Below are 72,089 nucleotides of genomic sequence, written 5' to 3'. Positions count from 1 at the left end.
TGCATCCAGAGGATCTGGTGGTGGAGCACTAGGCGAATGCGCTCCAGGACCCTCATATGCTGGGTGGTAAGGTGGCCCTGGCGCCCCACTGCATCCGCTGCTTTCAAGAGGTGCCAGGCCTTCTTGAGGGTCCTGGACTTGTAGTCCTCCTAGCGCTTCTGGACGTGTTTGATGTCGCGGGATGCCACCCCCTCTGGGTTGATGGCACCCACTATGTCCGTCCAGATCCTCTTCTGTCCTTCCTTGTCGGCACGCAATGGTGTGAAGAGGGCATCATAATGCCCCAGGACTTTCTCCACCAAGATGCCAACTTCATTTGTACTGAAGCTGGCAGCCCTCTGGCTCTCTGCTGGGGGTTTGCCACTGGTTCCGGATGGTGTTGCGTCGGACATGACAACCCCTGAGGCAGGTGTGGGTGGGCAACTGGGTCCTGGGGATGGGCTGTGGAGCGATGGAACACCAGTCGGGAGTCTTCTGTTCCAGCAGGGGTGGTTACAGCAACTGGACCCCTGCAGATGGCTGATGTGCAGACACCAAATGTCAGGGCACTGTTGGCAGCAGGCAGCAGCAGATGGCTGTAGGAGGCTCCCCTGGGCTCTGGGGGGCAGGAGTATGGCCTTCTGGGCAGGAGCATGATCTTCTGTGTGTTGCTGTGTGGCCAGCTTGATGCAGAGTGAATTGGCACGTGAAAAAACAGCACGTCAGCGTGTAATTCATGTCAATGTTCCACGCGCGTCTGCAGGGCGCTGTACATGCTTTCAGTGGAGACCGACAGGTGTGTTCTTCCTACTTTGGGGTTCACACGCGATTACTTCACAGTGGTTACAGTGCCTATGCATATTTCTTTTCCATGCAAGGCAGACGGTGAGTCGCGCACACTATTGCACGCTATTTTTCCTGTGTGTTCATTGCGTACGCTTTTTTGTGTTCATGGGTGCTACAGCGTACTGTGTGAGGTTTTTTTACACGCACATGGGCTACAGGGGTTGCGTATACATTTTTCTTGTATTTTTTGGTGTGCCTGAGCGTTGCGTGACCGTCATTTATCCCCAGGGTCCACAGGCAGCCTTGCAGGAGCACAGGGGTGCGTCTACCATCACATACCCTGCCCCCTTCACCCCAATTGACTAGGAGAATTGTTCAGTGCAGCTCCCATTGCCATTAGTACATCCCTGCCATGGTTGGGAGGCCACCGAAGGTTAAGGGGGGCTCAGCTGGGTGTCCTGCCAGTGTTGGGAGTGATCGGGCACATGGCCGGGGTGACCAGGGAGCACATGGAGTCCAGGGTGGCAAGGGTGGCCGTAGAGCAGGAAGAGGCAGGGGTGCACCACAGGGACAGGATGTTTAGCCACGTGCTGGTGCAGCCATGCCACCACCCCTGCCGTTCCATGTGATGCTGATTTTGCATTCGACCCTGGCACCCTTGTGACCCAACATTAAGTAACATGTGCTGACACGGGCCCACCGGAAGGGGTAGCTGCAGGTGCAGCTGTGGCGACCACCACACAGCCCGCCACCCACCAGGTTTACTCGTAATATGGCGGTACGGTATGGACGGTGCCAGTGACATACCATCACCCTCTATGGCATACCACCATACTCATAATGACCCCCTTTGTATGTGTGGGAAATTTTTGCCAAGTGAGTTTATCAGGTTCCATGTCAGGTGTGAATGTCTCATGCCTGTTTACATTTCTCACGTTGCACTTAATGACGATAGTGTCATGTGTTGTGCATTTGGTTGGCTGTTCAGCTGTTGCATGCCATGGCATGGCATGGAGGACAGGGGTCATGGGTGTTGGGAGGGTTTGGGTGACATACCAGTGATTTACATGGCCTGTTTTGCAGGGGGGTGGTGGGATATGCACCTTGCATGTGTTCCTTTTGATCACACCAGGTTGGTTATGTTTAAGTAGCTAGGGATGCACACAATGAAGCACTTCTGTGAAAACATTCTCAGGGTGGTAAGGTTGTGACAGTTGATTGTCTCTTTGTCATCGTCGATTGTCACCTGGTATGTGCCAGGCCTTTGAGCACTCTTCAGGGGTGGGAGTTTAGGTGAAAAATGTGGCCACAAGCTGGGTCCGGGCTGCCTCGCCACGTACCCTTTCCCCTTCCATGAGCTGCGCCTGTGCATGTGGTTGGGGATGTGGAGACACCACCTTGTCCACCAGTACGCCCCGCTGTGTTGCGACATTGTGAAGGGCACATGCTGCCACAATGATCCTGCACTCTACTGGGGGTGCATATAGTAGCTGGTCGCCAGAGCGGTCAAGGGAGCGTAAGCATGACTTGAGCACTCTGAATGTGCACTCCACTATGGCCCAGGTTGCAATATGGGCTGCGTTGTATCTTACCTGAAGTGGTGTGGTGGGGTTCCGTATTGGCGTCATCATGTGGGTGCTCAGAGGGTAGGCACTGTCCCCTGGGGAGGTGATGATGGTTGTCATTAGTTGGGTTTGTGTATTTGTCTGTGTGTGACATGCAGGCAAATGCACAGACATTTGTACTCACCTATGAGCCATGTGTCACCATGCTTCCCAGCTTTCAGGGCCCGTCTCAGGGCAGACATTCTTTATATGAAACTGTCATGGGTGGACTCTGGATAGTTTGCATAGACAGAGGTGATGATCCCCTTGGCATCGCATACAACCTGCACCTTCATGGAATGCCAGTGCTTGCGGTTGCGGTAGATGTTTTCAGTGGCCCTAGTTGGATGTAGGGCCAAATGGGTGCAATCTATGGAACCAAGCACTTTGGGGAAGTGTGCCACCCTGTAGAGGTCCAGGACCACGGCCTGCTTTTCTGCGGGTGTTCTGGGCATGTATATGTGCCTGCGGACTGAGGGGCGTGCAGTGATGATTGCCAACACCTGGTGTAGGCAACGTGACTTCCTGGGCTGTGAGACGCCCCCCACTATGACAGTAGTCCGGTGAAATGACCCAGTGGCCTAAAAATGGAGTACATTGAGTACCTTCTCCAAGGGGCTCAATGCTTGGGAGCACAGGGTGGGTGATGTGAATTTATCCTCGCACTCAGTGACCAGGTCTAGAATTATATGAGGTGGATACCTATACCTGCCATAGACCCGGTCATCAGGCATCCCAAAAAGGCTCGTCCTGGTCAAATAAATGAGGGGCCTGGCTATTCTCCTCCTCCAGAGGTGTCCCACGATCACTGCTGCGAGGAATGGGACATAGCTGTATATGCTTGTTTGTTGTTTGCGCACCATTTTATGCTGCGCGGGGGCGATTCTGCCTGCTTTCATGTGGCGGACGTATTTTTCCATTTCCGTGTGTTTTGACTTGCACAGGCTTTCCCTATTCGATTCCATGAATACATGTTGTTCAGTAGCGTGTGGGCATTGTGTGTGTTTCTCAGCGGTACTTCCCACGTTACTCCTCCATTTTTACGTGTTGTTCCTCATTCCCCGTGTTCCTCCCCCTTTTTAGGTGTGTGTGCGAGAACTTGTGTGCTTTCCCCGTTCCTGTCACGCACGCGTTTGGAAAGTCGCAGTGACGTGTAAGGTAAGCGCGGATTTGGCGCACATCCCGGGAACAACACACGCAGGGCCTTCCATGCATGCGCTAGCTTTTTCATGCTTGTGCCAGCTTGCACCACAAATTTTGGCACACATTTATTCCATGAATTACCCCCTTTGTGTTTTCTTCCACAATGTACACTGGACATGCTCCACCTCCATTTTAAAACACTATTTGTTCACCTTACATATCTCCAACTGTCTACACACATTTTTATTCTTTTGACTTCCTACTGCTGTTGATGGATTAAGGACCCAGATGGCATTATTCTGCTAATGCTAATCTCATGAATAGACATGTTAACAAATGGCATAGTGACCATTTCTTGACAAAAAAAGCAAACAAAAATGGCCACCATTTCCATAGCAACCATTCAAATCATTGTACAAAAAAATAAACAAACAGCCATTAACTGTTAGTTTGAGACATAATCCTCCTGTATTAAATAGCAACCATTGAAAAAGTGAACACACTTTCTATCCCATTCCATGGCAGAAATCTTTCTCAGTTGCAAAATTGCAGTCTGTCTTCTGAGCAAATAAAGACATTTTTACTACTCCAGTCTAATGGAACATAATCCTAATAGCAATAGACACACTGCCAGGAGGGCATTCCTGTGTTAGATAGTGCTCAGGGTCTTTATTAAAGCCCTCACATTGGTCAGACCTGTAACTATGGACATGCCAAATATTCCCTAAACTCCATAGAAACACCAGTGTGCCCAGTAAACTGCCATTGGCAGCTGCCAGTACTTCTGTATCAAAGAACAGTACAGCAACAAGAACATTAAAACAAAATCGTTGTTTCCTATTTTAAACTGTTGCACATGTAAACTTCAAATAAACCATCCCAACATTTTACTTCTTCTAATTTGTGTACTATGATAGCATTCCTTAACGCATACCGTGTCTGCATTTATTGGGGCAATTTACACAGAAAAAAAACATTCCATTTTTTTTTTACATTTTCAATTCAATAAGCCCAAAGACAATGGGACATTCCTGCGTCAGATAACGCCCTAAGGATTTTATTAAAGCCCTCACATTAGTCAGAATCTGTAACTATACGCATGCTAATTATTAGCCTTAACTCCATGTAAGAACCAGTATGCCCAGTAAACTGCCATTGACATCTAACAGTATTTTCGTATCAGTTAGCAGTACAGTAACAAGAACATTAAAACAAATCAGTGTATTTCTTATTTTAAACTATGACACATCTAAACTTCCAATAAACCATCAAAAATGTTACAACCTTTAATTTGTGTACTAAAATAGCATTGCTGAATAGACACTGTGCCACAATTATTCAGGCAATTTGCACTGAAAAATCCATTCCATTTCATTTTTTCATAATGGCAGTTTGCAAAACTAATACCATTCTTATATTCTTTATGAATATATATTTAAAAATAACACCAGTCAAACATATTTTTCATAAAATTAAACACTAGGTTTCACAAAACAACAAACAAATACACACAATGTATTTTCTCTTATACATAACCTCACAGTAACACAGTTCTGCAAACCAAATCTTTTTTAAAACAATTGTTTTCCAATCACACCACTCCAGCAAAAATAAAATCTTTTCAAAACATATACATTTTATATCACCCCAAAAATCACTATAAAGCGCATCATAAGTTGTTAAAAAAGCATTGTTGATAAAATCATATGTGTACTGCTCTGTGATCATTCTTTTATTTGGAATGAAAAAAGTATACTTCATGATTCTAAATCATGCACCTCACTACAAATACAATTTATTTCCTAATAAACAACTTCCAATAATTATTCCCACCCATTTTCTATATATACAGCAGGAACACTTCATTGTTAACAAATACAGTAAAAAAACACAGAGCCCCATTATCAAAATATAATCAAATCAAACGTTCAAAAAAACAAGGTCAAACAACTGATTAATGCCATTCATATTTTATCACAGGTAACATAAACTGCACATTGTGAGCTCTGCAGTCAAAATAACAAAAGACAAAATGGGGAGTCTCATACTTTCCAAAATCAAAAGCAGAAAAAGAGAACTACATTGTGAGAAAACAAATGAAATGGCCAACATATTCACTGCAACCTATCACAATGAAGTACACGTTTACAACATTAACACAAGCCAATTAGAAACACAGAAACACACACAAAACCCTGCCCTGCATCAAAAGTAGCTGCAGATATTCAACACAGCTACAAAGCTTACTTGTTGCCGCAGGTACACATACATTTTCTACAAACTAAAAACCAAAGTAATCCAACCTTCAAAACTTTAAATGAGACAACACCTAAACACACAAAATAACGCACACACAGATAGCATTCTGCGCTATAGTATCCACATAACAATATGATTATTGCACAGAAAATGTATATTTATATACGAGGCTATGAATATAACTGTGCCTACAGAGACAACCAATGAAAAGGCAAAAAGCGTTGACACACATACGCACATGCATTTTCTACACGTGGTTATATAAGACCCATACACAAACGTTTGCTGTTATCCGCGGCTATTCACAAAAACTATTAATTCAAAAATGTGCTTCCACTCCCCCAAACTCCAAACCAGTGTCCCTAGCACACATTCAGCCCCCTGACACACCCTATGATCCTCCTTCACTCCTCTGATCTCTCGCAATTCCCCAAACCACTCAATATCTATGGTGCTACTCCACCCAAAATGTTGCATAACCACGGCTCCCACACGTCCATAAACACACAACGTTCCATTTTCCCTAAAGCTAAAGTAGCCACGGCTGCACAGGGTACCACATCTACCCACAAATAGCAATGCCACGCACTGGATAGCTACTGTGTAGCCAGGAATACAGTTCTACAAGGCCAATTTTTATAAACATAGCTCAGAACACCTAACTGATGAAGAAAATGCAGTGTAAATACACAAATATAATAAACCAGACAAAAACAGGATTTTTTATTACACCCGCGGTTACATTTCATTGACTTTCATCATAACTGTGGTTACATAAATTGGATAAAATGGGGCCGCACTTCAGCCTTTATATTACAATACAACTTAAAATATCAATACAGTACAACACTACTCATGTACTTATAGAAAGTAGCTGAAAGTAAAGCAAGCAGAGAATAAAACATAACAGTAAACTCGGTAAACAAACATTCCACAGCCACTCAACATATTACCATAAGTAAGAACACACAACATAGAATACATTGTACAAGGCATCTAAAAATAGAATACGATTGATACTTTCCATATTAATTTTGTTAAACTAAATTCTTCTCTTTTTCTCCAAAGCCTCACATACACAAAAGCCTGAAATCACACAGCCAAAAATATAAAAGAGTCCCAAACACCTACAAGGTCACTTTGTTTCAACCCCAACGTCACTATATCTATAGAAATAGCTTTAAAACAGAAATTAAACACTGACACTTCAAAAAATATAGCTGTGGGAACAAACCTACTCATACCCGTGGTTATCTGTAGTGCCTTGCAGCCTCGAATATAGAAGTGAATATTGGTAAAATGGCTGTAAACAAAGGCTTTCTTGAACCTTCATCACCTCACCAAGTGCCCGCCTCATCTGTGCCAGCTCTCCCCACCCCCAGATGACCTCCTCACCTCCTCTGTTCTCTCCATTTCCCCAACAACACACGCTGTTTCTGTGACGCAGTTTTCTTTCAGATGTTGACTATTTGTGGCTTTAGCCGAGACTACGGAAAGGTTTGTGTTGCGAACTTGGTCCCTGGACCCTCTCCAACTTCCACATTTCACTCAGGGCACTCTAGCCATCCCCCCATCTATAACCTGATGACATTTATATGTTTTTGACCCACAAATAGCTTTTTGCTGCGTTTCATTTTCCCATAACTTCGGCTATAGACGCGAATATCTCTTGCATCGAGAGAGAAAAAAAAATGACGGTTGTTTCATTTGTGGTCCTGCAATGCACCATGGGAGATATCTCAATTTTTTGGGGGTAAGAGGGCACCCTTTCTCTGTCAAAATATTTAAATAACTACTGCACAGAATAACCCCAAACTCTTTGTGTCCAAGTTCTTTCAGACCAGGTTCAAATCCGTCCAGAGGTTTGGGATATGTGCTTTGGCAAACATTGACCTTTTTTGTCGATGGGAAAATAAATGGGAAGTATGACTCACTTCTGGAGAAAAAAAATGCTTTGAAGCTTAATATCTTTCTTATTTTTTAATGAACCTTTATGAAACTTTGCAGTCTGGGGGGGGGGGGGGGGGTGGTAGAGCTGCAGACTTTTAATTACTTTACAAATTTCAGTCGAGTCAAAAGTTATTAATATTTGAATTCTGAGAGGTTCCTATCTGTCTCTGACTCACCTTAACTACAGGCTACAGGGTGTCTGTAGCTACCCTATTATATATATATATATATATATATATATATATATATATATATATATATATATATATATATATATATATATATATTCATTGAATAAACTTTGTTAAATGGAAGTTATGGTTTAGTTGCAGTAATAAAAACCTATGACATTCATTGAGAAAAAACGCTGTTAGAGGGACGTTATGGTTACAAGTAAAACCATAAAACCCTTGAAATTCACCAGTTATGGCAAGCTAAGCAACCATAACCGTGCACTACTAAGACTAACACCCAGGACATAAAAGATGACATCACAAATTTCATTGATGTCATCGCTGATGACATCACATATCTAGGCCACTTGTTTTTATTCACTGACATATATATAGACCAGGTGTTTTTGTTCACTGATAGTCTTAATAATCAAATTCAAAATGTGCTATGAATCTAGACGTTAACCTTGTTGTATGTTCTAAAAATAGTTTCCTTAGGGTTTGGTTTCAGCTCATGGTGCACCTACCTGGGACAATAAGGAGGCCTCAGACACACAATTCATTTGCATACATGAAGATGAACTTTAATGTTATTGACATTTTTTGGTGATGTTTTTTCTTTCTTCCTTATTTTAGTTTCCCTGTGTGGGCCTCTGATTTTTATGCATTGTGGACCTTCATAAGTATTATTTGTACTAGCACAAAAGTCTTGCATTTTTAGCTATTTATTTAATTTTAACATTACTCAAAACTCTGATAAGGTACAATTCATTATTTTATCAGCCAAAATTACCAGATAAAAAAAATATATATTGTACTTCTATGGCGCATGTTGCAGCCATTGCCTATGTACATGCATGATTAGGTTCTTGTATTAACAACAACATTTCAATATAACGTTTTGTTTAGATGGGTACATTCTTTAATATATTAAGTAGTTTGTGATAGGTTGCCCGATCACCCCCCCCCACCCATCTTGTTAGTAATATTATTAAAAAAGACCCTGTGGAGGGACATTTCATCAAAATTAAGTTCATATCTGATGTCACCAGTGATGTCATCAATGAGATTTGTAATGTCATCTTTGATGTCCTGTGTGTTAGTCTTGGCAGTGCACAATGGAGACGCGAGTTATGGTTGCTTAGCTTACCCATTACTGGCAAATGTCAAGGGTTTTCAGTTTTACTTGTAACCACAACGTCCTTTAACAACTTTTTTTCACTGAATTTCATAGCATTTTATTAGTGCAACTTAATAATGATGCCCCGTTAACAACATGTTTTCACTGAATTTCATAGGTTTTTATTAGTGCAACGTAACCATAACCATAACGTCCCTTTCACAAAGTTACACATATTAATCTAGACCACTTGCGCCACAGTCACATAATTTATCTCAGAATTTCTGAAAGGTTATTATACTTTATATATATATTTGCTGTTACAAATATTTTCACAAATACAGTCCCATATTAACAATTTGCTATTGCTTATTAGACGCAAATTTGCTACTGATATGTTGGCAACACATGTTTTGACCTCCCACAAAGGTCCTCTTCAGGGCTATAATTGTCATGATGCCTACCCCCGGGGACCCAGACCAAGTCCAGCAACCCCAGAAGCAGGCATCAAGTTTTTCTAAGCAAGCCCAACAACCCCTGCTAGGGGCTATTTGGGTGCAGCCCTGGCGCCTATGGCGCCAGGCTCATATGGAGAGTCAGTCCTGGCGCCATTGGGCGCCAGGCTCATAGATTAAAACTTACCTGATGCAGACCATGCTGCAAACTCACCTTATGCAGACCATGCTGCAAGAGCCCCAAGCCAAAAGAGGCTTAGAAGGGACTACTTTACCTAGGGACTATTTTCTACTCGGGTGGGGCTGGGGAGGAATACTTACCTGGGACTACTTTGGAGGCTATTTAAACCACACCCGAAGAGCAGCACATGCTTCGCGTTATTCTGCATCCAGCAGCGTAACGCTCACCGTGCCTGCAAGTCTGCATCCAGTCTTCTGCCATGCCCGCCTCGAGTCTGGAGCTCCTAGAAAAAGGGAGAAAGAAGGAGAAAAGGTTAGAACAAGAGCAATGCCGTTGATCCTTACCTGAATTCCTGATCCATCGCGCCTTCAAGCTGGAAGAAAGACGTTATTTTATGCACGTCGCCTCGCCTGCTGCAGCGCCGCGCTGAACTCACCGGCCTTTGCAGCATCTTCACATTCCACCGTATCCTTCTGCACGTTCCTGCCGCACTCCGGCACCTAAGGGGAAGACAAGAACAGCAAGGTGAGCCAAGGGAATACACAGAGGCAATATTAGTTACCCCCATAGACTTACCTGATTTTACCACCGGGGGTACTATTCGTCTTCACGGGTCGGCGCAGCTTCCACTGCATCCTCGCTGAACCCCAGCCCATAAGGGGAAACCAAAAGGACAACAAGGTGAAACAAAGGGACAAACAAGGGGAAACCTCCTCACCACAATAGACTTACCTGATTTTACTGCCGGAGGCATTTTTCCCCAAGACTTCATACTTTCTCTCAGCGCCTGAATAAGGGAGAAAGCAACAGGTTACATATTGACATTATTTTATCGAACTGTGTTGGATAATACAAATCCTTACCTGAATATTACCGGTTGCCACGAGGAACTCTTCACTAGGGTCAAGCTGCAACCTGCAAGGAATCGGACAAGAGTGAAAGTCAGACATTTGAACTCTTACAAACTACATACTTACTGCGTCTTGCTGGGAATCTCAGAGTCAATATTGTTCTGGAACTTACCAATTCCTTCGAGCCAGTGAAGCAACTGGTTATGTACGCGCCCCTGCGCTCAATGCTGGATGGAGAGCTCATCTTTCCAAACCATCAGGTGAGACTATAAGAGGGGACATCAAAGGTGATAAGTGGGGAGAACAGCGGGAGTGGGGAGGGTTAATGCTCAACTCCACGGGTGGTTAATTCCCTTTCTCCATGTGCAGAAGAATATTCCTACGGGCCAAGCAAACAAAGCTAGGTGGGCCAGTCCAGTCCGTCATCTCGGCACTAGGCGTCACATTGGTGGAGACCGCAGCTGTCCAGTTCAGATCGACGCCCCTGTGGGAGCCAGGTGAGCGTAACAGAACGCAAAGCCTACCCACAAATTCCCACCCGGGCGTTATGGATACCTCAGAAACTGACCAATTAGCCCAATTACTAGGGGAACTGAGGGCTGAAGTGCATTCCGCCCGTCAAGAAACCAATGCCCTTAGGAGAGAACTGATTTTGTCAAAGGAGCGAACTGATGACCTTGCTAGGCAACTACTGGAAAGCCAGGCTGGACAAGCACCCCTACCAGGTGCCGGGGGAAATCCAGCTCCTGTGTCATCGGGTAACCCTGTGCAAATAAACCTACCAGGAAATATTCCATTAGCTCCGCCAAACTCTTGGCCGGAGATTTCAAAAGGTTTGCCGTGTTTATGAACCAATGCCACTTGCACTTTTTATGCAGACCTGGAGCCTTCCCAAACGATCAAGCCAAGGTAGCCTTTGTATTGTCATATCTCAGCAGCAGTGCAGCTGACTGGTCAATTCCACTAGTTACTCAGGATGACACAATTCTTCGGGATTTTCAGGGCTTTCAAATGAGCATGGAAAGACTATTTGTCCAGAACTTCCAAGGACAGGCCCTGGATAATGAACGTTTGTCCCTACGACAGGGTAACCAGGACCTTCTATCCTACATCGTGACCTTTAATAGGTTGATAGTGGAAACTGGATGGCCTGAGGTAAAACGAATCATGTCATTTCATCGAGGGCTTCGGGGAGAACTCAAGGATGTCTTGGCTCAAGTCGTGAACCCACCTCAAGACTGCGCTGATCGAGCCAAGTTTGAGAATCGGGTGTTGGTCAAAACCCACGCTAACCCCAAAGGAGCAGATGCTTCAGAACCCATGCAAATCGGAGGGGTTAAAGGACCCTTAACCCAGAAGGAAAGAGAAAGGAGACAGCAAATGCAATTGTGTCTATATTGTGGAACTTCTGGGCAGTTTCTATAGGATTGCCGTGTAAAACCACCCAAGAAGATGGTAGGAGCTGCTGATAAAAGCCATATGGAGTCAAACTCGGGAAACGACCACGTACAACAAGCGTAGAGGTCCGCTTGCCGAGCTTGAAGAAGGATACTCAGACCTCGCATTTCATCATACCAATGGTCCTCGTAGATCCAAGGCAGCCATCGCGTATGCACGCAGTAAGGGCATACATTGATAGCGGGGCCATAGGAAACTATGTGGACTATGAATTGGCTTCCAGGATGAATCTACCTCTCTGCCGAAAAACCACCTCAGATGTTATCACCACAGTCGATGGAACCAAAATTGCCTCTGGGCCTTTAACTCATTCCACCGCAGAGATGACACTATTGGGTCAGGATGGGCATAGAGAGACTATTGTGTTTGATCTAATCAAAGCCCCACAGTTCCAAATAATACTGGGGATACCTTGGTTGGAAACACATAATCCTTGTATTGATTGGCGAGAGAAGAGAATAACCTTCTCGGATTGTGCACAAACCTGTTACCCAAAGAAAAATCTGAACGCAGGCCTCGCCACAGTAACCACAGCAGTCGTGCAACTACCTCCAGAATACCAAGAATTCCTGGATGTCTTCCAAAAAGAACAGGCAAACACCTTACCACCTTACAGATCGTACGATTGTCAAATCGATCTCATACCCGGTGCACAACCCCCTTGCAACAGGATCTACGCCCTTACGGAATCTGAGAACATTCACCTATGACAATACTTAGACCAGTACCTTGCTAATGGCTTCATTCGCCCATCCAAGTCCCCTGCATCTTCAGCTTTGTTCTTCATGCCCAAAAAGGAAGGTGACCTCAGAACGTTCATAGACTACCGCGCATTGAACCAGATAACTGTTAAGAACCGATACCCATTGCCTCTGATCCCTGAACTACTAGACCAAGTGAAGGACACTTGCATATACACTAAGTTAGATCTCCGGGGGGCATACCATCTGGTACGTGTAAAAGAGGGCGACGAATGGAAGACTGCTTTTCGCACTAAGTATGGGTTATTCGAATACCAGGTGATGCCTTTCGGGTTGTGCAATGAACCAGCAGCCTTCCAATACTTCATGAACGATGTCCTTCGTGAACTCATTGACGTTTGTGTTGTCGTATATATCGATGATATTCTAGTATACTCCTCTTCAGAATCTGACCATGTTAAGTGCGTCCGAGCAGTCCTTGAGAAATTGCGCCGGCACAAACTATATGCAAAACTGGAAAAATGCGTTTTTCATGCCACAGAAGTCGAATTCCTTGGGTTTATCCTGATCCCAAGAGGAGTCCGAATGGACTCACGAAAGGTGGACGCAATCCTTACGTGGCCTTCCCCAAGTTCAGTTAAAGGAGTCCAAAGCATGCTCGGCTTTGCCAATTTCTACCGCAGATTCATCCCGGATTTTTCACATGTTGTACATCCCATCACAGCACTCTTGCGAAAAAATAAAAGCTTTATGTGGACAGAAGAAGCTGAAAATGCCTTCCAAGAGCTGAAAGCGAAATTCACGTCTGCACCTGTATTAAAGCACCCTCGCCCTGAACTTCCATGCATAGTGGAAACTGATGCATCCAGTCTAGCCATGGGAGCTGTTTTGTCTCAAAAGGACCCTGAAACTGGCCAGCTTCACCCAGTAGCATTTTGGTCCAGAAAGTTCTCGGCACCCGAGTTAAACTATGCGGTTACCGACAAGGAGTTATTAGCCATTAAATCCACCTTCAAGGCTTGGCGGCACTATCTTCTCGGTGCCAGGCATACCATTACTGTGATCACCGATCACCGGAACTTACAGTATTTAAAGACAGCCAAGGCCCAATCGGCATGCCAACTCCGATGGGCATTGTTCTATGCCGAGTTCGATTTCGTGATGACCTATCGACCAGGTTGTAAGAATGGTAAAGCAGACACCTTTTCCCGAATAGGAATGGGAGAGGCAGAAGTGAACCCAGAACCAGTACCTATAATTTCCGAACAAAGGATTCTTGGCATGACTACTCTACAGACACTAGAGGACATTCAGGTATAGATCCAGCAACTCTTTGATCCTACAGCCCTGCAGGACTGGGTAAAGAAAGGCCCGACTACTCTGTCACCAATGACCTGCCTTATTACCAAGGGTGGCTATTTCTGCCACATAAGGAACTACAAGAGCTAGTCATTTCCCGTTATCATGATGGAGGGGCACCCAGGTATCGCAAAAACTGAAGCTAAGATTAAGAGACAATTCTGGTGGCCCACCTGGCGAAAAGATATTAAATCATTTGTGATGTCTTGTGGCATTTGCGCCCAAAACAAAAGTCAAAAGAAAAAACCAGCTGGACTCTTACAACCTTTAGACATTCCGCCTACACCATGGCACACGTTATCGTTAGACTATATTACTGATCTACCTCCATGCAATGGATTTAACACCATTCTAGTTATTGTGGATCTTTTTTCCAAGATGGCCTTCTTTATTCCTTTAAAGGGATTACATTCAGCTTCAATCCTGGCCAAGGAGTTCCTCGAAAACATTGTTCGCATACACAGATTTCCGTCCGTATTGGTCTCTGACCGGGGCAGTCAATTCATTTCACATTTTTGGAAAAAATGTTGTCAGTTGCCGCAAATCGATGTGAGGTTATCGACCAGTCACCACCCCCAAACCGATGGTCAAACGGAGAGGACCAACCAGACTCTCGAACAATACCTGTATTGTATGTTACATCAGACTGAGAGTAATTGGAAAGACATTCTTTGGATCGCCGAATATGCAAAAAATAATTCAGTAAATTCTGGAACTGGACAAAGCCCTTTTTATACCTTATATGGGCACCATCCTCGAACCTCAGACCTTGACTCACCCCAACTCTTAGAAATGCCCGCAGTGGACCATCTGCACGCTACGATTACACACGCCTTTAAGGAAGCAACTGCACATTTAAAAAAGGCGAAAGAAAAATACAAGAAAGATGCTGATCAGCATAGAAGTGATACTCCACAATACCAGATAGAGGACCAAGTATGGTTAGCCACAAAACATATACCTCTAAAGGGAACACGGACCTTTAACCCCAGATATTTGGGACCTTACTCTATTAAGGCCATTATCAACCCGGTGGCTGTCAAGTTGGACTTACCTGCTAATATGCAAATTCACCCCGTCTTTCATGTGTCACTTTTGAAGCCAGTGCAACCAGGGACAAGACTAACCAAGCCACCAGACCTCATCCTTGTAGACAGGGAATCCGAATTTGAAGTTAAGAACATCCTGGACTCCAAGCTGATAAAGTCAAAACTTATTTATTTAATCGACTGGAAAGGTTACGGACCATGGGAAAGGTCATGGGAACCTAGTGACCACGTTCATGCACCCCGATTGGTGAACAAAAATTCCACCGAAATTTACCAGAAAAACCGAAACCACAGGGAAGAACAACTTTAGGAGGGGCCTTGGGGGGGGAGTGGTGTCATGATGCCTACCCCTGGGGACCCAGACCAAGTCCAGCAACCCCGGAAGCAGGCATCAAGTTATTCTAAGCAAGCCCAGCAACCCCTGCTAGGGGCTATTTGGGTGCAGTCCTGGCGCCATAGGCGCCAGGCTCATAGATCAAAACTTACCTGATGCAGACCATGCTGCAAACTCACCTGATGCAGACCATGCTGCAAGAGCTCCAAGCCAAAAGAGGCTTGGAAGGGCCTACTTTACATAGGGACTATTTTTTACTTGGGTGGGGCTGGGGAGGAATACTTACCTGGGACTACTTTGGAGGCTATTTAAACCACACCCGAAGAGCAGCACACGCTTCGCGTTATTCTGCATCCAGCAGCGTAACGCTCACCGTGCCTGCAAGTCTGCATCCAGTCTTCTGCCACGCCCGCCTCGAGTCTGGAGCTCCTAGAAAAAGGGAGAAAGAAGGAGAAAAGGTTAGAACAAGAGCAATACCTTTGATCCTTACCTGAATTCCTGATCCATCGCGCCTTCGAGCTGGAAGAAAGAAGTTATTTTATGCGCGTTGCCTCGCCTGCTGCAGCGCCGCGCTGAACTCACCGGCCTTCGCAGCATCTTCACATTCCACCCAATCCTTCTGCATGTTCCCGCCGCACTCCGGCACCTAAGGGGAAGACAAGAACAGCAAGGTGAGCCAAGGGAATACACAGAGGCAATATTAGTTACCCCCCATAGACTTACCTGATTTTACCACCGGGGGTACTATTCCTCTTCACGGGTCGGCGCAGCTTCCACTGCATCCTCGCCGAACCCCGGCCACTAAGGGGAAACCAAAAGGACAACAAGGTGAAACAAAGGGACAAACAAGGGGAAACCTCCTCACCACAATAGACTTACCTGATTTTACCGCCGGAGGCATTTTTCCCCAAGACTTCATACTTTCTCTCAGCGCCTGAATACGGGAGAAAGCAACAGGTTACATATTGACATTATTTTATCGAACTGTGTTGGATAATACAAATCCTTACCTGAATATTACCAGTTGCCACGAGGAACTCTTCGCTAGGGTCAAGCTGCAACCTGCAAGGAATCGGACAAGAGTGAAAGTGAGACAATTGAACTCTTACGAACTACATACTTCCGGCGTCTTGCCGGGAATCTCAAAGTCAATATTGTTCTGGAACTCACCAATTCCTTTGAGCCAGTGAAGCAACTGGTTATCTACGCGCCCCTGCGCTCAGTGCAGGATGGAGAGCTCATCTTTCCAAACCATCAGGTGAGACTATAAGAGGGGACATCCAAGGTGATAAGTGGGGAGAACAGCGGGAGTGGGGGGGGGTTAACGCTCAACTTCACGGGTGGTTAATTCCCTTTCTCCGTTTACAGAAGAATATTCCTATGGGCCAAGCAAACGAAGCTAGGTGGGCCAGTCCAGTCCGTCATCTTGGCACTACGCGTCACATTGGTGGAGACCGCAGCTGTCCAGTTCAGATTGATGCCACTGTGGGAGCCAGGTGAGCGTAACAATAATACCAATTTCATATTAACATATTATCACCCCATTTACAGATGGTCCCCAAGAGTATATTGAAAGTAAACACAATTCAGCAAACAACCACATACAATTACAGTTGATAAGTCATACATAGATAAATCAAATGATTATTCAAAGCTAAAGAAAACAACAAAACAGTTGGTCACAGCTAACCAATTATACCGTTTTTGAAATAATCCACGATAATCAACATAATCAAACCTTTTTTGATAAAATACAACTCAATAGCTGCTCCACAATTGGGTTAGGGGAATTGCATGAAAATAAATGAAACATACAATTCAGGATATTAGACCACATTCTATTTGATAGTAGAGATTCCCAACACACAGGGCCTCATTACGACCCGGGCGGTAAGTACCGGTCATCACCGGCATGGAGCAACTACCGTGTCCGTGATGGCAATAGACCGCTAAAAGCGGCCTATTACGAGTACGCAGGCACAAGCTTTGCGCCATGCCGGTAATGACCCCACTGCCATGCCGTAAAAGTGCGAAAAATCTCCCTTTCCGGCATCGTACGTAGTGCAAATAGCACCACCGGCATTCAAGCCATCGGCATTTGCGGTGACCGCTAATAGCGGTCACCTCTATTAGCGGAAACTGCTATTAGCGGTCACCGCTAATAAGCGGACCCGGAAGTAGCGTCATCGCACAGGAACAGGAAAGAGCACGGCAACCATCTTTAAAAACACAATCCATTGCCATCCACTACAACCAGGAGCCATCTGACCCCCAGAACTCTACCACACCTCCAACACTACCTGCTGCATCTCACCATGCCGAAAGCTGTTAAGAAAACCACAGATCGCCTGCGCAAGGAGCACTTCTCCCGATAGGAGTTGACCATGCTAGCGGAGACACTGCAGCAACATGCAGATGTTGTGTTCTCCTCAGACATGTCCCACCCTGCAGTCCAGCGCAAGAAACAGATATGGGCAGAGGTTGCCCAGAAAGTAAGTGCCGTTGGCACCACACCCCGCACTCCCAAAGATGTACGTAAGTGCTGGGACAGTCTGCGTTTATGCTTGCGGAGCATCTTCTCCGCCAACCACAACCTGGGGATGGCAACAGGCGGAGGCGCCGACTACCCCATCAAGTTGCAACCATGTGAGGAGAATGGCGCCAGCACCATAGGGACGGAGACAATTGAGGGAATGGGGGACATGGAGCGAGGAGCCCTGTCATCGGCCGATGCAGGTAGGTGTCCCAAATGAAACAATGCTAATACCAACAGGATGATGTCCACCTGCAATGATGTAGAGCAGGGTCCACCAGACACATATGTACAAGATTGCCTACAGGCAGTGCACAGCATCATCTTGTCCACATGCATAATGCACCCCATATGTGTTACAACCCAGACGCTTCCATGCATCACCCACCCAAAAGCCAAGCAACCTGTATGTCACTCACCCAATGTCAATCAAATGCCATTCCATATGAATGCAACCACCCCAATGCATGCCTGATGCCTGTAGACCCATCACTAACCCTCTCCCTCTATTGGTCCCCCACAGGCATGCTTTCAGACAGTGGTGACGAGGACACTAGGGAGGATGATGCCATGCCACAAAAGAAGGACAGGGAAAAGGAGGTAGAACACCGCCCATCGACTTCATGGGGTACAGGCCAACCTGCACCACTGCGGAAGGGCAAGAAAACCCCAGAGGCCACAGCACCAATGTGCACTACGGTCCGCACAACAGCACCCACACCAGCACCCAGGAGCCAGTGGCAGAAGGCACAGCATCGGCTGCCAGCAGCACAGTGGGGGAGACAGCTGCCACAGCAGCCGTTTCGGACGATGAAGCAGATGTTCAGGCGCATGGTGCAACTACTGGCACAGCCCCCCTGCATTCACCACAACTCTCCCCATGCAGCATGCAAGGGATGTCTCCTGGGGATTCATGGCCCGACAGTTTTAGCCCCACGCCAACTGTGCATGATCAAGAAACCATGTTTGCACCTGTATTAAAGCACCCTCGCCCTGAACTTCCATGCATAGTGGAAACTGATGCATCCAGTCTAGCCATGGGAGCTGTTTTGTCTCAAAAGGACCCTGAAACTGGCCAGCTTCACCCAGTAGCATTTTGGTCCAGAAAGTTCTCGGCACCCGAGTTAAACTATGCGGTTACCGACAAGGAGTTATTAGCCATTAAATCCACCTTCAAGGCTTGGCGGCACTATCTTCTCGGTGCCAGGCATACCATTACTGTGATCACCGATCACCGGAACTTACAGTATTTAAAGACAGCCAAGGCCCAATCGGCATGCCAACTCCGATGGGCATTGTTCTATGCCGAGTTCGATTTCGTGATGACCTATCGACCAGGTTGTAAGAATGGTAAAGCAGACACCTTTTCCCGAATAGGAATGGGAGAGGCAGAAGTGAACCCAGAACCAGTACCTATAATTTCCGAACAAAGGATTCTTGGCATGACTACTCTACAGACACTAGAGGACATTCAGGTATAGATCCAGCAACTCTTTGATCCTACAGCCCTGCAGGACTGGGTAAAGAAAGGCCCGACTACTCTGTCACCAATGACCTGCCTTATTACCAAGGGTGGCTATTTCTGCCACATAAGGAACTACAAGAGCTAGTCATTTCCCGTTATCATGATGGAGGGGCACCCAGGTATCGCAAAAACTGAAGCTAAGATTAAGAGACAATTCTGGTGGCCCACCTGGCGAAAAGATATTAAATCATTTGTGATGTCTTGTGGCATTTGCGCCCAAAACAAAAGTCAAAAGAAAAAACCAGCTGGACTCTTACAACCTTTAGACATTCCGCCTACACCATGGCACACGTTATCGTTAGACTATATTACTGATCTACCTCCATGCAATGGATTTAACACCATTCTAGTTATTGTGGATCTTTTTTCCAAGATGGCCTTCTTTATTCCTTTAAAGGGATTACATTCAGCTTCAATCCTGGCCAAGGAGTTCCTCGAAAACATTGTTCGCATACACAGATTTCCGTCCGTATTGGTCTCTGACCGGGGCAGTCAATTCATTTCACATTTTTGGAAAAAATGTTGTCAGTTGCCGCAAATCGATGTGAGGTTATCGACCAGTCACCACCCCCAAACCGATGGTCAAACGGAGAGGACCAACCAGACTCTCGAACAATACCTGTATTGTATGTTACATCAGACTGAGAGTAATTGGAAAGACATTCTTTGGATCGCCGAATATGCAAAAAATAATTCAGTAAATTCTGGAACTGGACAAAGCCCTTTTTATACCTTATATGGGCACCATCCTCGAACCTCAGACCTTGACTCACCCCAACTCTTAGAAATGCCCGCAGTGGACCATCTGCACGCTACGATTACACACGCCTTTAAGGAAGCAACTGCACATTTAAAAAAGGCGAAAGAAAAATACAAGAAAGATGCTGATCAGCATAGAAGTGATACTCCACAATACCAGATAGAGGACCAAGTATGGTTAGCCACAAAACATATACCTCTAAAGGGAACACGGACCTTTAACCCCAGATATTTGGGACCTTACTCTATTAAGGCCATTATCAACCCGGTGGCTGTCAAGTTGGACTTACCTGCTAATATGCAAATTCACCCCGTCTTTCATGTGTCACTTTTGAAGCCAGTGCAACCAGGGACAAGACTAACCAAGCCACCAGACCTCATCCTTGTAGACAGGGAATCCGAATTTGAAGTTAAGAACATCCTGGACTCCAAGCTGATAAAGTCAAAACTTATTTATTTAATCGACTGGAAAGGTTACGGACCATGGGAAAGGTCATGGGAACCTAGTGACCACGTTCATGCACCCCGATTGGTGAACAAAAATTCCACCGAAATTTACCAGAAAAACCGAAACCACAGGGAAGAACAACTTTAGGAGGGGCCTTGGGGGGGGAGTGGTGTCATGATGCCTACCCCTGGGGACCCAGACCAAGTCCAGCAACCCCGGAAGCAGGCATCAAGTTATTCTAAGCAAGCCCAGCAACCCCTGCTAGGGGCTATTTGGGTGCAGTCCTGGCGCCATAGGCGCCAGGCTCATAGATCAAAACTTACCTGATGCAGACCATGCTGCAAACTCACCTGATGCAGACCATGCTGCAAGAGCTCCAAGCCAAAAGAGGCTTGGAAGGGCCTACTTTACATAGGGACTATTTTTTACTTGGGTGGGGCTGGGGAGGAATACTTACCTGGGACTACTTTGGAGGCTATTTAAACCACACCCGAAGAGCAGCACACGCTTCGCGTTATTCTGCATCCAGCAGCGTAACGCTCACCGTGCCTGCAAGTCTGCATCCAGTCTTCTGCCACGCCCGCCTCGAGTCTGGAGCTCCTAGAAAAAGGGAGAAAGAAGGAGAAAAGGTTAGAACAAGAGCAATACCTTTGATCCTTACCTGAATTCCTGATCCATCGCGCCTTCGAGCTGGAAGAAAGAAGTTATTTTATGCGCGTTGCCTCGCCTGCTGCAGCGCCGCGCTGAACTCACCGGCCTTCGCAGCATCTTCACATTCCACCCAATCCTTCTGCATGTTCCCGCCGCACTCCGGCACCTAAGGGGAAGACAAGAACAGCAAGGTGAGCCAAGGGAATACACAGAGGCAATATTAGTTACCCCCCATAGACTTACCTGATTTTACCACCGGGGGTACTATTCCTCTTCACGGGTCGGCGCAGCTTCCACTGCATCCTCGCCGAACCCCGGCCACTAAGGGGAAACCAAAAGGACAACAAGGTGAAACAAAGGGACAAACAAGGGGAAACCTCCTCACCACAATAGACTTACCTGATTTTACCGCCGGAGGCATTTTTCCCCAAGACTTCATACTTTCTCTCAGCGCCTGAATACGGGAGAAAGCAACAGGTTACATATTGACATTATTTTATCGAACTGTGTTGGATAATACAAATCCTTACCTGAATATTACCAGTTGCCACGAGGAACTCTTCGCTAGGGTCAAGCTGCAACCTGCAAGGAATCGGACAAGAGTGAAAGTGAGACAATTGAACTCTTACGAACTACATACTTCCGGCGTCTTGCCGGGAATCTCAAAGTCAATATTGTTCTGGAACTCACCAATTCCTTTGAGCCAGTGAAGCAACTGGTTATCTACGCGCCCCTGCGCTCAGTGCAGGATGGAGAGCTCATCTTTCCAAACCATCAGGTGAGACTATAAGAGGGGACATCCAAGGTGATAAGTGGGGAGAACAGCGGGAGTGGGGGGGGGTTAACGCTCAACTTCACGGGTGGTTAATTCCCTTTCTCCGTTTACAGAAGAATATTCCTATGGGCCAAGCAAACGAAGCTAGGTGGGCCAGTCCAGTCCGTCATCTTGGCACTACGCGTCACATTGGTGGAGACCGCAGCTGTCCAGTTCAGATTGATGCCACTGTGGGAGCCAGGTGAGCGTAACAATAATACCAATTTCATATTAACATATTATCACCCCATTTACAGATGGTCCCCAAGAGTATATTGAAAGTAAACACAATTCAGCAAACAACCACATACAATTACAGTTGATAAGTCATACATAGATAAATCAAATGATTATTCAAAGCTAAAGAAAACAACAAAACAGTTGGTCACAGCTAACCAATTATACCGTTTTTGAAATAATCCACGATAATCAACATAATCAAACCTTTTTTGATAAAATACAACTCAATAGCTGCTCCACAATTGGGTTAGGGGAATTGCATGAAAATAAATGAAACATACAATTCAGGATATTAGACCACATTCTATTTGATAGTAGAGATTCCCAACACACAGGGCCTCATTACGACCCGGGCGGTAAGTACCGGTCATCACCGGCATGGAGCAACTACCGTGTCCGTGATGGCAATAGACCGCTAAAAGCGGCCTATTACGAGTACGCAGGCACAAGCTTTGCGCCATGCCGGTAATGACCCCACTGCCATGCCGTAAAAGTGCGAAAAATCTCCCTTTCCGGCATCGTACGTAGTGCAAATAGCACCACCGGCATTCAAGCCATCGGCATTTGCGGTGACCGCTAATAGCGGTCACCTCTATTAGCGGAAACTGCTATTAGCGGTCACCGCTAATAAGCGGACCCGGAAGTAGCGTCATCGCACAGGAACAGGAAAGAGCACGGCAACCATCTTTAAAAACACAATCCATTGCCATCCACTACAACCAGGAGCCATCTGACCCCCAGAACTCTACCACACCTCCAACACTACCTGCTGCATCTCACCATGCCGAAAGCTGTTAAGAAAACCACAGATCGCCTGCGCAAGGAGCACTTCTCCCGATAGGAGTTGACCATGCTAGCGGAGACACTGCAGCAACATGCAGATGTTGTGTTCTCCTCAGACATGTCCCACCCTGCAGTCCAGCGCAAGAAACAGATATGGGCAGAGGTTGCCCAGAAAGTAAGTGCCGTTGGCACCACACCCCGCACTCCCAAAGATGTACGTAAGTGCTGGGACAGTCTGCGTTTATGCTTGCGGAGCATCTTCTCCGCCAACCACAACCTGGGGATGGCAACAGGCGGAGGCGCCGACTACCCCATCAAGTTGCAACCATGTGAGGAGAATGGCGCCAGCACCATAGGGACGGAGACAATTGAGGGAATGGGGGACATGGAGCGAGGAGCCCTGTCATCGGCCGATGCAGGTAGGTGTCCCAAATGAAACAATGCTAATACCAACAGGATGATGTCCACCTGCAATGATGTAGAGCAGGGTCCACCAGACACATATGTACAAGATTGCCTACAGGCAGTGCACAGCATCATCTTGTCCACATGCATAATGCACCCCATATGTGTTACAACCCAGACGCTTCCATGCATCACCCACCCAAAAGCCAAGCAACCTGTATGTCACTCACCCAATGTCAATCAAATGCCATTCCATATGAATGCAACCACCCCAATGCATGCCTGATGCCTGTAGACCCATCACTAACCCTCTCCCTCTATTGGTCCCCCACAGGCATGCTTTCAGACAGTGGTGACGAGGACACTAGGGAGGATGATGCCATGCCACAAAAGAAGGACAGGGAAAAGGAGGTAGAACACCGCCCATCGACTTCATGGGGTACAGGCCAACCTGCACCACTGCGGAAGGGCAAGAAAACCCCAGAGGCCACAGCACCAATGTGCACTACGGTCCGCACAACAGCACCCACACCAGCACCCAGGAGCCAGTGGCAGAAGGCACAGCATCGGCTGCCAGCAGCACAGTGGGGGAGACAGCTGCCACAGCAGCCGTTTCGGACGATGAAGCAGATGTTCAGGCGCATGGTGCAACTACTGGCACAGCCCCCCTGCATTCACCACAACTCTCCCCATGCAGCATGCAAGGGATGTCTCCTGGGGATTCATGGCCCGACAGTTTTAGCCCCACGCCAACTGTGCATGATCAAGAAACACTGTTTGAAACCCCTCACACATCCACCACTGTTCCAACCAGCCAAGAGGGGATCGGGCTATTCAGAAGCGCCAGGGGGAGCTGACAGGGCTGTTGACGCAGCATATCCAGGAATGTGGCAGGGCAAGGGATGACATTAGGGAATGTGCTGCATCCCTGAAAACAGCAATCGAGACCACCTCGATGCAGGCCATGCGTACACCACAGTTGCCAGGACAATCTGGGACAACTTCTAATGCCAGCTTAACTAGGACCAGCCCCGTGCGTAGGTCTGGCAGGAACCTGCACAGATTGGACAGGGGTGCACCTGGTGCTGGTAGAGGGGGAGGGCTGTAGGTACAGCTAGGCATACTGGTCCCATGTGGACTAATGGTGCACGCCAGTGCACACCATGTGTGGGGAAGTCAAGGCGGGAGGCAGAGGGGGAGAGGGCGTGTGGGGGAGTTGGGGGGGTGAGGGTGTGTGGGGGAGTTGAGGGGGGAGGGAGGAGAGGGTGTGTGGGGTGGAGGGCTTGTGCACTTTGTTAGATTTCTTTAATACACCTGTTGGGAAATCATAATTCACATGTGCGGACATTGCTTACTGTGTACGTGTGCTTCATTGGTGAACAGTCTACCGTGTCCATGTCCCTGATACACCCAGTGCCCTGAGTGCCACCTCCATGTCACACTCCCCGTCCATGAGTGCTAGAAACATTGGTTGATCAGAGTCTGATGCATGGCACGTCCCTCCTGTTCATCGCTGCCTCCCTGAAGTGAAGCCCCATCTCCACCCTCCTCATCCTCATTGTCAGGTGGTTGCAGTTCAGCGTTAGGGGGCAGAGGCACATTCCGTCTGATGCACATATTGTGTAGCATGACACATGCCATGACGATCTTGGCCACCTTCTCATGGCCGTACAGGAGTGCCCCACCAGACCTGTGAGGCAGCGAAATCGTGCCTTCAAGAGGCCAAATGTCTGCTCAGTCACCACACAGGTACGTGTAAGTGCATGATTGTAGTCCTCCTCATGCCTGTTCTGCGGGTTCCGGACTGGGGTAAGGAGCCACCTCTTCTAGGAATAGCCTGCATCACCTGCATGTGGGCAACAATGTGTATATGTAAGTCATCACATCATATGGGACCTGTGTCAATGACACCATAGCATGCATTGATTTACTGTTCGCTACCACATATCCATGCATGAATACAGACACACAATGTGACTGCTATGTGTGTATTCCTCCTATGGATAGGTGTGCGTGCCATCGTCTAGTGGGCGCAGGGGGGTCCTATTCCTTGTGAGTGATCATGCACTGTGTTAGTCCACACTGGTGCTGGTTGTTCCCATGATCTGGCTGATGTGCAGTCATTTCTATGCTTTCATCCTGTCACTGTTGATGGCAGCCTCATGATGCTCTCACTATGCATGACAGATGGTGACATGCAGTTTAGGTGGACCTCCGTGTAAATGTAGTGGTGTTTTAATGTATTTGGCCCTCATGTGACTCCTTTGTACGCAGTAATGGAGGACTGTCCTTTCTGGTGATGGAATTTGGTGCTGTGCATTGGCCATACTAATTGCTTGTAGCTGCATTGTGTTGCGGGGTATACGGTCTAATTATGTACAGTGCACATGTTGATGGCCATGGTAGTGCAGCTTACGTTGTGCATTTTGGGGTCAGGTGTGAGGTCCAGTCTGGCCTGCTTTGGGTTATGAGCATGGTCCATTCTCCCAGGCACTCTCAGCCAGGTGAAGTATGCATCTCTCCCCCCACTCATCTCAGCCAGGTGAAGTATGCATCCCTCCCCCCCCACATCTCAGCCAGGTGAAGTATGCATCTCTCCCCCCCACATCTCAGCCAGGTGAACTATGCATCCCCCCCACATCTCAGCCAGGTGAACTATGCATCTCCCCCCCCCACATCTCAGCCAGGTGAAGTATGCATCTCTCCCCCCCCATATCTCAGCCAGGTGAAGTATGCATCTCTCCCTCCCACATCTCAGCCAGGTGAACTATGCATCTATCCCCCCCACATCTCAGCCAGGTGAAGTATGCATCTCTCCCCAAATCACCTACCCACATCGCAGTTCCATGAGCCTAACATGCAACTCACCGAGAAGCCAGGATCTCTGCCCCGCATGTCGCTCCATGTAGCGTGGTATCGTGGAGTTCTGCAGGACCATTGAATCATGGGTTTATCTGGGGAATCGGGCACAACAATGTGTGATTATCTTGTTTGAGTCACATACCATTTGCACATTGATAGAGTGGTATAGCTTACGGTTGCGATACACTACCTCCATGGCATGTGGGACCACCAATTCCACATGGGTGCAGTCGATGGTGCCAATGCAACCAGGGATGCCGGCCAGTGAATGGAAGCCAACTTTGGTGTTGGAGATCTCCTGGGCTCTCCGTGGTAGGTAAATGTGATCGCCTGTGTGCTTCAGGAGGGCATCAAGCACTTGATTCAGCGTATGTGAGAATAATGGTTGTAATATGACATGCATGTGCCCCACTGTGTGCTGGTAGGTGCCTGTGGCCAGGAAGTGGAGCACAGACTCTACCTTCAGTAGGGGTGGGATGGAGGTGCGTATTTCAATCAGGCTGACAATGTCATCATGTATCATGTCCACATTGGTGGTGAAGGTGTCCCGGTCCAGACGGTACAGGGTGTGGATCTGCTCAGGGGTTAGGTTGAATGGACTGGCTCTGATGCGAGGGATTGGGGCTGCCTGCGTGGTGCCACTGGCTGCACTGGTGGGGCATGCTGTGCCTGCCTAACCCTCCTTCTCCCCCTGCGTCTCCTTTGTGCTGCCTGTTGTTGTTGTTGTTGTTGCTGCTGGAGTTTCACTGCAATCATGTCCTCCAGCCCTAGCATTGCTAGTAGTATTGGAATCATTTTGGTGTGTGACTGGGTGTGGGAAGGGGTGGGGTGTGTTCCTTTTGTGCTGGCCAAGTCTATATTGCCTCCAACTGTGCTGATTGTGGGCACCTGTGGCAGTTGGGAACACTGCACATGGCCATTTACGGGTGGTCTGCGATGCCGGTATTTGCTCCATGCCGGTAAGGTACTCTTCTGGCTTCAGCAGGGCGTTATTTGCATGTCCGCCTGACTTGTGATGTTCCCCTGTTTACGCCATGCCGGTATCTGCAGCATTAAGGGTTGCGTGCCCGCGCCCCTGCCGCTATTAGCGGCACCGTTAATTACGGTGCCGATAATAGCGGGTTGGCGTGTCATAATCGCGTGGAGCGGTAACCGATGCCGGTAATCCATTACCGGCATCGTTATTCACTTACCGCCCGGGTCGTAATGAGGCCCATAATCTAACTCTAAGTATAATTATCTCATCCTCTAATGCTAGCCACCACCACTTCACCCACTCATGGAATGACATTGCAGTGAACCTTCACACCCACAAATCTCCTCCAAGTACAAACCATCACCGTGCTACACTTGCTTGTCCTCACATTTGAACACCTACCATTTAGCCTCCTCTACCTCCCCTGATCGTCACTGTACAGAATTACCAAATCCTCCCATTTATATTTCCCATTCCATTTTTTATACTATACATATCTTCTATATTGTTCTGTCTTATATATATATTCATTTGTGATGTCATCTTTGATGTCCTGGGTGTTAGTCTTAGCAGTGCACGGTGGTGGCGTGAGTTATGGTTGCTTAGCTTACCATAACTGGCGAATTTCAAGGGTTTTTCGGTTTTACTTGGAACCATACCGTCCCTTTAACAAAGATTTTTCACTGAATTTCATAGGTTTTTATTAGTGCAACTTAACCATAACGTCCCTTTAACAACGTTTTTTCACTGAATTTCATAGGTTTTTAGTAGCGCAACTTAACCATAACGTCTCTGTAACACAATTTTTCTTACTGCATTTCATAGGTTTTTATTAGTGCAACGTCACCATAACATCCTTTTCAATAGATGAAGACCACTAGCATCTTAGGTCCTCAAAGTGGGAACCCCAGGTGGTAAAAAAAAAAAATGTCTTCCCAAACCGGGACGCCGGCGGCGTCCCGGTGCAGGAAGGAAAATCTTTTCCCAAGATGGACACCATGGAAAGGGAAGGCGGGGTGTATAAAGAGAACACAACAGGGCATGAGCGGGGGTGGGGGGAACAGGAGAGATACACGGGGCATGAGAGGGGGGTGGGGGTTAACAGGAGAGAGACACGGGTCATTAGCTGGGGGTGGGCGGCAACAGCAAGGAGACACAGGGCATGAGAGGGGGCTGGGGGGCGACAGCAGGGAGACACGGGGCATGAGAGGGGGTGGGGGGAACAGGGGAGACACGGGGCATGTGCGTGGGGTGGGAGGAACAGGGAAAACACGGGGCATGAGCGGGGGGTGGGGGAGAAAAGGAGGGAGACACGGCATGAGCGGGGTGTGGGGTGGAACAGGGGAGACATGGGGCATGAGCAGGGGGTGGGGGGCAACAGCAGGGAGACACGGGGCATGAGCGGGGGGTGGGGGCCAACAGCAGGGAGACACGGGGCATGAGAGGGGGGTGGGGGTAACAGGAGAGAGACACAGGGCATGAGAGGGGGGTGGGAGGGCAACAGCAGGGAGACATGGGACATGACCGGGGGGTGGGGGGCAACAGAAGGGAGACACGGGACGGGACATGACCGGGGGGTGGGGGGCAACAGGAGAGAGACACGGGGCATGAGCGGGGGGGTGAAGGGTAACAGGAGACAGACACGGGGTATGAGCGGGGGATGGGGGCAACAGCATGGAGACACGGGGCATGAGCAGGGGGCGGGGGAAAACGAGGGAGACACGGGGCATGAGAGGGGGGTGGGGGTAACAGAAGAGAGACACGGGGCATGAGCGGGGGGTGGGGGGGCAACAGGAGGGAGACACGGGCATGACTGAGGGGTGGGGGGCAACAGGAGAGAGACACGGGGCATGAGCGGGGAGTGGGGGGTAACATGAGAGAGACACGGGGCATGAGCGGGGGGTGGGGGAAACACGAGGGAGACACGGGGCATGAGAGGGGGGTGGGGGTAACAGGAGAGAGACACGGGGCATGACAGGGGGTGGGGGAAACAGGAGAGAGACACGGGGCATGAGAGGGGGGTGGGGGGCAACAGGAGAGAGACACGGGGCATGAGAGGGGGGTGGGGGGTAACAGGAGAGAGACACAGGGCATGAGAGGGGGTGGGGTAACAGGAGAGAGACACGGGGCATGAGAGGGGGTGGGGGAAACAGCAGGGAGACACGGGGCATGATCGGGGGTGGGGGCAACAGGAGAGAGACACAGGGCATGAGAGGCGGTGGGGGTAACAGGAGAGAGACACGGGGCATGAGAGGGGGTGGGGGGTAACAGGAGAGAGACACGGGGCATGAGAGGGGGGTGGGGGTAACAGGATAGAGAGACACGAGGCATGAGCAGGGGGTGGGGGGCAACAACAGGGAGACACGGGGCATGAGCGGAGGGGTGGGGGGCAACAGCAGAGAGACACGGGGCATGAGAGGGGGGTGAGGGGTAACAGGAGAGAGAGACACGGGGCATGAGCAGGGGGTGGGGGCAACAGCAGTGGGACACGGGGCATGAGCAGGGGGTGGGGGGCAACAGGAGAGGGACACGGGGCATGAGAGGTGGTGCGGGGTAACAGGAGAGAGACACGGGGCATGAGCGGGGGTGGGTGGGAGGGTTAGAGACAAACGGGGCATGAGCGGGGGGTGGGTGGGAGGGATAGAGACAAACGGGGGAGGGATAGAGACAAACGGGGCATGAGCGGGGGGTAGGTGGGAGGTAATAGAGACACACAGGGCATGAGCGGGGGGTGGGCGGGAGGGAAAGAGACACACAGGGCATGAGCGGGGGGTGGGGGGGGAGGGATAGAGACACACGGGGCATGAGCGGGGGATGGGGCGAGGGATAGAGACACACAGGATGTGAGCGGGGGGTGGGTGGGAGGGATAGAGACACACAGGGCATGAGCGGGGGGTGGGGGGAGGGATAGAGACACACGGGGCATGAGCAGGGGGTGGGTGGGAGAGGAGAGACACACGGGGCATGAGCAGGGGGTGTGGGTAACAGGAGACAGACACGGGGCATGAGCGGGGGGTGGGGGGCAACAGCAGGGAGACACGGGGCATGACCGGGGTGGTGGGGGGCAACAGGAGAGAGACGCGGGGCATGAGCAGGGGGTGGGGGGTAACATGAGAGAGACACGGGGCATGAGCGGGGGGCAACAGCCCGGAGACATGGGGCATGAGCGGGGGGTGGGGGGCAACAGCAGAGAGACACGGGGCATGACCGGGGGGAGGGGGACAACAGAAGGGAGACACGGGGCATGACCAGGGGGTGGGGGCAACAGGAGAGAGACATGGGGCATGAGAGGGGGGTGGGGGTAACAGGAGAGAGACGCAGGGCATGAGAAGGGGGTGGGGGTAGCAGGAGAGAGACACGGGGCATGAGAGGGGGGTGGGGGAAACAGCAGGGAGACACGGGGCATGATCGGGGGGTGGGGGCAACAGGAGAGGGACACGGGGCATGAGAGGTGGTGCGGGGTAACAGGAGAGAGACACGGGGCATGAGAGGTGGGTGGGGGTAACAGGGGAGAGACACGGGGCATGAGAGGGGGTGGGGGGGTAACAGGAGAGAGAGACACGGGGCATGAGCAGGGGGTGGGGGCAACAGCAGTGGGACATGGGGCATGAGCAGGGGGTGGGGGACAACAGCAGAGAGACACACGGGGCATGAGCGGGGGGTGGGCGGGAGGGGATAGAGACACACCGGGCATGAGCGGGGGGTGGGCGGGAGGGTTTAGACACACAGGGCATGAGCGGGGGGTGGGCGGGAGGGGATAGAAACACGGGGCATGAGCGGGGGGTGGGCGGGAGGGGATAGACACACGGGGCATGAGCGGGGGGTGGGCGGGAGGGATAGAGACACACGGGGCAGGAGCGGGGGGTGGGTGGGAGCTATAGAGACACACGGGGCATGAGCGGGGTATGGGTGGGAGGGATAGAGACACACGGGGCATGAGCAGGGGGTGAGGGGAGGGGAGAGACACACGTGGCATGAGCGGGGGGTGGGTGGGAGGGATAGAGACACTCGGGGCATTAGCAGGGGGTGGGTGGGAGGCATAGAGACACATGGGGCATGAGCGGGGGGTGGGTGGGAGGGATAGAGACACACGGGGCATGAGCGGGGGGTGAGGGGGAGGGGAGAGACACACGGGGCATGAGCAGGGGGTGGGTGGGAGGGGAGAGACACACGGGGCATGAGCGGGGGGTGGGTGGTAGGGATAGAGACACACGGGGCTTGAGCGGGGGGTGGGTGGGAGGGATTGAGACACACGGGGCATGAGCTTGGGGAGGGTGGGAGGGCGAGAGACACACGGGGCATGAGCGGGGGTGGGTGGGAGGGCTAGAGACACACGGGGCATGAGCAGGGGGTGGGGGGAGGGAGAGAGACACACGAGGCAGGAGCAGGGGGTGAGCGGGGGGTGGGCGGGAGGGAGAGAGAGACACAGGGCATGAGCGGGGGTGAGGGGGAGGGAGAGAGACACACGGGTCATGAGCGAGGGGGGAGATCGAGACACACAAGGGGCATGAGCGGGGGGTGGGCGGGAGGGATAGAGACACACGGGGCATGAGCGGGGGTGGGGGGGAGTGAGAGACACACACGGGGCGTGAGCGGGGGTGGGGGGGAGGGAGAGACACACACGGGGCATGAGCGGGGGGTGGGCGGGAGGGGATAGAAACACGGGGCATGAGCGGGGGTGGGGGGGAGTGAGAGACACACACGGGGCGTGAGCGGGGGTGGGGGGGAGGGAGAGACACACACGGGGCATGAGCGGGGGGTGGGCGGGAGGGGATAGAAACACGGGGCATGAGCGGCGGGTGGGCGGGAGGGGATAGACACACGGGGCATGAGCGGGGTTGGGCGGGAGGGTTAGAGACACACTGGGCAGGAGCGGGGGGTGGGTGGGAGGGATAGAGACACACGGGGCATGAGCGGGGTATGGGTGGGAGGGATAGAGACACACGGGGCATGAGCAGGGGGTGGGGGGAGGGGAGAGACACACGTGGCATGAGCGGGGGGTGGGTGGGAGGTATAGAGACACATGGGGCATGAGCGGGGGGTGGGTGGGAGGGATAGAGACACGCGGGGCATGAGCGGGGGGTGAGGGGGAGGGGAGAGACACACGGGGCATGAGCAGGGGGTGGGTGGGAGGGGAGAGACACACGGGGCATGAGCGGGGGGTGGGTGGTAGGGATAGAGACACACAGGGCTTGAGCGGGGGGTGGGTGGGAGGGATTGAGACACACGGGGCATGAGCTTGGGGAGGGTGGGAGGGCGAGAGACACACGGGGCATGAGCGGGGGTGGGTCGGAGGGCTAGAGACACACGGGGCATGAGCAGGGGGTGGGGGGAGGGAGAGAGACACACGAGGCAGGAGCAGGGGGTGAGCGGGGGGTGGGCGGGAGGGAGAGAGAGACACAGGGCATGAGCGGGGGTGGGGGGGAGGGAGAGAGACACACGGGGCATGAGCGAGGGGGGAGATCGAGACACACACGGGGCATGAGCGGGGGTGGGGGGGAGGAGAGACACACACGGGGCATGAGTGGGGGGTGGGCGGGAAGGATAGAGACACACAGGGCATGAGCGGGGGTGGGGGGGAGTGAGAGACACACACGGGGCATGAGCGGGGGTGGGGGGAGGGAGAGAGACACACGGGGCATGAGCGGGGGTGGGGGTGAGGGAGAGAGAGACACACGGGGCATGAGCGGGGGGTGGGGGAGGGAGAGAGAGACACACGGGGCATGAACGGGGGGTGGGGGGACAAACAAAAACACGGACATTCCGCACGGACATGAGTTCGTGTGGCAGATCCCGCTCCTCGGCCCTCCGCTGGCCACTGTGTGCAATGGCATGAGCGGGGGGCTGGAGAAACAGGGGACACACGGAGCATGAGCAGGGGTGGGGGGGACAGGAAGGACACACGGGGCATGAGCGTGGGTGGGGGGGACAGAAAGGACACACGGGGCATGAGCGGGAGGTGGGGCAGACATGGGGCATGATCGGGGGTAGGAGGAACAGGAGACAGACACGCTCCTGCTGACCTGACAAAGCCTCTCATGCGGGAAAGAAAGATGGCGGGCGTCTCTGAAGCCAGATGCACTGCACGCTTTCACCGCATCCAATGAGAGAGCACATTAGATTTCCGCGGACATCACGCAAGCTGCTGGCCCAATCACCGTCCTGTCCGCGGAGCGAACAGGGAAGTCCGTCCGCGGACCGAACACAGATATCACTAATTTTTTTTGCCCTACTTTTTGGTCATTTTTTAAAAAACTATTGGACAGATTTTCACCAAATTTGCGAAAGCACGCTTTCGGGACCAAGCCGCTGCTCCTGGTCCAAATTTGGTGAAAATCCGTCCAGCGGTTTGGGCTGTAGGCACGAGCAAAAATGTTTTCCCATTCAGACTATGGGAAAAACTGAAATTTTGGGACCCTTCCCTATAACTTTTCCCACCCTGCACGAATCCTCACCAAACTTTGCAAAAAAATTCAGAGTGGGCCATATACTTTTTTTGCAAAGTTTGGTGAGGATTCGTCCAGGGGGAGCGAAGTTATAAGCCACCCAAAAGTGCTCTTCCTATGGAAACAGCAACTTAACCATAACTACACTGCCACTATCGTGGCAGTATAATATAAATATATATATATTCAATGAAAAAACTTTGTTAAAGGGACGTTATGGATAAGTTGCGCTACTAAAAACCTATGAAATTCAGTGAAAAAACTTTGTTAAATGGACGTTATGGTTAAGTTGCGCTACTAAAAACCTATGAAATTCAGTGAAAAAACTTTGTCAAAGGGACGTTATGGTTCCAAGTAAAAGCGAAAAACCCTTGAAATTTGCCAGTTATGGTAAGCTAAGCAACCATAACTCGCGCCACTACCGTGCACTGCTAAGACTAACACCCAGGACATCAAAGATGACATCACAATGCTGATGACCCTTACCTTTCGAGGGTCACAGTTGTATGTATGTACTGTGACACAGTACTCTGCAGGGGGGAGCGACTTCGTAGTGCTTTTGAGACTATCGTCTCAGAGCACGAGAAGATCTGCTCACTACCCAAATAAAACCCACTCTACATCTTCCTCTCTCAGCCCGCCCTTTCCTATCCCTTTGGTTGGTGTCCCCCCTTTACCTTCCTTTCCCCTCCTCTCCTAGTGTGTCATGTATAAAAAACCAAAAAAAATACAAAATATAAAAAATCAAAAAATAATAAGGCTCTTTTCAGAGCCGCCTTTCACAGTTAAAAAATAGAAGTGAAAATAAATGAAGCAGGGCCCTTTGTATTTTTCAGAAGTCTGCAGACAGTTCGCGAACATTTAAAAAATTGGGTTGCTACCCCATCACAAACATTGCAATTTTCTCTGGGAAGAAGTGGTGGCTCTGAAAAGAGCCTTTGGGTGGTGTTTGTAAGTCAAAAATTATAAATGCTTAACACCTACTTCAAATTGGTTGTTGTAATTCCAAAAAAGGTTGCAGTGCATTTTGTACATTTCTCAGAAAAATCTGATTGCCAGCATAAGTAAGATGGACTCCTTCTCTGCGAAAAATGTATGTACTACGAAACATAATATTTTCATTGTGAAAAGAGGACATGCCAAAATCTCTTAGAAAGGCACAAACAGCCTTATTAACATTGCGCCTTGCTTTTTCCATTTGTGGACCAAATGAAGAAGAACGAAGCCACATTTGTCTCTGCGCAATCCGTGAAAATATCACTTGAGAATTAGGAAACATGTCCATAACCTTCCCAAGTCCTTCTTTCATAGCAAATTGCAAAGAAATTCCAGTCACATCTCCTAAACTGTTCCCTCCACAATGAATTACAATTATGTCTGGATGTTGCTCTGTCTCCAAAGTAGCACAGAGAGGTAGCAAGTCCAACCACTTCATTCCACGTACTCCATGCCAGTGTACTTCCACATGTGGGAATCCAAGATCTACAGCTACTCCACAGCTTTCTGCATGCACCTTCAACCAATGTATCCACGAATCTCCCAAAATCCAAACAATCTGTTTTCTGAAACACACAGCCATAGTTATCTTTTGTTCTCTCAGCAAAAAGAGTATCTGAGAAACTCTCTCATGGCACAACACACCCACTAAACTTCCCTGACCAATCCCTTTCAGTGCTTATTCTCATTTGCATGACTTCGGAACCCAAAAATCCCTGGATGTAACTCCCGATGTCTGCGAACTACCGCCATGTCCGTGGACATATTGTAACATGAACAGCCCTTCTACCATTTCCACTTCACTCTCTCTGCCATTCCCTCATTGGATGTAGCTAGGAAATCACATGACCATGCACCAATCACATTCAAGACCTCTACATCTAACTGCATCATCATAGATCAGCACTGCAAATGTACTGTGAATCTCTCTGAGTACAAGTGTCATATCTTTGGCAAGCACCATCTACCAGAAATACTGTACAAGTCTCCAAGATTTCTACTTGCAGCTCCATGCATATCCATATGCATGAACACAAACTTCAGGTATGCATATTTTATGTACAGTAGATGAACACATTTTCAAACAGACTTTTAGCTTGTGTAATCTGTAAAATGAATTTACTGTATTTTTTTCAATTTCCTAAAATCAACTATCACTTATAAACCTTTATACTATTTACTTTCTTTATACACACACACTCAAATCATGTTAAACTAACATTTTTTAAATGAAATATATAGGCTACATATATTCAAACAAAATTGCATGCAAGCACAATCTATGTTTAAATCTTTAAAAAAATACTTATACAATGTCATATTTTTTTGTTTTTATTTATTTATTTACTTAATTACTTTAATTTAGACATGACATTGAGGTGCTATTACCTAGAACAGCTTACTTACAGAAATAGTGGTATTCTCTGGTATATTATACATTTCACAAGACATAGTAAAGATATTTTTTTTTGCTATTTTGCTACAGTTAGTCATTCAATACAATTTGTTTATTAAGAACATATCATATGTACTGAACTGATGCAAGGTATCTTATGTAAATAAATTAGTTTAATGGTTTTAAAGAAGGCACTGAGGATTTCAATTAAAAAAATCAATATCTAAATTAAAAACAGCGCTATATACAAACAAAGTTACTAATTTGAAGCTTTTACAATTGCAGTGAAGACCAGTCTCCTTAAAAGAAGCAGCCGAATTCGAAGAACAAAGAAAAACTAAGAAGTTACCTGTTAATTTAAGAAAAAAAGTAAGTAGAATATCACCATAATATTTGTATTATTAATCAAACATACTATAATGTTAATACAAGCTATTTCTGTGCCTAAAAATAGAGATTGTGTACCATTTTGTCCAAAAATCTCCATGTCTTAAACAGCGATTTACAGCCAGAATGGCCCACAAATTCCTATTTTTGGACACACAAATTATCCATCTGAACCGCTACAATTTTCATATTATAGAACAAACAACTGTTTTAATTGTATACATTAGATTTACTATTTGTAGTTTTCCACACCACTAGCTTACTTTTTTTGTCATCTGAACCCCAGTTTAGTAACACATAAATTCAAGAATACCTATCCCTACTAGTTGTAGTTCCTAATGCACAATCACACACCATTCCATACATCTTTATCATCTTACTCAAACAATCATGCACACAGCACACATACATTCCAGAACACCCCAACCCATATCTTCTTTATTTTTTTTCAACAGACCCTAAAGAATGCCTACCAAAAGTCAAGTCCGTAGAAAGCAACGCAAAAGTAGAGCAAATGAAAATAAAAGTGTCCAACATACGCATCCATCTCTAGCAGAATTTGTAAAAAAAGTTGAAACAAAACAGCTAATACAGTCATTTAGTGAAACACAAGAAGTTTCAAGTACAAAAACTTTGCCTCCTCTATCAAAATGTAAAACAAACCAAAAAACAATTAACAGAAAATCAGCTATCACTACAGATAAAACTACTTCTTCAAATTTTAATATAATGCAAAGTAAGCATACCAAGAAAAGTATTTTAGCCAAAATGTACCGTCACAAAGTCCTTCAAAATCTTATAAAAACAGGAGAGAAATCAGGTTCAATGCTTAAAACCTATCGTAGGAAATTAATCTTAGAAGCGTTAATGGACAGTGCAATTCTTCTCAGAAGAAAGTTATTTATTTTACTGTTAAACAAAATGAAACCACTAACAAAACTAATAACTAAATTACAAAAAAGACTTCTCAATAAGCAAAATGTCAACAGAAAAAACTTCTTAAGTATCTGCGGAGGTGAATGAAATCACACTACGAGCACAGAACCATATTTTAATGAAGAAGCGTACAAACAAAAGCAAACAAATACAATTGCCATACATAGCAGTGGTCGAGGTTATGAAAAAGTGAATAATACCATAATGAAACAGGAAGTACTCCTTACAAAAATATGCCCTGAAAACTTAGAATTACCCCTCCATTCAACTGAATCAGAACGTCTAGTGTACAAATGGCCATGCACGTCAATGTGTAACATTCCCAAACAATGTTTCAAATCTTTACGCCAATTCCTCAATAAATATGTAAAAAGCAAAGACAAAATCAAAATTAAATTACTGCAAAATATGGATACCTGTCCAGTGCGCAAGTACACAGGACTACAAGGACATTCATTGGCCTGCATTACAGGACCTACTTGTAAAACCACTTTCCATGATATCAAAAGTATATCAACACATCATTCAACTATAAGAAATCTAGTCTATAAACTGTACTATGCTAAAAGTCCTGCTTTAGCACTAGCAAAGTTAAATAACATCCTTCTACATGGTACAGCAAAAGACCTACTTGAAGAAATTCACTATATCCAGAAAAAATATTTTGGAAGTGAAAGCCATTTACAGAATGAAATAGCTTTAAACCAATTAAGCAACAATTCTACACATGGCAACCTTTTGCTAAACACATACAAAAAAGAAATACTAAAATTTAAAAGTACATCAGCTGAAGTACCAAACCACGTATGTGTATGTTGCTGTAGAACTTTGTATAAAAGTAACACAAAAACTGTAGACCTATCATACAAAATAGAAGACAATGAAGATTCTAAATGGTTTGAATTAGCTCTCTACCTTGTAGCAGAAAACAAATACGAAATAACTGAGCCCTCAATACTTTGCAGTTACTGCACTACAAAACTTGACAACAACCAAACTCCTTCACGTGCTATCACAAATAATTTGGAATTATACCCAGTACCAAAACCCCTACAACAACATAATTTATATGAGAGCATCATAATTCAAACAGTACACCCATTTCAAGCAATAATACGCCTTCAACCAAAAACAGCAAAATTACCTCCCTCTGAATTGGTAAAAGGCATTTGTGGAAAAGTAGTTTATTTACCATTAGATCTAAAAGAAAATGTGCATACTCAGGGAGTGCAACGTCCAATGCAGCAATCTTTAATTATCTTAGTAAATGGAGTACCTACAAAAGACAAAAAAATATGGCAACAGCTGGTAGATTTATATAAAGTTAGACAAGCCTTCCAATATCTTAAAGAGAATAATTAATATTACAAAGAAATTAATATTGAAGAAAACTTGAAAGATACAACTGAAATAATTCAAGAAACACAAGAAGCTGGTCAATTTGAGCTACTAGATCCTGCTACAATATTAAATACTTTAGACCATTATACAATTCATCCTTTGCACTGTAATGACACCGTAGAAGATGTACTGGAAACTTACCAAATGTGTCAAACAAAAGGATTGCCAGTCAGCATATGGGAAAAAAGTATAGAAGCATGTGCTTTTCCTCTACTCTTTCTTACTGGCAAAGGAGGAAGGTACGATGATAGTTGCACACATATTGAAATCAGGATCACACTTTCAAAATATGACAGCTACACAATGATTAGAAAAAGTGCAACAAAAGAATGAGGTTTTACAATCAAATATTACAAATCTATTAGCAAATATGCGTGGTACTAAAGAGTACTGGTTTCAACGTCATGGAGATGTACGTTGTATGATCAGGAACCTTGGCCCACCCACTTGCTTTGTTACATTAAGTTGTGCAGAATATGCATGGGAAGATGTACATGATTTCCTACGCATATCAAATAAAAACAAAACAAACATAGATATACTAACACCTGGAGAATTTGTTCTTTGGATCCTGTTAATGTTTCAAGATATTTTCACCATTGCTTCATTGCTATGCTACATTTTATTTGTAATAAAACTGTTCCTCCCCTTGGAGAAGTGCAACACTTCTTTTGGAGAAAAGAACACCAAGCCAGAGGAGCACCACATATCCACATGCTTTTATGGATTAAAGATACTCCTAAATTTGGTCAAGACAGTGATGCCACTGTTTTACAGTTTATTGAAAAATATGTCACTTGTGAAATTCCATCAGAAGCCACAAATAGTGATCTACATGCACACATTTTACAATTTCAAAGACACAAATGTGGAAAATATTGTCGTTACAAATACAAAAACAAAGGGAAATACTACACCAAATGCCGATTTGGTTTCCCTAGACCAGTTACAAATACAGGTCAAGTGAACAACCTCATGTCTTCAGTTAGACATAGTGTTAAAGGTAAGTCACCAAAAATACATATTACATAAAAAGAAAAGAAGAAGAAAAATATATCAATGTTTGTAATGCAATCATTGCCCACTTATGGAATGCAAACATAGATGTGCAGTACATTTCAGACAATTCTACTGCAGTTGCACGATATGTCACAGCACACTTAACTAAAGCAGAAAAGACAGAGCTCCAAGACCTCTGGAATGACCTGTCATCAGATAAAACAGTATCTCGGAAATTATACAGCTTGGGCATAAAAATGCTCACCCATAGAGAATGTGGATCATATGAAGCAGCTGATCCTTTAACTGGTACTGCATTGTATTGTAAATCTGAAAATATAGTATGGCTAAGTCTTGGTCCAGCTAAATCTAGAAAAAGAGTTCTAAAATCATATGAAGATATAGAAACAATAGCCAAACATGATCCCAACAGCCAAGACATTTTAAAAAACAATTTACTGGACACATACTACCCAAACAGAAGTAATACTTTGGAAAACATGTGTCTATACCGCATAGCCCAAAACTACACATACAAAAATAATATGAAACCTGATGAAAAAAAGGTAAATATAGAGTGACAAACTGTGAAGGCAGCTTAGTTAAATTCACTAAACCAAATTTAATTAATCATATAAAATTGTCATTAAAGACTCCTCAACATAAAGAGGTATATTACATGTCCCTGCTACAACTCTTCAAACCATGGAGAAAAGAAGAACAATTACTAGATGACTATGACTCATATGAGGATGCTTTCAAAGCAAATGAAAGCACTATAACTGATGTAAACTTTACACAGTACAAAACAATGTTGCACAATGAACAGCAACACGAAGAAGAACTCCAAGCCCAACTAGATAAGGACACTCCTGACAGTAGTCAACCTTCTGTAACAGGAAGCCAAGAACCATTGGGAGAACCACTAATAACAAATGAGGCAGAATTAGCTATGATAGAAGTAGAAAACACCATGTGTCAGTATGAAGATAAGGAAGACTTAACTATACTACAATCAAAACTAAACAATGAGCAAAGTAGCATTTTTTCAAGAGGTAACAAAACAATTTGCACATGGTGTAAAACATGAAAATAAAGAATGTTCCTGCCATAATTATAAACCTATACTACTGTACGTCAGTGGTGAAGCTGGTTCTGGCAAAACATTCCTAATCATAATCATTAGTAAGTTCCTTCAACAATTGACAAACAACAAACTGTCAGCTGTTGTCACTGCCCCCACAGGTTTAGCTGCCTACAACATGTGTGTTACATTACACCGATTACTACTATTACCAGTAGAACACCAGAACAAATTAGACTATTACAAACTTTCTGCAGAAGCTGCAATGGAATTACGCAGAGTATTGAAACAAATGAAAATGCTACTAATAGATGAAGTGAGCATGGTCTCCAACCTGATGTTAGATTTGATTCACCTCAGATTACAAGAAGTACTCAACACAGACTATGAAGACCTCTTTGCAGGAAAACACATTATTGTTTTTGAAGATCTGCTTCAATTAACACCAGTAAAAGGTGAGCCTTTTTTTAAAACATTAGGACACAAACTCTGCCGTAAAACTGTTGGCAGCATTGGAAATGTCAACCTTTGGCAACATTTCCAATACAGAGAATTAACAGAAAACATGCAGCAATCTGCAGATCTCACTTATGCCAACATTTTAAAAAGTATCAGAGTTGGTATACTTTCTAAAGAAGCAGAAGCAATATTGAAAACCCGGCACATTAATGCACTTTATGGTGATAATGCATGTGCTACAGATGTTATGGAACAAATAGCCCACAAAAATGTCAATTGTATGGCCTTAATGCCGACTCTTGCAAGCTGTTTCAAATTCAATGAAATCATGCTAAGTAAAGAAATGCAACCAATCATGGAAATTAGCGCCACAGACAAACTAGATGTACATGGTATGACACTACCCATGTGTGACCAAGCCACAACAAGACTAAATAGTTTAGAAAAATCAATCTCAAACACAGCAGGCTTAGAAAAGATATTAAAATTATCCTTAAATTGCAGAGTAATGCTTAAACGTAACCTTGACGTGGACCAAGGACTAGTTAATGGAGCACTGGGTACAGTTGTTGGCTTTCAAACATACCCACGCGACAACAAAATTCAGTTTGTCAATATACTCTTTGACAAACTTTCAGAAGTAAAAAGGATAGGACGCTCAACAGCTAGATTCCTTCTCTTCAAAGATATGTATGTATGCAGAGAACAATTTTCTCTAACTCTTGCATACGTAGTCACGATTCATAAATCACAAGGTCTTACCCTAGACAAAGCAATGATAGATATTGGTAACACAGTCTTTAAAGAAGGCATGAGCTATGTAGCACTATCACGCTTATGTACACTTGACAGTCTATTTCTAATCAACTTTGATGTAAGTAAAATAAACGCTGATATTCCTTGCATTTTAGAATACAATAGACTTCGCTCACTATACACCCTCCACCTAAACACATATTCTGTTCCACAAAAAGTAAAACGTTATAAAAGAAAAATAAATCAAACAGAAATGCAACAGGATGTCACTGCAAATCCTCAAAAGAGAGTGAAAGAAACTAATACTTCATCAAGTACCACAAGCAAAAAAGAATCAATTAGGGAAAGTAAACCAGGTACTTCTTTAAAGAAGGAAGACAAACTCCAAAAAAAGCAGTAAGATACAGAACTACCTGGACCATTTAAATTCTCAAATATAGTTGGTGTAAATTGCTACGCAAATGTAGCAATGAATATTCTATTTCAATTACCACCAATTGTTGACAAAATTTACTTACACAGTACAGACCCATTGTGTTTGCAAACGTTAGTACTTCACAGAAATGCAGCAAACTATCCTGACAACACGTATAGTGTTTATGGAATAAGACAACAATTGGACTACTGTGCTGGAATGGTGAAATTCACTATAAATTCACTGGAAGATCCACAAGAATTTCTAATGTACTTACTACAAGTACTGGAAAACAAAAAAATACCTATAAATGAAATCTTTCAGATTTCATAAATGTGGAAACATACATGCACTCTCTGCAACAATGTGACACAAGAAGAAATCCCCAATGAACGCTTCATATATATATTAATACCAAAATGTGAATCCATTCCATTTCAGCGACTTGTACAAAATGCAAATCATGGTAGAATATTCTCTACCTGCAATTCAGATAATCGCTCCACGTTAGTAATACAAACACATAGTAAATACATAATACTAATGCTTCTACGTTACAATGTAGATGGTACCATAAACAACTGCAAGCTGACTGGATTCACACATGGTCAAATATCACTTGGTAAGAAAACCTTCACAGCAATAGGTATAATCTACCGCGCAGGAGCCACAACCAATTCAGGGCACTACACTGCATATATAAAAAAGAAATGTGGATGGTTTGAATGTAATGATAGTACCATTACTCTAAAGCAGAGATTACCAGGCAATCTTACAAACGCTTATTTGATGTTCTTCAAACCAAAATCTGATAACTAAACTGTATTTAAACCCTAAGTAAACTTGTGTTAAAAAAATATAAACTGTTAGAATACTCCAAAAGCTATCTAACTGCTCAAAGATTCTACAACAACTAATCAGATAAATGAATACCACTAAATTAGACCAGAAAATACACAGTTAGAATACGCCAATTGGTATCTAACTGTCCCAAAATGTAACAATATCCAAATGGATAAATCAATACCACTACAATATATAAAAAAAATAGACAGTTAGAATATGCCAATTGGTGTCTAACTGCTCCAACATTTTATAATATCAAAACAAATAAATAATATGTTACTGCTCCAAAAAAATACAACAAGCCAAAGTATAAAGCATTAGCCAGAAACAACAAGTGAACACTGAAAACAAACAAACAAATAAACTGTAGCATAACAGAAAAAGGTTTTTTTTTAATCCCACATGGATTTTCTTTCTCCCACAGACCCAATGATTTTAGCAACAAATACAGAAACTGAGCAAATTGCACAGTACTCTGATTTGTAATCTACTAAATATGAGGGTCCAAAAAAAAAAAAGTAAATTGATTATACAATGTAATAAGTCATTACAAAATACTAATACTAACATGCTATTTTCTTTTATCACAGAAATTAACAAGAAATACATATACTCCGGTTACTAGACCAAACAGTAAGTATACAATAATAAGGAGAACCATAGCAGCATATCACATCCATAGTATCTAATACCTTTGTTCCTTATATCTTTGTTTTTCACCCAAAGTTATAAGCAAATATGAATGCAATATGCTGCGGTGGTTGTTGCCAGGGCATACAGTCTTGGGTGCATGGCCAAATGGCCATGCACCCAAGACTCTATACCCTGGCAACAACCACCACAGCATATCACATCCATAGAGTCAAACATTTCAACTATGGTCTATAGAAACTTTTAATGTCCGCGGACATTATGAGTGTTCTTAGAACACTTTCAACTTGCCAGCGAACAATACGGACAGCGTTTTCAGGACATCCCCTACAAACATTTCAGAACAAAGCGATAGTTCTTAGAACACTTTCAACTTGACAACGAACAATACGGACAGTGTCTTCAGGACACCCCCATTTTGTTTATTTGCGAACATTTCAGGACACTGCGAGTGTTCTTAGAACACGTTCAACTTGCCAGCGAACAATACGGACTACGCCTTCAGGACACCCCCTACGAACATTCCAGGACACCGCGAGTGTTCTTAGAAACGTCTTCAGAACACCCCCATTTTGTTTATTTGCGAACATTTCAGGACACCGCAAGTGTTCTTAGAACACATTCAACTTGACAGAGAACAATACGGACAGCGTCCTCAGGACACCCCCTACCAACATTCCCCGGACACCGCGATTGTTCTTAGAAGCGTCTTCAGAACACCACCATCTTGTTTATTTGCGAACATTTCAGGACAACGCGAGTTTTCTTAGAACACATTCAACTTATCAGCCACAACCCCCCATTCATATTTGCGAACATTTCAGGGCACAGCGAGTGTTCGACAACGTCTTCAGAACACCCCCATTTTGTGTATTTGCAAACATTTCAGGACACTGCGAGTGTTCTTAGCACATATTCAACTTGACAACGAACAATACGGACATGTCCTCAGAACACTCCCATTTCGTTTATTTGCGAACATTTCAGGACACCATGAGTGTTCTAAGAACACATTCAACTTGACAGAGAACAATACGGACAGCGTCCTCAGGACACCCCCATTTTGTTTATTTGCGAACATTTCAGGACAATGCGAGTGTTCTTAGAACACATTCAACTTGCCAGCGAACAATACAGACTACGCCTTCAGGACACCCCCTACGAACATTCCAGGACACCGGGAGTGTTCTTAGAAACGTCTTCAGAACACCCCCATTTTGTTTATTTGCAAACATTTCAGGACACCGCGAATGTTCTTAGAACACATTCAACTTGACAGAGAACAATACGGACAGCATCCTCAGGACACCCCCTACGAACATTCCCCGGACACCGCGACTGTTCTTAGAAGCGTCTTCAGAACACCACCATCTTGTTTATTTGCGAACATTTCAGGACACCGCAAGTGTTCTTAGAGCACATTCAACTTGACAACGAACAATACGGACAGTGTCCTCAGAACACCACCATTTCGTTTATTTGCAAACATTTCTGGACACCATGAGTGTTCTAAGAACACATTCAACTTGACAGAGAACAATACGGACAGCGTCCTCAGGACACCCCCATTTTGTATATTTGCGAACATATCAGGACACTGCGAGTGTTCTTAGAACACATTCAACTTGCCAGCGAACAATACGGACTACGCCTTCAGGAGACCCCCTACGAACATTCCAGGACACCGTGAGTGTTCTTAGAAACGTCTTCAGAACACCCCCATTTTGTTTATTTGCAAACATTTTAGGACACCGCGAGTGTTCTTAGAACACATTCAACTTGACAGAGAACAATACGGACAGCGTCTTGAGGACACCCCCTACGAACATTCCCCGGACACCGCAAGTGTTCTTAGAAGCATCTTCAGAACACCACCATCTTGTTTATTTGCGAACATTTCAGGACACCGCAAGTGTTCTTAGAACACATTCAATTTGACAGAGAACAATACGGACAGCATCCTCAGGACACCCCCATTTTGTTTATTTGCGAACATTTCAGGACACCGCGAGTGTTCTTAGAAAACATTCAACTTGTCAGCCACAACCCCCCATTCATATTTGCGAACATTTCAGGACACAGCGAGTGTTCGACAACGTCTTCAGAACACCCCCATTTTGTGTATTTGCGAACATTTCAGGACACTGCGAGTGTTCTTAGCACATATTCAACTTGACAACGAACAATACGGACAGTGTCCTCAGAACACTCCCATTTCCTTTATTTGCGAACATTTCAGGACACCATGAGTGTTCTAAGAACACATTCAACTTGACAGAGAACAATACGGACAGCGTCCTCAGGACACCCCCATTTTGTTTATTTGCGAACATTTCAGGACACTGCGAGTGTTCTTAGAACACATTCAACTTGCCAGCGAACAATACGGACTACGCCTTCAGGACACTCCCTACGAACATTCCAGGACACCGGGAGTGTTCTTAGAAACGTCTTCAGAACACCCCCATTTTGTTTATTTGCAAACATTTCAGGACACCGCAAATGTTCTTAGAACACATTCAACTTGACAGAGAACAATACGGACAGCATCCTCAGGACACCCCCTACGAACATTCCCCGGACACCGCGACTGTTCTTAGAAGCGTCTTCAGAACACCACCATCTTGTTTATTTGCGAACATTTCAGGACACCGCGAGTGTTCTTAGAACACATTCAACTTGACAACGAACAACACGGACAGCGTCCTCAGGACACCCCCATTTTGTTTATTTGCGAACATTTCAGGACACCGCAAGTGTTCTTAGAACACATTCAACTTGTCAGCCACAACCCCATTCATATTTGCGAACATTTCAGGACACAGCGAGTGTTCGACAACGTCTTCAGAACACCCCCATTTTGTGTATTTGCGAACATTTCAGGACACCGCGAGTGTTCTTAGAACATATTCAACTTGACAACGAACAATACGGAGAGCGTCCTCAGGACACCCCCATTTTGTTTATTTGCAAACATTTCAGGACACTGCGAGTGTTATTAGAACAGTTTCAGTTTGCTTGCGAACAAAACGGACACATATTGAGTCCTCAAAACACCCCCCATTCAGTTTATTTAGAACATTTCAGAACACCCGTGATGTCCACAGACAAATTGAACACAAAAGGAACGTCTAACACATAAAAAACACAACTTTCATCCTATCTCATACACTCCCAGCCTCCCCAAACACTCCTACACACCAACACACTCTACTAAATACACATTTTGAACAAAGTTTCACCGCGCTGTCCGCGATCGACCGTGAATCCAAGATGGCGGGCGCTACCGAAAATCTGACACGCTTCATGCTCTATGCCGTCCAATCAGAGAACACGTTGCATGTCCGCGAACATCACGCAAGCCGATTGGCCAATCAGGACACTGTCCGCGGAGCGAACACAGATATCACACATTTTTTTTTACCTACTTTTTGGTCATTTAAAAAAAAAACTACTGGACGGATTTTCACCAAATTTGCAAAAGCACGCTTTCGGGACCAAGCCGCTGCTCCTGGTCCAAATTTGGTGAAAATCCGTCCAGCGGTTTGGGCTGTAGACACGAGCAAAACATTTTTCCCATACAGTCTATGGGAAAAAAAAAGTTTTGGACCCCCCCCTATAACTTGGCCCCCCTGGACGAATCCTCACCAAACTTCAGAGTGACCCAAATACATTTTTTGCGAAGTTTGGTGAGGATCCGTCCAGGGAGAGCGAAGTTATAAGCTGCCCAAAAGTGCTCTTCCTATGGAAACAGCAACTTAACCATAACGACATGGCCACTACTGTGGCCATGTAATATATATGTATATATATACATATATATATATGTTTTTTAAAATCCCAATTAATATTCCTAGACCATACGACTGTCTGGAGTGTCCACTCTGAAAATGGGGGTGTCTGTGGACAGTGCGCCTTGTCCGGACATGTCCGTTCTCGCATGATGCACTTTTAATTAGCCCGTGGACAGCACGCCAGTTCTACGGACACGCACGTGCACGTGCCCTGCAACTCCCACCCAATGAATTTCCTTGGACGGCCAGCGGAGCTGTGGACGTCCCCAGATGTCATCATGTGACTGCACTCATGCAGCGTGACGGCCTGACCACGACAAGTGTCTGTGCTCCGTTGAGAATTTAAAACTGCATGTTCCGCCAATCTAGGGTGTTTCAAGTTGAATGTTTACCATTCAAGAGCTCTTAGACCCATTCTCAATCTGTCTATGCAGGTGGGAGCACCAGGAGAAGACCTGCTTTTCAGAATTTCTGAAACCTTCTCCAATGGCATCTGTCATGGACATTCCTCCTCACTCGTCACCCCCACTACCACCACCATCACCATCTGGAGGGCCTGGAAAGAGCAACAGGTGGGAGGATGCAGAAGAGTAGGAAGAGGAAGATGAGGTAGAGGAAGTGCCTACCTCCAGCTGAGTGTGACAGTTTTTCACCAACGTTGGTAGTGTACCAAAGGCTTGTGCAGCCAAGGTTAGATACACTGTGTGCAAAGTTGTACTCAGTAGTGGAAAACCTGGACTATACTTTTACAGGACACCAGATCCAACCACCCGGGTTCTCTGAGAAAGGCGGTGCTTTTTCAGGGAGAAGCAAGTTGACGACCTTTCCCCAATCGTGCTCGACCACTCCTGTCACCACAATGACTACTCCTGTGGTGCAGAGTATACCAGCGGCCGCCTCCCAGGCCATACAGAATGCTGTTTCCCCGTACCTTTCGAGGGTCACATTATTATGGGCCTCATTATGAGTTAGGCGGAGGTTTGACGGTAAATCCACTAAACATTTCCTTAAGGAATTACCATTATCGCCACTTGGTCAGGCAGCATTTCAGCCTGATTACAAGTGGTGGTGTAAATCCTCATTTATTTTGGCTCCATTGTACCCAAAGGGGCTTTTTTTCAGAATTACCGTGCCAGAATTACCACCACAGTAATTCTGCCAATTCTGCCAATTTTTCCTGGAGGTAAATCCACCACTCAAAACCCAACCAAATAATTTGGCGTAGTGGTAAAATTGGCAGTAACTCAATTTTACCACTTACCGCCTAGCTCGTAATGAGGCTGTATGTTTGTACTGCGATGCACCAATCTGCAGGGGGTGCAGTTTCGTAGTGCTTTCGGGGCCATGGTCAAGAAGCACAAGAAACACTGCTCCCCACCTTCAATGTAAGGCACGCCCAACATCTTCTGTCCACCTGCCCCTCCATCTCTGCGGTTTGTCCCCTTCCCTTACCTTGCATCTCCTGGAAAAAAAACTGAAAAAAGCCCACAAAAATACAAAAAAACTGTTCCTTTAGGAACCACCTTCAACAATTAAAAAAATAGAACTGAAAAAAAAATCACAGGACTCTTTGCAGCTTGCATAGTCTGCGGACTGCGCAGTAGTCTGCGGATACCTGGAAAATTCCAGATGTGGGGTGGGGTAATACACATTATTTTCATTGTTTTCCATTCAAAAATGGTGGCTCTCAAAAGAAACTATGTTTCTTTTTGACTTTATATATTTGATTATTTCGTTGTATGTACTAAACTAACAAATATTGTACAGAACTTAATTATTTCCTCTAACTTTCTCAAAAAGTGCTTCTAATTTTTGTTTCTCTTTTTCTTTTTCATTAATGCAACTACTAAAAAATACTTGAATCTATATTGTATGTGTTCACAGAAACTGCTTTAATGCATTTCGAACGTTTTCAAGAAAAATCTGATGCCCACATCAGTTAGACGCACTCAATCTCTTTGAAAAATATTGACTATTTCAAAGAAATATGTCATCCCAATATCCCACAAAAAAGCACATACATCTTTATTCACATTGTGCCTTGCTTTCTCAATTTGTGGACAAAACACATTTGAATGCATACACATTTGTCTCTGATCTATCCACGAAAACATTATTTTTGAATGTGGAAACATGTCCATCAACTTTCCAAATATAATCTTTATTGCAAATTGTAATGAAATTACAGTAACATAGCCCAAACTGTAGCCTTCACCGTGAACTACAGTGATGTCTGGATGCTTCAAGTTAACCATATTCTCTCAAAATGGGAGGAATTCTGATCACTCCATACCATGAAACTTGAAATTCATCAAATCCAAGATTGTCAGACAATCCACGGTGCTCAGAATACACCTTCAGCCAATGGATCTAAGAGCCTCCCAGAATCCATGAACTCTGTTACCTCAAAGACATAGCCATAGCCATCTTCAGAGCACTCACCAAAGAAAACTCCTGCTACCCTCTCTTCCTGTGCACCACACCCAGGAAACCTGATTGCATGATCCCCTGATGTCCATAGACATCCACGATTGTCTCTGCAGTTCCCTTCCATGCCAGGCATCTGTTCTGCCTTCCCAAATCTCAGTAATTTAGCTATATTTTTTGCTTAAGGGGTTTCCCTCTGCATTTAAAAAGTCGTGAAGGCAATGTGTTTTTTTGGAACAAAAGAATTCATTTGCACTCCTTTTAGATTTTGAATTAAATACTTCTCAGGTCTCTTTATTATCTCAATAATAGATTACAGACTTGAGAAAAACAGAAGGAAAATACAAATGAAAAAAAATGTGAATTGTAATACATCACTGTTAGCATTGTTTTGAAACACCTCATCTCTACCACGCACGTCACTCGATACTCAACATTAGAAGAGAGTCACTTGCCAATGGGAACAGGCTGAAGGAGCATGTCTGCTTCTGACAGCCCAGCTGAAGTCCAAAATAATAAGTGACTTGATTTTTCTCTGTCAGTCGCATGTCTTTTCACTCTATTGTCAAACTAGTATTTTTCCAGAGAAGTTCACTGTCAGTAGGTTCCACATCAGCCGTTGCAGCCATCAAACCTCACTGCTTTGTAAATGTCAGGACTGGAGCAGGAGTGGGGGTAAATGCACTCATGGTGTGCTCTAAGGGTGGAAAAGGAGCCAGAAATCATCCCACCAGGTTTTCCAGGCATGTTCTCCACCCCTTCTGTACGACCGTGGCCCAGGGATGGAGAACAGCCTGGAAACTACACTTCCCAGCAGGCCGTCCTTCAACTGGGCCTGCGCGAGGGAAGATCGCCACGCCCCCGGCCGCGCCCGCACGAATGCGCATGCGCGAGCCACGCCCGAGTGATGCTGCTCGCAATACTGACCGGCGAACTGGAAGGACGTGTTCTGAAGAGCTCCAGAGGCAAGCTCACGTGGGGCGTTTCCGCCCAACGCATGCAAGACCCCAGGCCCCGCGTACAAACTAAGATTAGTGTATTACTTACCTAGCGCTGACAGCCTGTAGCATTCGAGGGGCCACTTAACAGGAGCGGTTCCTACTCCGGCCAGCCCACGCTTAGCTGGAAGCGGGAACGCACCTGGAGGGGACGCTAGATGTCATAACATCATTAACCCTGCATGTGACTTGAACTAACAAAGCCCGCTTATGTTTAGACTATAGTCGCGTGGATCCGGAGCTGCTGTTCCGCCGCGCGGATAACTTCTAGCCCAGAACTCAGTGGCACACACATTCCGCACCCGTATTGACTCGATTCTTGCTTATTGCAGAGACAGGAGAAACTGGTGAAGACCATGGCCAACCAACACGAAAAGGGCCAGAAAAAAGCCACAGGATTCTGGCAAAACGAAGCTAAGTGCTTTTCCTGGATATTTCTGGGTATATCGCAATTGTAGCTGCATGAAGTTAATGCAGTGTTAAATCCTCGCATGAAGTAATGTGGGGGAGATAAGTCGTGCATGAGTTAATGTATGATTTCCTGCAAGGCACATACTTGTGATCTATATTTTCAGTGAAGTCTGAGAATGTCCTGGTGGGGGCTCCAGCACAAAAGCCCCGGGTGATAAAAGACACACACAGTAGAAGAGTGAGTGGAGGGTGCAAGTGTGAAAGGGCGGAGTATTCTTGGAACTGGAGCCGAGGAGCATGTGACCCTGCTATCCTCTCTTCCCATCCACAACCTCTACCTATCCCTTTTACCGGTGTTCCTAACTTCCCATACCTATCCATCCAATGGACCCTAACCCTCTTTCCCCGAAGGGTCAAGGTGGCGTGTGCTGTCAATTCCCAGGTGCTAAGACCTAACGGGGAGGGAGGTGTTCTTGCTGCGTTTGTGCTGCCTCTGCGCCAAGAAGAAGCAAGCTCTGACAGAATTGCGAGCCCAAGTATTGGTCTGGTGCCCAGGCAGCACAACCATGGCGGATGTGGTAACCCTACTCCAAGAGCTAAAGGCAGAACTTGCGGCAACCAGGCAGAATTATCAGACCTTGGCAGGGCAGGTGCATATATTGACTGTGCAAAATCAGGCCCAGGCCACTCCCTTACCCAGAGCACCCCCGCCAGTCCCAGTCCAGGTACAGGTAGCTACTGAACCAGCCTTACCCCTAGCAGCCCCGGAGCGATATCATGGAGATCCACAAAACTTTAATCAGTTCATCATGCAATGTCAACTGCATTTTCTGACTAAGCCTGCTGTGTTCCGGACCGCCCAGGCCCGTACTGCGTTTGTAATTTCCTACCTCACCGGGGATGCCGCATCATGGGCTACACCGTTAGTCCACAAGGATGATGCCTTGCTCTACAGTTGGGACACATTCCTTGAGGAGTTTGGCAAGATATTCGACCGTAGGGCTGCGTCCTTGCTGAAGGATAGGGAACTGCTAACCCTGAAACAGGGAAATAAAGACTTGGTCACTTGCGTTACCGCATTTAATCGGCTGGCTATGGAAACCGATTGGCCACAGTAGAAGAGGATGGCCCTGTTCTATCAGGGGCTCAGGGAGGAGCTCAAAGATCTGGTAGCTCAAGTGGACCCCCATCCTGGGGATTGCCTAACCATGATAGATCTCGTTCTTAGGCTAGACCAAAGGCAGAGTGAACGGAGACAGGATCGGCGTCGCTGGGAGAACAAACCAGTTGTGAGGTTGGATCAGCAGAAAACCACCAGGGTATTAGAGAAGGGGGCCGACGAACCCATGCAAATAGGTTCCGTACGTGGGCCGTTATCCAAGGAAGAGAAGGAGAAGAGGAGAAAAGACAAACTATGTCTTTATTGCGGTAAAGCAGGACACTTCGTACAGGAATGTCCCAACAAACCACCAAAGGGAGGGACGTCGGGAAACGCGATAGCTCACCCATGAGGGTGGCAGGAGCGAGCGAAGCTAAAAACACCCCATATATGTTGGCAAATGTACACACAAATCATCAGACTACCCATGTAACTTTAGTAGGCAGTTTACAATGGCAAGGAAAACGTGTTCCAGTAACATTGATGGTGGATTCTGGTGCCACAGGAAACTTTGTAGATGTCCAAATGGCTAGGAAATTGGGTCTTCCGGTAACCATGAAGACAGTATCGGAAGAGGTGAAATCTGTAGACGGTTCGCCCTTGATTTCCGGACCCATCACGCAGCAGACAGAACCTTTGCTTTTGGAGGTTAATACCACACATCAGGAGGTCCTCAGTTTCGATGTGATTGCGGCTCCACAGTTTGGCTTCATTTTAGGGCTCACCTGGTTGCGGCTTCACAACCGAACCATCGATTGGAGTACCGGGACAGTCCAGTTAGATTCTAGCCGTTGCCAAGCACACTGCCTAAAGACCCCGCCAAAACCCCTGGCACATTACGTGGGAAGAAGTGCAATCGCAGACTTGCCAACCGAGTACGAAGAGTACAGGGATGTTTTCAGCAAGGTGGCAGCCGAAACCCTGCCCCCACACCGGCCTTTTGACTGCCGGATTGACTTAGAAGCAGGTGCGGTGCTACCGTGTAGTCGTATATACGCTCTGACCGAAGCCAAAAACAGATATTTGAAGGACTACATAGAATCCAATCTGGCAAATGGTTTCATTAGACACTCTACGTCCCCTGTTTCTTCTCCCCTATTCTTCGTTTCAAAAAAGACCGGAGACTTAAGAACTTGTATAGACTATAGGGCCATCAATAAGATAACCATTAAAAATCGTTACCCCTTACCCCTGATACCGGTGCTGTTGGACCAGGTACGTGGATCCACCGTGTATACTAAGCTAGATCTCAGGGGGGCCTATCATCTCGTAAGAGTACGCCAAGGGGAAGAATGGAAAACGGCCTTTCGGACCAAGTTCGGCCTCTACAAGTATCAGGTCATGCCGTTCGGACTGTGCAATGCCCCGGCAGCATTCCAACATTTCCTTGATGAAGTGTTACGTGGGTATTTGGATGTATTCGCAATAGTTTATATCGATGACATCTTGATATACTTCCAGAACTTAGAAGAACATCGAAAACATGTCAGAGCGGTACTGCAAAGGCTACGCGAACATCATTTGTATGCTAAACTCGAGAAATGTGCATTCCATCAGACCACAGTTGAGTTCCTTGGATTCGTTCTGTCACCACAAGGGGTCACCATGGACAAGAAGAAGGTGCAGACCATCATCGACTGGCCATCCCCAAAATCGGTCAAGGACATCCAATCCGTTCTTGGCTTTGCCAACTTCTACCGTCGCTTCATAGATGGCTTTGCAAAGAAAGTGCAACCCATTACCAGGCTTCTATGAAAAGGAGTGCCGTTTTTGTGGGATGAAAACGCAGAAGCAGGCTTTGAGGCTCTAAAGAGAGCGTTTGTCACCGCCCCAGCATTACAGCACCCAGATCCAGCTAAACCATATATCATCGAAACCGATGCTTCCAGTTATGCAGTTGGGGCGATTCTTTCTCAAAGGGACGCAAATGGACAATTACATCCAGTCGCTTACTACTCCTGAATGCTTTTACCAGCGGAGCAAAATTACGCAATAGCCGACAAGGAGTTGTTAGCGATTAAGACAGCATTTGATGAGTGCGTCACTACCTTCTGGGGGCCCAGCACACGGTGGCCATTTACACTGACCATCGTAATTTACAGTTTTTAAAATCGGCAAAGGCCCTCAGTCCCAGGCAATTAAGATGGGCAATGCAGTTTTCGGAATACGATTTTGTGGTGACCTATCGTCCGGGAACAGAAAATCGGAAGGCAGATATACTCTCACGGTACCCAGAACCAAGTCTTGACTCATTGGAATCAAGAAAAGAGGAACCCAGGCCTATGGTGGACCCAGGCCGCTTCATAGGGAGTGTAACAGTAGATACCATGTTTGACAACATTAGGACAGCAATGTCAGATCAGGAATTGGCTCAATGGGCGATGCAAGGCAAGGACCAGACCATAAAGGATGGATTACCATTTCATAAAACAGCGTTATTTTTACCCACCATGCCGCTTCGTCAACAAGCAATTCAATGGTGTCACGATTCCCCGTTTGTAGGCCACCCTGGAAACGCAAAAACCATCGAACTGGTAAAACGTCCCTTCTGGTGGCCAACCTTGTGCAAAGACGTTCGGCAGTATGTAACAGAATGTAAAGTGTGCCTGAGAAACAAAGCCGACCATCAAAAACCAGCTGGACACTTACAACCTTTACCTACGCCGCCTACCCCATGGCACACCGTGTCAATGGATTTAATAGTGGAGCTAGCCCAGAGTCAAGGATTCACAGCAATATTTGTTGTAGTAGATTATCTTACCAAAATGGCACATTTCATACCCTGCAAAGGAACCCCATCAGCCAGTACTCTAGCGAACTTATTTGCACAACATGTAATCCGTCTACATGGATTACCTTATAACATCATCTCTGATCGGGGACCATAGTTCACGTCTAGATTCTGGCAGGCATTCTGCAAGTCAGTGGGGATTGACATACGCTTATCCACTAGTTATCATCCTGAGACCGACGGTCAAACGGAGAGGCTGAACCAGACTCTGGAGCAATCCCTCAGATGCCTCACCCAGGGAAAAGAAGAAGACTGGGCAGATGTCATTTGGCTTGCAGAACTCGCTTACAATAATGCAATACATTCCTCTACTAAGACAACACCCTTTTATAGCCTGTATGGCTATCATCCCCGTTTTCAACCAGTACCTCAAGACAAAATACCTGAAGTACCAGCAGCAGTAGAAAAGCGAAAAAGACTAGAAGACATCTGGCAATCAGTTCAACGCAATCTGATTGCGGCCAAGCAGGCTTACAAGCATCATGCTGACAAGAAAAGATGAACTGGTCCCCCGTATCAAGTCGGGGATAAGGTGTGGCTGTCTACGCGGCATCTTCATCTGCAAGGGTCACGCAAGTTCATCCCTCGTTTCATAGGGCCATTCCCAGTAGAAACTCTAATAGGCCCAGTTGCAGTAAAATTGACTCTGCCCCCGCACATGAAGATACACCCTGTGTTCCATATTGCCTTGGTGAAACCAGCCCCTGCCTTGATAAGAACCAAACGACCTCCACCCCTTCTAGTAGGGGGTCATCCCGAATTTGAAGTCAAAACTATTCTAGACTCTAGTATCAGACGCAAGAAATTATGTTATTTGGTGGACAGGGTAGGGTATGGCCCCGAGGAAAGGTCCTGGGAACCCGCAGAGAACATCCATGCTCCTCGACTCCTCCACCAGTTTCATCTGAAATATCCCCTTAAACCAGGGCCTGCAGGAGGGAGGGGGAGTACTGTCAGGACTGGAGCAGGAGTGGGGGTAAATGCACTCATGGTGTGCTCTAAGGGTGGAAAAGGAGCCAGTAAGCATCCCACCAGGTTTTCCAGGTGTGTTCTCCACCCCTTCTGTAGGACCGTGGCCCAGGGATGGAGAACAGCCCGGAATCTACACTTCCCAGCAGGCCGTCCTTCAACTGGGCCTGTGCGAGGGAAGATCGCCACGCCCCCGGCCGCGCCCGCACGAATGCGCATGCGCGAGCCGCGCCCGAGTGACGCCGCTCGCAATACTGACCGGCGAACTGGAAGGACGTGTTCTGAAGAGCGCCGGAGGCAAGCTCACGCGGGGCGTTTCCGCCCAACGCCTGAAAGACCCCAGGCCCCGCCTACAAACTAAGATAAGTGTATTACTTACCTAGCGCTGACAGCCTGTAGCATTCGAGGGGCCACTTAACAGGAGCGGTTCCTACTCCGGCCAGCCAGTGCTTAGCTGGAAGCGGAAACGCACCTGGAGGGGACGCTAGATGTCATAACATCATTAACCCTGCATGTGACTTGAACTAACAAAGCCTGCTTATGTTTAGACTATAGTCGCGTGGATCCGGAGCTACTGTTCCGCTGCGCGGATAACTTCTAGCCCAGAACTCAGTCGCACACACATTCCGCACCCGTATTGACTCGATTCTTGCTTATTGCAGAGACAGGAGAAACTGGTGAAGATCGTGGCCAACCAACACGAAAAGGGCCAGAAAAAAGCCACAGGATTCTGGCAAAACAAAGCTAAGTGCTTTTCCTGGTTATTTCTGGGGGAATCGCAATTGTAGCTGCATGAAGTTAATGCAGTGTTAAATCCTCGCATGAAGTAATGTGGGGGAGATAAGTCGTGCATGAGTTAATGTATGATTTCCTGCAAGGCACATACTTGTGATCTGTATTTTCAGTGAAGTCTGAGAATGTCCTGGTGGGGGCTCCAGCACAAAAGCCCCGGGTGATAAAAGACACACACAGTAGAAGAGTGAGTGGAGGGTGCAAGTGTGAAAGGGCGGAGTATTCTTGGAACTGGAGCCGAGGAGCATGTGACCCTGCTATCCCCTCTTCCCATCCACAACCTATACCTATCCCTTTTACCGGTGTTCCTAACTTCCCGTACCTATCCATCCAACAGACCCTAACCCTCTTTCCCCGAAGAGTCAAGGTGGCCTGTGCTGTCAATTCCCAGGTGCTAAGACCTAACGGGGAGGGAGGTGTTCTTGCTGCGTTTGTGCTGCCTCTGCGCCAAGAAGAAGCAAGCTCTGACAGTAAACAACCCGTGGTTTTCTCATGAGAACCAACAAGCTTTGCTTTTTAGCTTCTTGTGAAATGCACAACAAAGTTAGTCTGCCCACACAAACAAACTGTCTTTCCACAGCTTGAACAAACGCATACCATACTCTGCAATGGACTTTTATTTCAGCTTGGAGTCAAATGTTCATTTGCATTCCCAGCATGCATTTCATCTAGACTCCTTAGTGGAATCAAAGGAATTCAATTTTTTTAATGCGTTGCATCCCACCCTTGGATATTTGACTTCCATAGCTCAATGGCACTCAATTGGGTTTTAGAAATTTTTGCAGCATTATAACTGAGCTAGAAACACATTGCAAACACAATACAATCAAAATAATCAGAAAAACAAAAATGCAAGCAAAGGCATAACGTAGGGTCTTGCCAATATTTGGGATCCATGCAAATATCCAATCCCACCAATTACCTGAATGATAAACAGTAACCTCATTTGTCAACTCCTTCAATTTGTTGATATGGTTTTGCACATATTAGGAGGGGTTGCTTGAATTGAAACGGCACATACTTTCAAACACATTGCACCCTAAATTATGTGTTAATACTAGGTAGTCAATCCAGCTCTATTTTGCAAAACTGCTTTTCTCATAACTCTGTTAGCTAAAAGCAATTATTCTAATGTGTGAAAAATATGATTTGATCATTTAACTACTAAACATGTTAATTTGATTACAGCTTTGTAGCCCCCAGCAGCTAATCCCCAGGCTCCCACCAAAGAATACGCAAGGGCTAGGACCTCGGATTCTGGCAATAACTTCACATTGGAATTGCAATCTGAGTGTAGCCCTATACATTCAAAAATAGATCTCTTCAGTCTAGGTAATGCTGGCTGCAAAGGAAACATGGTTAGTGCTAAAAGTGTAATGGCACATGGACCTCCAGAATTGTTAGCAGGTATATACATGAAAGTAACATTTCCACAGGAGAATAACCACCCTATCATCAGTTTAACATAGCTCATATGGCTGGCATCTACAATTGTATGATTACACTTCATGGTATTTGTCAAGTTGATGCATGTGCTTGGGGCACGCGCACATAGTCTCTCTTTGAACATAGTTTGGTTGATTTCTTTGTTGAAAGTTAGTTGTTGACACTTGCCAACTTCCTTTTGCTGACAAGTCATCGAAAAACAAATATCTTTGTTGGCTATATTGTAGGTATGGAACTTAGACATGTTGGTCCATTTGTCGTTTGTCCTTGAAAGATTGTTCTAATACCGGAGCTGGTGTTGGCACCGCTGCTATGTGTGGTCTTTTCTTCCTTTCCATGGTCACCTGAAAAGAAAAGTGTGTACCCAGCGCGCAATGCCCGCAAGTGGATCCACAGGAATACACTGTGGCATGGCTCAGAAACGAGCCAATCCATAAGTGTATCCCATGGATTCACATTGCCGGGTACTCATTTCTAATAAATCTAATTCCTTGCAGAGTTTAGAGGCCCATATTTCTTCATTATAAGTAATGATGGGAAGAATGTTTGCCTTGTAGACTTTAAGAATAGCATTCACTGAGAAATCACCATGTTTATGGGTGAACACTCTAACCATAACTTGTGTCTTTATTAGTTGTGAGGTCCAATGCAATTTGTTATCCATAATAATTCTAAGATATTTCAATGGTGATACAAGCTCAACTATGTTATCACTGAGAGTCCACTTACATCCCCTATTCTTAAGGTTGTGAACTCGATAGAAAGTCATGATCTTCAATATTGTTGTGTTGATTTTTAGCCCATTAAGCATAGCATAAATACTGAGGAGTTTACATTGCTCTTGGAGCCCCTTTCACGTACTGTCCAAAAGGACAAGGACATCCGCGTAGCTTAACCATTCGATAGGGGAAAAACAACTAACTTGGCCGGAAACATGTTATGCGAGGATAAGGCTACAGGCAAATAAGACAAATAAAGGTTAAAGACAGTCAGTGCCAGAATACAACCCTGTTTAAGCCCATTAAAAGTTTGTACCCAATCAGTGACCACTCCTAGACTATTCAACCGAAGTCCTGAGTCAATGACCGGACTCTGCAATTTCCATCTGTTGCCAGTGGTGAAGATATGTGAAAGTGCTCTGGGTAGGCCGGATTCTCCTGCAGAATCATGAGATGTGTCCCATCATGAAAAGTCTTGGCCACACCTATGGCTGTCAACATGTGCAGGGCTCGTCCCCTGAGAGAGTTTCTTAATGTGTTCCCCTTTTTATAATGAGAGGCTCCTCTCCCATTGGTGGGGTATTATAGTGCATTTGTGGCATTAAGCTGTTTTTCGGTCCTCCTCGGCTATCCATAGCTCCTTTATGTCAGCCGTGCTAGGGAAGTCTCCACACCTTGAGTTGGGTCGGGGTGCTGGCTACTTAATGTGTACCCAGTTGATACCCAATAAATGACTGATCCTAGCCTATTCAACCTAAGTCTTACCTTAGTGGTTGTATGAAGAAGGGCCATTTTCATCCTCAATAAACCCAGAGGTATGTTCCAGTTTAAAGTTTAGACTAAAGGTGCCCTCTAATTACCATATCAAATGCCAAGTTGAAGTCTACATAGGATGATTCTGGGTTTTCCAACCTTGTTGGACAATGACAACCAAAGTACAAGATTGTCTGTAGTGTTAGAGCTTTTTAGAAAACCTGTTTGATTTATAGGTCAATCGTTATGATTGTTATCATTAATCATCGCATTTAACTCAAGGGACAGAACACACGCGATGATCTTGGCTGGAACATCCAGCATTGCTAGGATCCTATAATTACTAGGATCTTTGTGCAGGCCTTTTTTTAACACTTGAACTATTATACTATCTGTCTATGAGTTGGAAAGTAGGCTAGATGTACTGATCAAAAGGAATAGTCTATGCAATACATTAGCCTACCACCAGGGATTATTGTTGATTAATGCATTGCAAAGACCATCAGGTCCAGGTGCCCAACATTGCTTTATACTTTCTAACATGTTAACAATCTGGTTCACTTGCAGAAAATACAGTCATCTACTATTACCAAAATGTCTGGTCGCATCATCAGTTGGTTTCAATCCAATAGTGTTACATAGATATGCTTCCCAGTCCTCTTTTAACACCCCATTTATTAAGGCGGTTGAAAATGTAGAATCATTGATACTATTCCAAAAAGTCATTGAGTACAGGGAACTAGAACATAATTCTTGGCAACTTTCCCTATCAAGCATACAAAAGTGAACGTTTAACAATTTTTGATAAGCAGCTCTCTTTTGTTGAACAGCTGCAGCTAGTTCTCCTCTTCCCATGTAACTATGAGTGAAAAAGATTTTGCCTTAACTGCTTCTTTGGAACACATATCTCCTTGTCAAAGCATCTGCGATGATTAATGTTTTTATTAGCAACCTTTTCATTATCATCGCTCTTCCTTTTACATGGGGTGCAAGCCACCATTTGTGCAATAAGGGAATCAAAAGCCAAAAGTGTAGTAAAGTGTTTTGCTGTGTGAGTTCTCTGCTCCTTTAACTGGATTTCCCAGCATGCCAGGTGGCTCTATCTGCCTTCAAAACTTCTTTTCTCCCGCAAAGCGGAGCAAAAGTGGAGTAAAGTGTTTTGCAGTGTAAAGTCTCTGCTCCTTTAACTGGATTTCCCAGTGTGTCCAGCAGCCCTATCTGCCTTCAAAACCTCCTTGCTCCTACAAAGCAAAGCGAAAGTAGAGTAAAGTGTTTTTCTGTGCTTGGCTGAGAGTTGCTGGAGTGGTTACTCCAGTGGAAGTGATATTTGCAGTGAGCAGATGTTCTAGCCACTCTATTCTGGGTCTTTGACTTTGTTTGCCAGCTGGTCCTCTTCTCCCCGGAGCCTGGTTAGCTGAACGTGCTGGTAAGATGATCTGGTCTTTCTTTCCATTTCTCCGAAACGTCAACACTCTCACTGCCTGCAAGGCAAGACCGAGCTGGGAAGGGGTCTGTTCTACCCCCATTATCTGGCCATTTGAGTGACCTGTTGCTGGAGCCCTCAGTGTTATTTGAGTATCCTGACTTTGGGCTCTGGCCTAACCACCAATTTAAACAGGGTGCTAGCGTGTTTTGAAATCCGGGAGAGGGATATCTATCAGCCTGGAAATGTTGTTCCTGTATGGGTGATCGCAGTTTTATTTCGAGTTGGTGCCTGCAGGGCTCGAGCCTATGAGCATTCTCTCTGCTGCTTTGCTCTCTAAGACTAGGCTGGTATGTCTTTTACATACACCCTGAAGTTAACTATGCCAGGTCATTTGGTGGATATCACCTCTGTGCAACAACCAGCCTTCCAGATGTTACCAGAGGCAGCACTGGGAGAACCAACTAGCAGGGTTTGCATCTATCAGTGGTGGCGCACAAAATCCATGACTGCTGACATCAGGGACCTTATGCTAACTCAAGGTTGAGGCAGGGTTTAAAGGTGGTTTCTCCTTCCCCTATTGGCTCTATTTCCTCAGCTGGTGCCGAGGTAAATCACCAGCCTCTGATAGACCTTTTGGAAATTTTGGACATCAAAAGGGGACATGCCAGATGTTTTGTGTTAGTGACGGTCAACGTTGTCAGGGTCAAAAGGAGTCTTGGCATGTGAAACGCAGCAACCTGAAATGATCTTACCAGCTCTGCACCTGTCTCACTCTCCAAACTTGTACTTGGAATCTCCAGACTCGTCATCCTCATTGCTGGCCTCTTTTGTTCATCCTACTCCCCAGCATCTTTGGCTACTACCTAGGGTTGCCATTTACTGGTGGAAGTAGCTTTATCAACTATGAACACGGCCCTGATGGCCTTGACCAAACTGTATGAAACTATTGACCAGAAATCAGCTGACCACTCCACTATGTTGTCTGAGTTAACACTGCTAATTAAAAATATTGACTCTGGTTGGTCCAAAGCTAATATAGATAGCCAGCTCTTGGAGACTGCTCTGTTGGGTCAGTGGGTGAATTATTTAGTTGACATCCCCTTGGGGAAAAAGGTGTTGCTTATGCGAGTGTTGTGATTATGTCAAATTTGAGGGAAAACTGCCTGGTTAATTTTGAAAATTCAGCTCAGGACCAGGGTTTGGTCATCACAGCGATCCTGTGGAATCAGGTGCTGCAATGGGAGCCCAAGAAACTGAGCCCCTTTTATCCATTTTTGTGAATAAAAAGAGAATAACTAAACAAGCTTGGTTGGCAAAATAAATACCTAAAAATCAACTGCCCCTGCCTTGTTCCTCTGTGCCCGGGTCACATAAATTCACTAGAACCCTCCCCAGCCCTCTAAAACATTTGGTAATATCAGGGTGTAAATTGATCAACCCAAGCGCTGCCAAAAAAGACACCTGACCTCTCAATGGTCTCTGGAGTATTTATCTCAGGGGAGTCTTTTCAAGGTGAGGAGCCTATTGATGAACTGCTCCAGGCAATTGATCTTATGACTGCCTCTGCAAGTGGAACCCAGGTCTCTACCCCTCAACATTCCAATAGAGTACCCCCCCAATGGTGCAGATTATACCATTTCTAATGATTATGAGCAGGTCTCTGACAAGGGTTTTTCTGCACATGTCTCCCAGACTGGGGAGGATTTTTTGACCTTGGAACAACGCAGATGTCATCTCCACCCTATTGGGAAACCCTGGGCTCTGCCCTGGTCAAAGTGTCCTGCCCTGAGAGGCTATGATGGTGGTAATGTTGGTAGGGACACAGGGAGAGGGAGAAGCAATATGGAGGTTTCTGCTTGTAGCCCACTGGTGGAGCAAGAGTGGGGGTTGGCTCCTCTGTGCCCGCCCCCACCACAGGCTGGGAGGAAACCGAGCACTGCTCCAGTGCCTCGAGCCTCCTTTCTCTATGCATTGATTTTGCATTGTGGGGGGAACACGTTTGAGGAATGTTTATTGAACATGTCTAGTGTCCTGAATCTGTTGGTTGATACCCCTGGGCTGAGAGAGATCAGGTCATCAGGCATTGACCAGGTGGAGTTGTTATCTGATTTAAACATGGGCAATGCCCGACTATTAATCCGGTCATGCTTAGTGGTGATGGCCATTTGTATCGCTCTGGTTTTCTGCTGAGCGAACAATGTTTCGATGATCTGCGAGACAGTGTTGATGATGCTCAATCTAGAGGAAAACCGCTCAATCTAGGGGAAAACCATTTTACAGACAATAGCCTTTCACAGTTTCCTGCTCTCAGAGGTGTTTAGAAAGTGCCCGCAGGGTTGATTTTGTTACCTCAATTACGACTAGACCATATGGGAAATATGGGACCCTAAGAGGGTGGCAGCAAAATTAACAGCCACAAAAACAGTAGGGTTTACCTTTAAACGTGTCAGTTTGGAATACAAAGGGGTTTAGACACCTCCTGATAAAAACTGATAATCCTCTGCTTGGGCAGGATATCGTAATGTTACAAGAAACCTGGATGAGGGAAGTCCCACTTTGGAAGGGTTAGAATCTGTTATTAATGCCGGCAATTAAACGCAAGAAAGGGAGACACATGGCGGGCCTCTTGACTGCTTGTAAAAGGAGTTCTAATTGCTCCTTGGCCTGTGGGCCTCCGCAAATCAGTTTGCTCAGCTTATGAGGTTGATAACACTTCTGAACAATTTGCTCAATTGAATATCTACTGGAACCATAAGGCCATCTTGGCTGATGTATTATTCGAAGGGGTAATTGGTTATAGCTAATAGGCAGGTAACCTCAATTGTTATAGGTGGTCATCTGAACATTCAATGTATTCCTACACCCCTGTATTCTCTTTTGTGTCTTGCAAAAAGATGACTTACTTTAATAGATGACAGAGGTTTTGTCATGCTTAATGGTGTGCTTCATTGGCACATCCTGCCGAGGTCTACCTGGGGGAGAGGAAGGCAGTCCTTGATTACTGTTTATGTATTTACTCACCACACTTCCTTGGACTCAATGAAGCATTTTGAAATTCACCAACAGCAGAATAGTGGCCATAATTTGTTGGCCTTGCTTTGGCATTTGCACTGCTTACTTACTAGACTTGGCCGCAATGGGATTGATCTGAAGCTCTCGGTCTGAGGAATAGGTTTAGATGGACCTCTTACACGCTTATACAACTGGGAAATATCATGGCCGATGAGAACTATCTGCTTAGCCTTGACATGGCTCAGTCGAATGGTCGCTGTGTGGCAGCTTTAAGCATATTTGAACAACATGGTGTTGTAACTAATAGACCAATCTATAAATATAAGCATGCTTTTGTCATGGTAGTGAAGAAAAACTCTGGAGGGAAATCATAGATACCTTTGTATTAGATCCAATGGCTGGTGCTATTCGTGCTAAGAAACTAAAATTGGGCTATACAAATTGGCTACAGAGTCATCACATAAAAATGTATCAGCATGATGAGGGGCGGATGTTATGACCATTGGCCTCTAAAAATTCTGCCCAAATTTGGGATCTCCTTAATGAAGCAATGTCGGATACTCCACTATCGCTTCAGATCAATCCTATTTCAGAAGGTTTATGGGTTCAATATTTCAAGAGTTTGTACGAGTCTCTAAATTCATATCTTGATAATGACTCATCTCAGACTTTACCCCTAATTCAGCTATAATTTTTGACCACGATTATATTATTTTTCAGATTCACAAGTTGACAACCTCCAAAGCGCTGGGCCCAGCTGGCCTAACTAATTATAGGTTGAAGAAAAATCCTGACGAATGGGCGATAATACTTTTTCAGATATTTGATCAGGTGATGAAGGCTAATCTAATTCCCAGCTCATGGAAGAGGTCCCTTATTGTCCTGATTTTTAAGAAAGGAGATTGGGATTGGCCGGACAATTATCGTCCAATTACCCTGTTGGACACTCCAGGGAAGATTTTTGCACAGCTGCTCCTTCACGTTTCTTTCCAGTGGATGAATCGACAAAATGTAGTGGTTCCATATCAGTCGAGTTTTGTCCAAGGTCTTGGTACATCTGTAAATCTCCTGGCCTGTTCAGGGCAGCCTATATACATGACCTTTATAGACTTCAAAGTGCCTTTTGATTTGGTCCTGCGTAAGCTGCTTTGGAGGAAGATGAAGGCAGCCTTGTGTCCTTCCCATGTTCTGTCATTCATCATCCAGTTGTATACCAGTACTTCTTTGCAAGTCTGTTTAAATACTGAAGGTTTGCTCTCCAGTCACATACCAGCGACACAGGGTTTGAAATAGGGATGTATTTTGGCCCCTGCTCTTTTTAATTATTTTATTGCAGATATTGGTTTGCATTTGTCTACTGGTTCCTCATTTGTGCCGAAGTTGGGCTGTGTTCCCCTCCCTTCTTGTATGCAGACGATCTTTTGATACTTGACAAGACTCCAAGAGGCCTCCATAACTAGTCACTGAGTCTTGAAAAACACATTGAGCAGTCTAAGATTCGTGTATTTAGAGGCAATGTGGTAGTAAAGACTGGCTATTTTAGGTGGCTCTTAAATGGTTGTCCCTTGGAGCAGGTAAACAAGTATCGATACCTGGGTATAAACATGAAAAACAGAACAGATGATGAGCCACATGTATGGATTTTGCGACACAAGGCAACCTCGGCTGCTTCTCAGGCCTTAATAATTCATAGAAAATATGGGAAATTATCTTATAGTTGAGTCCTCAAATTTTATAAGCAAAAGGTTGGTCCCCTGCTGATGTATGGAGCTTAATGCAAACTATCAAACCTGGGCTTCTCCTGGAACAGGTTGGAGGGCATTTTTAGGAAGAAGGTACTGAGTCTGCCATCTAGTTTTTCCATACAAGTCATACGATTTCAATTGTCTCTCCTATCCTTGAATATTATTTGTGTATGGCGTGTAATGGGCTTTTACAGAAAATGTATGCTATCTGAAGACTCACACAATTTGCTACTGGCTGAAATCTCCTCATTTCTCGCCTATGACCAGGATAAACTTTTTTTGCAAGTGGAAACACAGATGTCTCTCAGCTATGGGTGAGGCTGATATCTCGCTAGATCTTATTTTGACCAATCCTGATAGAGCCAAGTTTAAATTTTGGCATTATGATTGGAGACTGACGTGAGAGCAAGCTATTGAGTGTGAATCTTTAAAAAGGGGAATTATTTGTTTAAATCTAACCTGCAATTTATCTGATTAAGTTTCCCTCAGCCAAACACTGGGCCTTGTTTTTGAGATTTCACCTAAATCTTTGGCCAACTAGGGAGGTTTTGGGTATGAGGTTGAGGACACCCCAGAAAAAGATGATCTGACAGTTTTGTAAAGACATGAAAATGTAGAGAGTTTGAAGCACTTGCTGGTGAGCTGTGATTTTATTAATTTATCCCGGACCGATTATGGGAAGTTATTTTTTCAGGAGATCGTGTTTAGGTCTCCTTGTCATTGAACATTTTGAATGTATGAATTTTTGATCTCTATTTAATCTAAAATGGTTTTATATTGTAATACTAAATGTAAATATATGTTTATAAATGTTTAGACTGTGAATTGTAATTGTTTTTGATTGAGTATTGAATAATGTATTTATTGAAAGGTTGATTAATTCAGCTAAAACAATAAAAAGAAGAAGAAAATAAGGGAATCAAAATCTGCTAACTGAACAGTAACCTAATGATTGCTGCAGGCTTTTAAATCCACTCAATACAACTAACAAGTAAATCGCTTCCCACATTGTTCGCTATATAGTTAAGCATGTCTATTTCTATCCCCAGTTAACAGTAATGTTACCTATTAAGTCACGGCTATGCTCGGGCTGTGCGATGTTCAAATAAGAAGTGATAATGATCACTTCCTTCCCTAGTAACTACCTTCATGTCAACCACAAGTGAGGATTAAGTGTGGTGTAGAAACACATAATCGATAATGGAAGCACTGCAGTTGGATATCCTGGTGAATTTACCCAGTTAATCTCAAACGCAATAGCCATTCAGCCTAAGGGAACCATGGTGATACAGCAAATGAGCCCATCACATACCTTTGGCATCAGTATATTTCCGAGTTGGATTGGATGTAATGGAAGAATTAAAGGGGAAATCAGGTGGAATCCTTGCATTAAAGTCACCCATAATTATGAGAAGTATGTGACCAGCAAATTGATTCATTACATTTTCCCCAGACATTATTATAATGGGATACGCACTACTAACTGGAGAATCGTAAATGTTAATAATAGGCAGATTGGATTTAAAACCCTGCTGCGATTTCCAATAGATTTTACCATACATATATACATGTTTATGTGTTACACGTCCCACGGTAGTGGGCGTGTAGTTATGGTTAAGTTGCTAAACTCTTCGGAAGAGCACTTTTTTGGCAGCTTATAACTTTGTTCCCCCTGGAGGAATCCTCACCAAACTTTGCAAAAAAAGTATATGGCCGGCTCTGGAATTCTTTGCCAAGGTGGGTGAGGTTTTGTGCAGGGGGGGCAAAGTTATATAGTTTATATAAAAACTTTGCACACGGCTACATACCGAACAGCTGGACGGATTTTCACCATATTTGCAGTAGGAGCGGGGGCTTGGGTCAGAAAGTGTGCTTTTGTGTGTTTGGTGGAAATCGGACCAGTAATTTTGTTGCAAAGAACTGAAATGTATGTCCCAAAAAATTAGTGATATCTGGGTCTGCTGCGCGGACCCATTTCCCTGATCGCTCCGCAGACCGAAATTTCATTGGCCTGCGGTATGCCGTGCTGTCGGCGAACATTGGATGCGGCCGGTGGTTGGCTGGAAGGAAGCATGCTGTGTGTGAAAGGTTTTGGGAAATGCTGCCATGGTGTATTAGAGGATAGTGTTGTGGTGTGTGTGGCAAGGCTCTGAGCCAATGTGTGCATGGGTGGGCCTCTTTGACGTAGCAGTGTGTGCAGTCAAATTAGTCATATCTGGCCCCACTCCGGCGTCCCATTCCCCTTTGTGAGGTGATGGTATGTGTGTCAAAAGTGTTCCATGACGGCTGCATGTTGCATCGGAGGACAATGGGGCAGCGAAAGGGGCTGTAAAACATAGTGTACAGCATCTAGAGGTGGGAAGAAGGGATGGAAAGGGTGTAGGAGTGAGAAGTGCTTCATGTGATATATCTCATTAGAAGAAGACGGTGGTGTGCCAGCACTATCTATGCATGCTCCACCAATGCGCAGATAACTCAACAGGCAACAATCTTGTGAGGTCATTGCAGGCAGCCTACGTTATGGCTTGGCAGCTGCTGCAGCGATGTCTTAATGTGATGAGTGTTAGCATGCACATTTGCAGAAGGGGAGTGCATTCCACGAGACATGAGGATTTAAACATAGCATGTACTGTGGTGTGCTATGTGAGGTAAATCCGTAGCCCCAGTGATGCATGGATGCAGCCCTAGCACAGAAAAGTATGTCGACCGGTTGAAAAGGTATGTCCACTGGTTGAAACTAGGTGCCACATTGTTGCTTTTTGTGTGTGGTTCAGCTGCAGTGCACACAATGTTGGTCTCATGGGTGTGGGGATTGTTAGAACAACCTACAGTTGTCGGTGAATGGGCGGAGATGCTGCCGTAACCAGTCGTGCAGTGTGCCCATTGGGTGCACTAGCGGAATAGTGTACATATGGAAGAGGTCACGGTGCAACTGGTTCTTATATGAGCTTGCGTAGTGTGCATTGTGCAGATTAGTAAGTGTTGCAGTGCACTATGCACCATTGGTTCAATGCACATAATAGAGTGTTGGGAGCAGGCCCAATGTTGGGAAGATTGTCTTGTTTGGTTGGCATGCTTATAATGCTTTGTGATTGGAAGTGGGTAGCAGTGCCAAACACAGCGATATGTTTCTGCATTACGGTAAGTGGAACACGTGTCCTTGCCTCCCTGCTTTATGGTGCAGTGTTTGGGTATAAGTGCTGGTGCGTATGTTGTCTTTGTGATTTCTGGAACATGCCGACATGGTTGCCTGCATGGTTCTGTCATGTTGTGGTGAGTGTGCCCATGACCTAGAGTGTTGGGTGCATGACCGAAGGCCGCAGGCCATAGGCCATGCACCCAACAGCCTAGGCCTTCATCACAGCCACCACAGCATAATGCAGCAATGCAGTTGATACTCTGCATGAATTTGAAGTTGGTGAGTAGCACACAATGGTTGCGGAGGACATGGTACACTTGGTAGAACAGCAGAAGTGAGCTGCTATATGTACATTAGCATATGATGTTCACCATTGCCCTGTTGCACAATATTGAGCCACATGTCACTATTTGCATTTGCAATGGTTAGGCCCTTATAAGACCCTTGCTTGAGAAAGTGGCCATATTGCCCCATGAAAGGAAGTCAGCAGCATCAGAAAGTTGCATTATGGACAATGTACAGAGGCACACACATACCGTTCAGCATGGGCAACCGAATGTCATGGAGCCATGCCTGCAAACATGTGGCCAGGGTGAAAGGTGGCAGGTGCTATTGCATTTGGGGAATGCATTACACATGACATGAGGAGTACAACATGGGGTGCACTAGCGGGTGCTGTGCTGGATGCATGGCTGGAAACCTTACTCTAACAGCTATGTGGGTTGCTTGCAACTACTCCTCAATTTGTTGCATTTCGTGTGTGGGTTGTGAGTTGTGCATGCATTGTTGATTGCATGGGTGTGCTCATTGTTTGCAAATGGTATATTTGCCAGTGCATGTCAGGAGCTTATGGAGAGACCAGTTCTGCAGTGTGTCCACTGAGTGCTGTGGTGAGAAAGTGTGTGTGTACCAGTGCATAGGGTTCAACTGCATAGTATGTGCGTCAGTAGTGTGCATTGCACAGATTACTAACTACTGTACTGCACTTTGAAATATTTTATCATTGGAGTTGATGGAGTGCTGGGAGGAAAAAAGCCATGGCTACCTGCAGTTCATGGTGCTGGGTGCCGCTCTGGGTGAATGAGGACGCCGAAAGCGGGCATCGGTTTGGAGAGCTGTTTCCTGGAGGTGCTTTCATATGACACAAGACCTGAACTGTGAGTGTGTAAAGGTACGTCTGCAGTGCAGAGCAGAAAGGATAGTATTTGATACAGCGGTCTTGGATGTGAATGCTACATGCGCGTGTGACTATTGCATACTACCTAATGTGGGAGTGTCACATATACAATAGTGGAAACGGAATAAGGAGTGCCTGTGCTTTACTGGGGTGTGGCCCTCGCTGTAGCTGGGAAGGAACACGTGCTACAATCTGCCCTTTTGAGTATGGTGCCTTTGCAAATGGAACTGTGGGAATTATCCAATCAGTTGTCGAGGGTGTGGGTCACAGGATGCGGCGGTGATATATTTCCCCAAACCTCGATGCAGTGAGGTTGACAGAGATGGACAGACACAGAGTGCTCATTGTGGGTGATGCCTTGTGCAAGATCTGCACAGATATGCTGTAGAAAGAAGCTTTGATACTAACTTTCAGTTGGAAGGAGTGGAGGCTTTTTGGGGCACAGTGTATGAGTGGGGTTTCGTGCCATGGTTTTCCTTTTACATGTGTGGCCTCTGTAGGCAGTGTGGATGTTGTGTTTGTGCATTATAGCGTGCTACATTTAGGGAACATGTCGTGCTCACGTTTGCGCCGTCAGCTCAAGAAGTTGATGACAGCAGTGATGCAGATTTTTCCGACTGCCAAGGTGATTTTCTCCTCCATACCACCAAGAGGTGCATGGGACCATGCCGGTATAATTTGCCAACAGCCAGAGGTCGGGAGGTGTTTCATACACAGAAGCATGTATGACTTTATGTGCAGTGCTGGGATGTTCTGCACCGACTATGACGGCATTAACGAGCAAGATTTGCAGTGGTTCCAAGGAAATGGCATTTTTTTTACCTCCATTGGCAATGCTGTTTTGTTTGGCACTCTGCACGCAGCGTTGCAGACAATCCTGTAGAACTGTATGAGAAGCGTTGACGTTCAGTCCATACAAATGTGAAGAGGAGAAGCAAACAGAAAGTCATTGAAAGAGATAAAAAAACATTATTGTATGCAAGCATGTACATAACAGAAACAGGACAAAAAATAAAATTACAATAAATGTTTTTTTTTCCTGAGGCAGTACTACAGACCCAAACACCTACCCTGTTTTACATTTACCCCCCACCCTCCAAAAGCACACTTTCACTAATACTGCTCTATGAGGTTGGTGGGTCTGGTGTGTATGCAAACACT

This window comes from Ambystoma mexicanum, chromosome 4q (genome assembly GCF_040938575.1).
Source record: "Ambystoma mexicanum isolate Mex_15411 chromosome 4q, UKY_AmexF1_1, whole genome shotgun sequence".
NCBI lineage: Eukaryota > Metazoa > Chordata > Amphibia > Caudata > Ambystomatidae > Ambystoma > Ambystoma mexicanum.
This window is presented reverse-complemented; position numbering follows the sequence as displayed.